Consider the following 72,089-nt stretch of genomic DNA (forward strand, 5'->3'; position numbering starts at 1 on the left):
GCAGAGCCTGCTTCTCCCTCTGCCTGTCTCTGCATCTTTCTCGGTATCTCTCATGAGCAAATAAATAAAATCTTTAGAAAAAAATTAAGAATGGAAGTCATGAAAACCTAAAGGAATTCTAAAATTTTTTTAAAAACTGTTAATAAAAGCTTTGGCCCCAAATCAAAAGATTGGTACAATATTCATTTTTATATTTTATACCAAAATAAAATATTTTAGCTACATATTACCTTTTTGAATGATTTTCTATTTTAACTAATTTATTTATTTATTTATTTATTTATTCACAAGAAACACGAGAGAGAGGCAGAGACACAGGCAGAGGGAGAAGCAGGCTCCCTCTGGGGTGCCTGATGTGGAACTTGATGTCAGGGCACCAGGATGATGCCCTGAGCCAAAGGCAGATGCTCAACCGCTGAGCCACACAGGTGTCCCTATTTTAACTAATTTTTTTAAAGATTCTATTTATTTATTCATGAGAGACAGAGAACGACACAGAGAGAGAGAGAGAGAGAGAGAGAGAGGCAGAGACACAGGCAGAGGGAGAAGCAGGCTCCATGCAGAGAGCCCGACATGGGACTCGATCCGCGTCTCCGAGGTCACACTCTGGGCTGAAGGCGGCGCTAAACCGCTGACCCACCCGGGCTGCCCATTTTAACTAAATTTTTTGATCACTAAGTCTGAAGGATTTTTTCCCCAAATGCTTGTATTTTACATATATTTAGATAAAAAGTTGTATAGGATATGGATTTGGCCAGATTTTAAAATGAATTGGGTCTGTGTGACCTGAAATACAGGAAATGTGCCTGCCATTAAATATTGCAAAATGAATTCCTTAAAAGGATCATTCATCATGATCAAATGAGATTTATCCATGGGCTCCAAGGATGGTTCAACATATGCATAGCAATCAATATGATACATCACATTAATAGAATGAAAGAAAATCATGATCATGTCAATAGATGCAGAAAAAGCATTTGGCAAAATTTAACACCAATCATAATAAAAACTTTAAAAAATTAGGCATAGAAGGAATACATCTCAACATAAGAAAGGCCATATATGACAAGCCCATAGCTAACATCGTACTCAATGGTAAAAGAATGAAAACTCTAAGATCAGGAACAAGACAAAGATGCCCACTTTCACCGTACTATTCAACATAGTACTAGAAGCTCTAGCTAGAGCAGTCAGACAAGAAATGAATACCAGAATTAGAAAGGAAGAAGTAAAATTGCCTTGATTTGCAGATGACATACAATATAGAAAATCTTAAAGACTCGACCAAAACTCAAAAACTGGGCAGCCCTGGTGGCGCAGCGGTTTAGCGCCGCCTGTAGCCGGGTGTGATCCTGGAGACCCGGGATCGAGACCCACGTCAGGCTTCCTGTATGGAGCCTGCTTCTCCCTCTGCCTGTGTCTCTGCCCCTCTCTCCCTCTGTCTCTATGAATAAATAAAATCTTAAAAAAAAAGAAACTCAAAAACTGTTAAACTTAATGAATTCAATAAAGTTGCAAGATATAAAATTAACATACAATAAATATTGGTGATTCTATACACTAAAATTCCATTTCTGAAAAAGAAATAAATCAATCCCATTTACAATAGTACCAAAACCAGCAAAATTCTTAGGAATAAATTTAAGTAAGGAGATAAAAGATCTCTATGCTGAAAACTACATGTCACTGATGAAGTAAATTGAAGAAAATACAAGTAAATGGACAGATATCCTGTGTCCTTGGATTGGAAGAATTAAGATTATTAAACTGTCAATACAACTGAAAGTTATCTGTAAATTCAGTGCAATCCCTATCAAGAATCCAATGGTATCTTTTACAGAAGTAAACAAAATGCTCCTAAAATTTATATGGAATCATAAAAGACCTGAAAAGCCAAAGAAATCCTAAGAAGGAACAAAGCCAGAAGTATCACTCTTCCTGATTTCAAGCTATCCTATAAAGCTATAGTCACCAAAACTGTACACTACTGGCATAAAACAGACCCAAAAGCCAATGTAACAGAATCGGGAGCCCAGAAATAAACCCAAACATATGGCCAACTAATATTTGAAAAGGGAATCAAGAATGGAGAAAAGACAATTTCTTCAATAATGGTACTGGGATAATTAGATATTCACATGTAAAAGAATGGAACTAGACCTATATCTTGTACCACTTACAAAAATTAACTTGAAATGGATTAAACACTTAAATATAAGACCTGATATAATGAAATTCCTAGAGGAAAATATAGGGAAAAAAAGCTCCTTTACATGGGCTTGGTAGTGATTTTTTGGATATAACACCTAGAGCATATGCAATAAAGTCAAAAATAAACAAATGAGACTAAACAAACTAGAAAGCTTCTGCACAGCAAAAGAAACCACCAACAAAGTGAAAATGCAACCTATGGAATGAGAAAAAATATTTTCAAACCATATATCTGGTAAGAGGTTAATAACCAAAATATATAAAGAACTCATACAACTTACTAGCAAAAAATAAATAAATAATCCAATTGAAAAGTGGGCAAAGGACCCAAAAAGGCATTTTTCCAAAACAATATATGAAAGGCCAACAGGTATGAAAAAGTGCTCAACATTACTAGTCATTAGGGAAATTAAAATTAAAACAACAATGAGATTTCACCTTATGCCTGTTAGAATAACCATCATTAAAAAGACAAGAAAAGAAAGGCTGGCAAGAAAAAAAAGAAAGAAAGAAAGAAATGTCAAAGATGTGGAGAAAAGAGAAATCTTGTATGCTGATGTTGGGAATGTAAATTGATACAGCCACTATGGAAAACAGCAGGGAGGATTTTCAAAAAATTAAAAATAGAACTACTGTATGATCCAGCAATTCCACTTCTGGTAATATATCCAAAGGAAATGAAAACATTAATTTGAAAAGATATCTGCACTTCCATATTCATGGCAGCATTATTTACAACAGCCAAGATAAACAACCTAAGTATCCATTGATGAGTGAATGGATAAAGTTGTGGTATTTATATACAATAGAATATTATTCAGTCATTAAAAAAAAGAGGAATCTTACCACTCATGACAACATGGATGGAATTTGAAGGCATTATGATAAGTGAAATAAATCAGAAAGATAAAGTCAAATACTGTATGATCTCATTTATATGTGAAACCTAAAGGGATCCTTGGGTGGCTCAGCAGTTTAGTGCCTGCCTTCCACCCAGGGCATGATCCTGGGGTCCCAGGATCGAGTCCCACATCGGGCTCCCTGCATGGAGCCTGCTTCTCCCTCTGCCTGTGTCTCTGCCTCTCTCTCTGTGTGTGTCTCTCATGAATAAATAAATAAAATCCTTAAAAAAAAAAAAAACTAAAACAAGTAAACTTATAGGAAAAGAGATCAGTCTTGTAGCTAAACAGAGGTGGGGGTGGGGAGTCCATGATTTTCCTTTATTTTTCTTTTTTTCTTTTTTTTTTGTGTGTCTATTTGAGAAGGCGGATGTTAGCTGAACCTATTATGATAATCATTTCACAATGTATGTAAACTAAACCATTATCCTGTGTACCTTAAACCTATACAGTGATGTATGCCAATTATTTCACAATAATACTGGGGGAAAAAATCAAACCATAACATTTGGCACTGACATCTGGGAATATTTGTATAAAGTTTTGACCCCTAAAACTACACTTTTATATTACTGGTATCAATATTTGGTATAAAATATTGATAAATATTGATAAAATATCTGCTTACACAGATAACAAATGTCTGGAATCCTCACCAAATCCTCAGCATTTACAAGTCTGAGCAGTTTTTTGTGGTGATGTAACCAATTACAGCATCAGATAAAAGGACTACCTCATTTTTAAAATTATTTTTTAATTACTCAGGAAATTGTGAATATAACTAGCCCAAACTAATGTAAATGGCCAATATTTCTCTGTATTAACATTAATGTTAAAATTTCTAAGCACCTACTATGAGCTCCTTCGATTTTTTTTCCCCTGAACTTATACAGTAAGTTTACACACAGTAATCGTCACATCGATTAGCAGATTTTGATAAATAGTTGTCCCACTTTGGAATCCATGAGAGAAAACAATAGCTAAAGTGCCATAAGACATGTATTCACATATCAGTTAATCAATAATTATTTAGTATTTGCTATGTGTGAGGCTCTGTTCTTAGCCAAAACAAGAATAAAACAGATAAAAATTCCTGACCTTGTAGTGCTCACATTTTTTAGATGGAATATAAGAAAACCAAAAAACATAAAAGTTAGATAATGTGCTAGAAAGTAATTTATGCTATTAAAAAAAAGAAGAAAAAAAAGGCAGATGGGGAGTGTTGGACCAGGGCTGCAATTCTAAATAGGCTGGCCTGGAAACCATACTGACAAGGTAACATTTAGGTTAGGACCTATAAGAGGTGAGAGAATAGTCAGAAAGAAATGTGGAAGAAAACCAATCCATGCTAAGAGGGGCATAGCTTTGACAAAGCCTAATCATAAGGCAGTTCTACCCATAAGTAGAATGACAGTATAATTTATGTTTAAAGCAAGATATACGTATATGTGCTGGTATGAATTCCAGGTGCTGGTATGAGTGACATAGCCAGTCAGTGGCCTGAGCTCTCTCTTCTGTGTTTCTTTCTATTAAAACAAAAACAACAACAACAACTTATCTGCTACCCTAAAGTCAAAAAAAATGTGTGTCTTTTTTTCATAAATTTATAACAGCATGATAGTGATTAAAGGGCTTTGGGCTCCATACTTGAAAGTCCAGCTACAACTCTGCTCCACCCTACACACCATATTAGGTGGTAACAACAAGCTAACGAACATGAAAATAGAGAAATAAAGGAATCTAAATTAAAATATTTGTCTATTTTCATCCAAGTCAGGTTTAAAAAGAAAAAAAGAGTACCCACAGTTTTGCCAAGTTGAGATTCACCTAGTGAAAAAAATGAATAATCTTTGAACCTCACTTCCTGGATATTTTTCTGTCCCTGGGAATTTTTCTGTCCTGGGTACTGCTTTGCATAGGTACATGTTTACTAAGTCATAGCTATTAAAGTCATGATTTTTTTTTTTTTAAAACACAATGAATCGCTTTTATTTCGGTATGCATCCACATCTCAGCATTTAGTGGTCCTGAACAGAAAAGTGGAAAAACGCAGCAATTTGCCAGGAAGTCAAGCCCGCCAATTTCGGGGATCTGCTGTGCACACTGAGTTCTTTCTCGATCCCTGCTGAGAACCATGAGACACAGCAGCACCAAAACCAAAGTATGCACCGAATCCAAGGTTCTTTTCGTTCCAGTTGTCAGATTCCAAAATAGACCCAAATGGATTGTAAGATGACCACATGAGAACCCTGTTTAAAACTTCAATTGTTAAAAGCAAAAGCAATTACAAGAAAAGAAAACAATTCATTTAAAGGGATCATGTGTGCTTACAAGTGTCTTCTGTGGCCTTTCTCCAAGTTTTACCACCAAGCACTTTGAGAGCTGGCAGGTCTGAGTACCCCTGGTGACTGTTCTTTTCACTTTATCAAAACCTGAGCTAAAAAAACGGCATCAGCTGATGATGACAGCAGAGGGTGGCAGGGCTGAGGACCCAATATTCATTCCCAGGCTGGTGGAGAGTGAGTAAATGTGGTTCCAAACTAAACGAGGGAAGTCAGAGACTCTTTCCAACCTTACCTGATGGCTTCTGGCCAAAGCAAGGAAGTATTGGGTGGTGATGGTGCAAAAGGGACTTGAGGAGGAAGGAAAAAGCAGCACCCCTCAATTAAGGTGGGGGAGAAGATATGGGAAAAGCCCTGAATTCCTCACCAAAGGCCAATTTCAGAGGGGAGCAGAGGGGGTTACAATCTATGCTTCGGCCGAGGTCATGGGAAGTGGAGAAAGGATGATGGCTTGGAGGGGGGAGGGCATCATTTAAGACTTTAAAAAAGAAACCAGGGGTGCAGCTGGAGCACCCCTGCACACCCAGCAGTAGTCCCACAGGCTGCGACCTGAAACCTTCACGCCTATTTTAGCAAGCCACCCCAAGCTGGAGGGCTGTTGCAGGGACAGAGGGGTGGGTGGAGGGAGGGAGGGAGGGAGCCAGCAGGAGGAGAAGGGGAGAAGGCAGAGACCCCAGGCCATGTAATCAGTAGCAAGGTGATTACGTGATGTGTCTTTTCACAGTTGAGTTAGATGTGCCCCACCGGTTATGATGAGAATCAATTTAAATATACTTTCTTGATCCCAGAAGTTCAACTATGTGGACAGTGGTTACACTTGACAGGATGATTTGTTATAGCACAACTTATATATTTCAAATGGACAAAAAATTCGTATCGTTTACAGTATCTTAAGATAAATTGCCTTTGAATGGGAGCTTCCTTTTCAGTACTTTTGAGGTCTACAAGATGTATCTAGAAAATGTACTACTGTGGAAAATGACTGCTTAAATCGAATGGGGGGGAGGGAAGGGTCTGTGGTTTCTCTTTTTGATTAATTGCTGTAACACTGTCCTTCGGACGGCTGAGGGAGTTTCAAGTTTTCTTTAGACATCATTAGGCACCGGAGGTCTTGCAGGACAACTTTGATGCTATATGAATCCTGCCATTTTGCTAGCACGGATATGGCTCTTGGGTCCACCACTCCATTAGAACTATTAACTCCATTCAAATTAATTTTTGTTACAAATCTTACAAAGGGGGGTGCTTCTGGGTATTTAGGTCCACATTCTATTTTAAGGCTGTATATTCAGTTTTCAAAAATTGTTCTTGGAGGCCCAATTATCATCCCTGTCCATCTTGTAAGTGTCATGTCTTCGTCATCTTCTAGACCCCAGCTAACTGTGCAATCTCCTACTCCTTTCTGGCCTTCTCCCAGTTCTTCCAACAGTAGAAAATTGCGAGGGACTTTTACTCCCGAGCCCATGGTGGCTGCCATCTTGTGTCGCTGTCGCTAAAGTCATGATCTTAAATGAAAAAATGAAACACATGATAAATTATTTTAAAAAGCAGTAAGCAGGGGACACCTGGGTGGCTCAATTGGTTAAGAGTCTGACTTCAGCTAAGGCCGTGATCTTGGGGTCTTGAGACCAAGCCCTGCTGTGGGCTCCCCAATGGGCAGGGAGTCCTACTTGATCTTCTCCCTCTGTTCATCCTCCTATTCACATGCTCCCTCTCTCTTTCTTTCTTTCTGTCTCTCTCTCTCTGTCTCAAATGAAAAAAATAAAATACAGTAACCTATAAATTCTTGTCAAGATACCAGGAAGCTTTCTGTCTCTTTCTGGCATTCAAGATTTCAAAGTAAGGACGTGGCAGGTCTTCTGGTGCGAAATTCTAGATTTCCCTAGGTCTTCTGGTAGGAGCTGTGACCAGCTGTGCTGACAGCACAGGAGCCAAAAAATCTGTTTATCATTTTTGTGAAGGGGATCAAGGAACACTGAACAGACTTCGAGGTGCTAGTATGAGTGACATGCTGACGGCCACAGTGAAGAAATGCAAACCAGAGCTCAGAAAGAAGATGCATTCAGCAGTGGTAATTCCACAACAAAATTCATACTGAAGAAAAGATGGTGTGTTTCTCTATTTTGAAGATAAAACAGGGGTTATAGTAAACAATAAAGGTGAGATGAAAGGTTCTGCTATCACAGGACCAGTTGCAAAGAAGTGTGCAGACTTGTGGCCCAAGACTGCATCCAATGCTGGCTGCATTGCACGATTCTTTGGTGTTTAAAAATTTATTTATTTTGAGAGTGAGAACGAGAGAGTAAGGGAGAAAAAGAGCGTGCATGTGGGGTGGGGAGAGCAGAGGGAAAGAGAGAATCCAAGCAGACTCCTCCCTAAACGAGGAACCCCACTGCAGGGCTCAATCTCACAACCCTGAAATCATGACCCGAACCAAAATCAAGAGTCAGACACTTAATGGACTGAGCCACCCAGGCATCCCTTTTTGGTGTATCCTAAAAAAAGTAAAAATTATTAGCTCTCCTCTGCCCCAAAAAAGCAATGACCAGCCAGCCCTTTGAGGAAATATTTCTGTAAGTATGAGAAGATAGCTTAACCATTAATTTATTGGATAACTTTACATAAATCACATGCCTTTTTGCATCTACTTTCCCTTTATTTTTAAGGAAATGATAATATATGCCTTATCAACTGTACAATGTTAATGTTAGGTAACATGTTAAAAGGCTTTGATTAATATAAATTATTATGTGTCATCATCACGATCATTAATCATTTACTGCTTATCTACTATAATTAAAGCAATACAATATATGTTTATTGGAGACTGAGAGCCAGGATACAATAAAAAAACAAGATAAAATTTAATAATACCTGTCCTACCCATGGAATAAGATTAGAATTGGGTGAATAATGTATGTGCTTCGTAGAAATGTATGCAAATACTAATACTGTCTGAAATAAAGTCAAGCACTTAGCAAAGATTACAATTGGAATAAATTATTGGGTAGTGCTGAGTTTTTGGAGATTACCTAATAATGATGAAAAAAATGCCAAGAACATCCACTGAAAGGAAATGAGTCTTGACAGAAAGACGACACAGCGGTTTTCCCACATGGAGTCTTGTAGCCCAGGTCTTACCTGAATCAGGATGAGGGAGTGGTGGGTGCAGGTGGGGCTGTTAGCTGTGCCCCTGCTGGTGGCCTATCTGCACATCCCACCACCCCAACTTTCTCCTGCTCTTCACTCATGGAAGTCATCGGGCAAATTTTTCACCTACAAGGGACTGCGCATCTTCTACCAAGACTCTGTGGGTGTGGTTGGAAGTCCTGAGATAGTTGTGCTTTTACGTGGCTTTCCAACATCCAGCTATGACTGGTACAAGATTTGGGAAGGTCTGACCCTGAGGTTTCATCGAGTGATTGCCCTTGATTTCTTGGGCTTTGGCTTCAGTGACAAACCAAGACCACACCACTACTCCATATTCAAGCAGGCCAGCATTGTGGAAGCACTTCTGCCACACCTGGGGCTCCAGAACCGGAGGGTCAACCTTTTGTCTCATGACTATGGGGACATCGTGGCTCAGGAGCTGCTCTACAGGTTCAAGCAGAATGGATCCGGCCGGCTTCCCATAAAGAGTCTCTGTCTGTCAAATGGAGGTATATTTCCTGAGACTCACCGTCCTCTCCTTCTCCAAAAGCTTCTCAAAGATGGAGGCATGTTGTCACCCATCCTCACTCGATTGATGAACTTCTTTGTATTCCCCCGAGGTCTCACCCCAGTCTTTGGGCGGTACACCCGCCCCTCTGAGAGTGAGCTGTGGGACATGTGGGCAGGGATTCGCAACAACGATGGGAACTTAGTTATCGACAGTCTCTTACAGTACATCAACCAGAGGAAGAAGTTTAGAAGACGCTGGGTGGGACCTCTTGCTTCTGTAACTATTCCCATTCATTTTATCTATGGGCCACTGGATCCTGTAAATCCCTATCCAGAGTTTTTGGAGCTGTACAGGAAAACGCTGCCACGGTCCACAGTGTCGATTCTGGATGACCACATTAGCCACTATCCACAGCTAGAGGATCCCATGGGCTTCTTGAATGCATATATGGGCTTCATCAACTCCTTCTGAGCTGGAAAGAGTAGCTTCCCTGTATTACCTCCCCTACTCCCTTATCTGTTGTGTATTCTACTTAGGAAGAGATGCCCAAAAGAGGTCCTGGCCACAAACACTATTCTCTCACAAAAATCCGCCTAGACTTACATTGGTGATCAGCATATAGTAAAAAACCCACTGAAGCTCCAGCTAAGGATGGTCCTAACGGTCCGCCCAGTCCACCTCCCATTCTTCTCACAGCTGAGCGAGTATATGGACTTGCCTTTGTGCTGTTAGGAAATCCTGATAAGCACTACTCACAGACAGATACAGAGATATTCTTAAAAGTCTTTATAACCCATCTATGGACTTTTCTGAAATATCTAGAAAGGTTCATTTCTGGCCCATCCTTAACTGGAGTCCTATAGTAAAGAATGAGGAGAGGGTGTCTCCTGACCTGTCCTTGAATTACTTTAAGGGCATATGTTTTTTTTTTTTTTTAAAGTTCTCTAAGGAACACAGCTTCAAGTGAGAGTGAGTCTCCCTTGTCATAACTTGAAATTTCATTTCATTGGCTGCTTTTAATTATAAACATGTTGTTAAAATAGGTTTTGGTTTGAATAATGCAGTATTCTAATAAGTATACTTTAAGACTATGAGTTACCTACACGTATGATATGTATTTTTTAAGGATACTAAACCAGCAGATACTCTGGCAGAGTAGTGAACTTTATTAAACAGGTTTAATTTCTGAATAAAGTGAATTAAATCGAAACTATTTACAGAAGTTCCTAAAATCACAGGATACTATAGACCAGTAGCATCCGTGCCAGAGATTTACTGTTATTAGCTAATTCTAACAGCAAATAACAGTCTGACTCTTCATACCTTAGTGCTTAGAGGCATGTCCCTCCTGAGCTGGAGGGGAGGGGATCTTTGTATAGTCCAGGTTACCATACAGGGATTCCTTTTATGACAACTGCTTAACTTAACTTCTCATTGGTCGTCTCAGAGAGACTTCCTCATGTAGCTCAGTAACTCCTGTATTTAACAGACAGGAAAGTTCCAGAAACTTTAAGAACAAATTCTGAAAGACCCATATGAGCAAATGGTGCTGAATTTTTTTTAAGCCACAGCTTCATTGTCTTAGTCGAAACAGGATGATTAAGTGATTATTTTAAATTCTTTTTTTTTTTATTAGCAACTTCAAGTATAACAACTGAAACTGGAATAAGTGTTTATTTTCTATTAATAAAAATGAATATTTTGACAAAAAAAAGAAAGATGACACAGCATGTAAATAACATGCTACTAAACAATAAATAGGACAGGAAATCAAAGACAAAATCAAATATATATATATATATATACAAATGAAAATAAAAACACAATGGCTCAAAAGCTTTTGGATATAGAAAAAGTATTTCTAAAAGGGAAATTCATAGCAATATATATATATTATATATATGTTTTCTCTAAACCTACTTTGTTGACAGTTTTTATCATGAATGTATGTTGTACTTTGTCAAATGCTTTTTCTGCATCTGTTGAAATGGTCATATAATTTTTATCCTTCCTCTTGTTGATGTGATGTATCATACTGATTGATTTTCAAATATTGAACCACTCTTGCAACCTAGGAATAAATCCCATTTGATTGTGGTGAATGACTTTTTAATATATTATTGGATTTGGTTTGCTAGTATTTTGTTGAGGATTTTTGCATCTATATTCATCATGGACATTGGCCTGTAGTTTTCTTTTTTCATAATGTCTTTATATCCAGTTTTGTTATTAGGGTAATATTTGCCTTGTAGGATGAATTTGGAAGCTTTCCTTCCTCTTCTATATTTTTTTTGAACAGTTTAAGAAGAATAGGCATTAACTCATCTTTTTTTTTTAAGATTTATTTATCTATTTTATTAGAGAGAGAGAGTGTGAACAGTGTGAAGGGCAGAGGGAGAGAGACTGAGAGAGAAACAGATTCCCCACTGAGCATGGAGCCCAACATGTGACTTGATTTCATGACCCTGAGATCATGACCTGAGCCAAAATCAAGTCAGATGCTTAACCGACTGAGCCACTCATATGTCGCATAAATGTTTGGTAGAATTCATGTGTGAAGCCATCTGGTCCTGGGCTTTTGTTTATTGGGAATTTTTTGATTAGTGATTCAATTTCTTTTTATTTTTTATTTATTTTTTTATTTTTTTAGTGATTCAATTTCATTGCTGATAATAGGTCTGTTCAAATTTTGTATTTCTTCCTGATTCAATTTTGGGAGGTTTATGTTGCTAGGAATTTATTCATTTCTTCTAGAGTGTCCAATTTATTGATATATAATTTTTCATATATTCTCTTAAAATCCTTTGTATTTCTATGCTATTCGTTGTTATTTCTCCTCTTTTATTTTTGATTTTGAGTCTTCTCTTTTCTTTTTTCTTTTTTTTTCCATGAATCTGGTTAAAGGTTTATCAATGTTTTTGGTCAGTACAAATAACAGCTCCTGGTTTCATTGACCTGTTTTATTGTTATTTTACTTTCTATATCATTTATTTCTGCTCTAATTTTTATCATTTCCTTCCTTCTACTGGCTTGGGATTTTTGGTTGTCAGGTTGTTTATTTGAGCTTTTCTTGCTTCTCGAGGTAGACGTGTATTGCTATGAATTTCCCTTTTAGAAATACTTTTGCTATATCCAAAAGATTTTGAGCCATTGTGTTTTTATTTTCATTTGTATATATATATATATATATATATATGTATATATATACATATATATACGATTTTGTCTTTGATTTCCTGTCCTATTTATTGTTTAGTAGCATGTTATTTACATGCTGTGTCATCTTTCTGTCAAGACTCATTTCCTTTCAGTGGATGTTCTTGGCATTTTTTTCATCATTATTAGGTAATCTCCAAAACTCAGCACTACCCAATAATTTATTCCAATTGTAATCTTTGCTAAGTGCTTGACTTTATTTCAGACAGTATTAGCATTTGCATATCTGCCTTTGGCTCAGGGCATGATCCTGGAGTCCTGGGATCAAGTCCCACGTCAGGCTCCCTGCATGGAGCCTGCTTCTCTGCCTGTGTCTCTACCTCTCTCTCTCTCTGTGTCTCTCATGAATAAGTAAATAAAATCTAAAATATATATATAACACTGTATATTAACCACATTGCAATTAAAATAAGAAAAGAAGGGAGGGACGGGCAGCCCCGGTGGCGCAGCGGTTTAGCGCCGCCTGCAGCCCAGGGCCTGATCCTGGAGACCTGGGATCGAGTCCCACATCGGGTTCCTTGCATGGAGCCTGCTTCTCCCTCTGCCTGTGTCTCTGCCTCTCTCTCTCTCTCTCTCTGCATCTCTATGAATAAATAAATAAAATCTTTAAAAAAAAAAAAGAAAAGAAAAGAAGGGAGGGAGGAAGTGAGAGAAAGAGAGAGAGGAAAGAAGGGAAAAGAAAAGAGAAGAAAAAGTTAACCTACTACAAATTTCTCCTGGTGTACCTGGGTAAAATGAAATGAGATTAAATTTTTTTTTTTGCTGTACTTTTAATAACATATAATAAGGTCAATAGGTAAATCATTACAGAGACTTATCTTCCTTTCATCCATTTTATAAATACCAAGCCTCTGCCCAACTCCTGGAGCTGGAAGAGCTTGGTCAGACATAGTTTCCATTGTCCCTCTTGCCCATTATCCATTCTTCCTTCTGGACTCCATCCCAACTGGGCATGTTCTTTCCTTCCAGATGTCTATTTCGGCTTTTGGCTCATTATTTCTTTTGGACTATGTACTATCCCTTGTTCTTCAAAATTAGCTGCCAAATATAAAAAAAAAAAAAAAAATTGTTCCATACCTGGTCTGGGATGGTACTTTTTAGTTGATATAATCAACAACCTCTTTTTTTTAATTTTTTATTATAAATTTATTTTTTATTGGTGTTCAATTTGCCAACATATAGCATGACACCCAGTGTTCATGCCATCAAGTGCCCCCTCAGTGCCCATCACCCAGTCACCCCAACCCCCCGCCCACCTCCCTTTCCACCACCCCTTGTTCGTTTCCCAGAGTTAGGAGTCTCTCATGTTCTGTCACCCTCTCTGATATTTCCCACTCATTTTCTCTCCTTTCCCCTTTATTCCCTTTCACTATTTTTTATATTCCCCAAATGAATGAGACCATATAATGAACAACGTCTTTCTTGGAAAAAATGAGCATTCCTGATAAAATGGGTTAAGCAATTTTCAGATAAACATTATAGAATTAAGACTTGTTCTAGGAAAGTCAGGTTAGGTAAGAGCTGATATGAATCCAACCAGGAAGTTATTGGTGATGAGCACAGCCTCTATAGAGATATAACACAAAAGCCAAACCAAGCCAAACCATAGTGAGGTGAGGAATAAAGGAAAAGTAAGGAATTAGAGACCATTAATATGGATGACTGTTCAAATAAGTTTGTCTGGGAAAGGCAAGAGATGACAAGGTGGCAGCTTGTTTTCAAAGATGATGAATACTTGATCGTGTTTACATGTTAAGGAAGGGAGCATTATAACTAGATGTGGTTTTTTGTTTCTGAATAAAAACTTTTAACTCTCATTACAAATAAGATAGTGTGCTTGGTTTGGTTTCATTTCTTTGAATATGTAAGCATTAGGTATTTAGAGATGAAGAAAAGCTTATTTTTATTACTTAGCATTAGAGAGTGCAGAATAGGACAAAGTCTAATAAATTCTTCTGCCCACTAGACTCACACAAGGATCTTGATAAAAATAGAGATTCCAAAGTTCTGTGCCAGAGCCAGGGAAGCAGAATGTCTAAGAGAGAGGCCTAGAAAACTGCAGTTTTAACAAGTTCTTCTGAGCAAGCAAGGCTGGAGGGGAAATGGTATAGCATTGGAAAGCACAAGCTCAGAAATACCTGGGTTCAAACTCTTCTCCACCACTATACAGCTTTGTATGAATTATTCTACCTCCCTCAATAGTTGTATAGATGAAAGGAGATAATACTTGTAAAGTGCCTGGTATATACAAATGCTTGGCCTATATTTAGTATCTTTATTTTTAAAAATAAAACTTGTATGAAATTCCACTCTTCTAACCCAGTTAACTGCCAGAGAAAAGTCTAGTGATCTCTAGTGAGCTAGATTTTTTTTAATATAGCTAGTTTAAGGATTATATAATCAATCATTCTCTTTTCCTTAAAATGGTCTTAATAGTGAATCTTTGGATTAGCCTACAAGGGACCTTTACTCTTGCAGAAAATTTGAAATAAAACTTTGACTACCTAAAATTTTTAAGAAGACTTCTCTATTACAACACTTTGAGTCTGATGGACTTTTCCAAACTCTAGACCATCCTTACTTCCTCACAGTAATGTTTTACTTCAGCACTACCTATACTGATCTCACTAAAAAATAGCCTCTCAACAGATAACCCAGCTGGCAAAACAGAATTGCCTAGACTTTAATTAGAGGAGATCAGTGAATATGAGGAATGCCACATTGCCCTCTCAGGAATAGGAACTTGAGACCAGGGACTGTGATTCACAGGGATGTTATAGCAAAGCAATTGACAGGAAAAAAAAAATCCAGTAATCCAGATACTAGAAACCACTGTAAACCAGATACAGAAGAAATGTAAATAGGATCTTTCTAAAAATCACTGTAAACCAGAGACAGAAAAAAATGTAAATAGGATCTTTCTTTAAAAAAATGTAGAGTATCATTTCATACACCAGGGATTGAGAAAGGTGCTATAAACAGAAAAAAGTGTGGTACACAAAGGTTGAAATAAAAGATAAGAGCTGAGCAAGTAGTAATTGGATCGATGGGATATCTTTGGCCTGAGGCCACCTTGTTGAATTTAAAAGGGACTCACTCTAGGGAGTAATGCAGAATCTGACATAGAAACTTAAAGCTTGAGGTTGTTTCAGAATATCAGTAATTGACCTGGCTTTTGGCTTTGATTTTCTTGATTTCCCTCTTGTTTATTTATATAATTGAAATGTCTGCAGTCCTCTATTTTCACTCAATAAAGAGGGATTAATTTGATCACTTTACGAGACTCAGCTTCATTTTGAACAGGCTTTGATCTAATGGGCTCAGTCTCGGATTAATATCATTACAGAAGCTGGGTAAGGAATACCTCAGCAGCAGTCAGGGACCAAGATGGCAGAACCACAGAGAGGCCGGGCCAAACCAAACAAATGGATAGTAGCCTGGGAAAAGAGATGGAAATAAAGGCTTAAATGTGTAGATTACCGCCAGAATCCAGAGAGGGAAGCTAGTGAGCTAGGTGAGGAAGATGGAGGATCAGTGAGTAGTGATAGAAGACAGATCTAAACAAATAGGTACCCAGAGATCTCCAAGAACTCAAACACTAGAATCATTGAAATAAATACTTTGGACAGTGATACCTTCCCCCTGCCCAAAATGCTCTTCTTTGAGATATCCACAGGACTTACTTTCTCACTTACTTTTAGACCTGCATCATCTGACATGTCCTTCAAAGCCTTCTCTGGTCATTCTGTCTAAAATGCCAACACAGACACACACACACACACACACACACACGCACACACACTCATCTTCAACCTTAGCTCTCTTATTTTTCTTCTTAGTTCTTATCAGTATCTATTATATATTTTATTATCTTGTTTAACCTTGCCCATGTAAGCTCATGACAGAGATCTTTATTCATTGCTGCATCCCCTATACCTAGAAGAGTGATGGGCACATATTATTAGTTGATACTCAACAAATATATTATAATAAATGTTGAAGAGTTTGTTAGCTAATTGTAAAGATTACTTGTTAAAAATAATTAGAAGTACCAGATCACAATTTATACATCCTTTTTGGAGGAAGTGGAGGAAAGAGATAGTACTGAGAATAATCATTTCATAAAGAGTATCATGAAATCTTAGAACTGGAAATAGATCTTGGAAATAATCTAGTTGAAAACTATCCTTGTTATGAATTGAATGTGTCCCCTCAAAACTCATATATTGGAAGTCAAAACTCTCAATGTGATGGCAGTAGGAGGTATAGACTTTGGGAGGTACTTAGATTTAAATGAGGTCGTGAGAGTGGAACCCCCATGGTGGGACTAGTGCCCTTATCAGAAAGAGACAATAGGGACACCTAGGTGGCTCAGTGATTGAGCATCTGCCTTCAGCTCAGGGCATGATCCCGGGGTCCTGGGACTGAGTCCCACATCAGGCTCCCTGCAAAGAGCCTGTTTCTCCCTCTATGTCTCTGCCTCTCTCTGTGTCTCTCATGAGTAAATAAATAAAATCTCCAAAAAAGAAAAAAAGAAAGAGACAATAGAGCTTCCTTCTCCACAATGTAAGAATTTACAGAAGGTAGCCATCTGCTAGCCAGGAAAAGAGTCTTCATCAAGGACTGAATCTACCAACCAGCACCTTGATCTTAAAATTCCCAGCCACCAGAGAACTGTGAGAATTAAATGTCTGTTGTTTAAGTCACTCATGTCGTGGTATTTTGTTGTAGCAGTCCAAGCTAAGACAACCCTAACATCTGGGGTTTTTTTTTTTTTTTTCAGGTTTTATTTATTTATTTGAGAGAGAGAGAACACATGAGCATGAGAGAGGGAGGGGGCAGAGGGAGAAACAGATCACTGAGCAGGGACCATGGAGCTCAGTCCCAGGATCCTGAGATCATGACCTGAGCCAAAAGGCAGACACTTAACCAACTGAGCCATCTAGGTGCCCCAATCCTAATGTCCTTTAATAGAAGACTGGTTAAATAAATAAATTAGGGTCAAATAAATAACTATATGATCAAACACTATGCAACTGTTAAATAAAGAATGAAGAACTACATGGTGCTATAGAATGATCTCAAGATTTAAAAAAAAGCGAAGTGCAGAACAATAAATATAAGTACTGCTTTTGGGCTCTCTGCCTATAATTCTCAGCCCTCATATCAGTGTCATCATTAGGTCTTAGCTGAAATGAATGGTGATATGGTGAAGACTGAGTGATTTATCCCCCTAGTTTTTTATTTCTTTTTTCCTTTAGGAATTATAGAACCAAATGTATGGCTCCCCTCTTGCAACTGGACAGAATCTTCTGCTATAGAGTACTGTGTGTTACGGGCTGAATGTGTCTCTCCAAAATTCACATATTGAAATCCTAACCCCAGTGCCTTAGAATGTTAATGTATTTGAGATAGGATCCCTCAAAAGATAATTAAGCTAAAATGAGGTCATCAGGGTGGGTCCTAATCTAATCTGATTGGTGTCCTTACAAGAAGAGGCAATTAAGTCACAGGTATACAGAGAAAACATGTGAAGACACAAAGAGAAGATGACTATATACAAGCCAAGGATAAAGGCCTCAGAAGAAACCAACCCTGATGGCACCTTGATCTCAGATTTCTAGCTTCCAGAACTACTAAAAAAAAATAGGTTTCTGTTGTTTAAGCCACCCAGTCTGCAATATGTTGGTATGGCAGTCCTAGCAACTAGTACATCATTATTAACTAACATCTCCCCTTATTTCGAGTATATTCCATCCTAATTTTTCTTTCCCTCTGATATTTTATTCATTTTTCTTTTCTGTGTGTTTTTAAGTAACTACCTCAAATCCTTTCTGGAATCCATCTATCTCCTGAGGTGTGAGTCTAAAAATCCTCTCTAAAAAAAGTTGGATTAAGATTAATTTACCATCACTAGTTCTTAGTGAATCTTCCTCAATCCTGATTAACACTACTTCCTTTTCTAAGTGATTGCATGCCAAATGAGTAATGATCCACTCAAGAATGTTGATAGGGATCAGCATCAGGTTGATGGGGAGAGGCAGTTAAGAAGCATCTAAAGAGTCCAGGACTAGGACTCTGGAGTTGGTATTAATACTAAGGACTTGAGGAATGACTTTGGAATGTGGGCACTGTTTTTAATAAAACTGATCAAAGAAATTATTTGATAGAGCCACTTGTACAGTTAAATGAGTATATACTATGTACTAAACACATATGTTTACTTCATTTCTCACTGCGATCCTATGAGGTAAATACTAATATCTCTAGTTTAGACATGAAGAAATTGAGGCACTGAAGAGGTTCAGCAGCTTCTCCAAGTTCACACGACTAGTAAGTGATAGAGCCTGTTTTGATAACTAGCAGTCTGATTGCAGAGCCTGTGCCTTTGGCTGCTGGATTATACTGCAGAAGACAAATAGTAGGGGATCCCTGGGTGGCTCAGCAGTTTGGCACCTGCCTTTGGCCCAGGGCGCAATCCTGGAGTCCCGGGATCGAGTCCCACATCAGACTTCTGGCATGGAGGCTGCTTCTCCCTCTACCTGTGTCTCTGCCTCTCTCTCTCTCTCTCTCTCTCTCTCTATCATAAATAAATAAATAAATCTTTAAAAAAAAGACAAATAGTACAAAGTCAATTGAGCTGAACAAACATTTATTGATTGAGCAATTACTATGTCTGAAGCAGTGCCCTGCAGATACTTAATAGGACATAATTCGCTCTCAGAGTTCTTGGTCTTGCTAGGCAAAACCAATAGGTATGTAAATAAATGAATTACAACATTGTATGATTGAAGAGTGGGAAAAAAAGAAGTTCACATTTCAGAAGTATTAGAGTAGAAGAAATGATTTGGTTCTAGGGACAATCTTCCAGAGAAGTTAACCTGTGACCTTGGTTTTGAGGAAAGAGCTGGCATTCACCACGCAGCTAAAATAAATAAGGACATTCTAAGCAAAAAGCATGACATGTAAAAACAGTATGGTTAGTCTAAGGAACAATTATATACTGTAGTCTGATACTGCTGGAGATAAAGTGAGAGGGAAGAGACGGGAAAGGCAGCTGGACATATTAGTGCTATGTTTCCCTGGGTGTCTTTCACATTTCACCTGTACCCAATTTTCATCATAACTTCTTTAGACTTTTTTTTTTTTTCTAATCATCTCATTTGGGCAGATGATATGCTTTACCCTATCTGGAGCTGATCTCCTTCTTTAATTGACTGGATTCAATGAATCTCCTTATTGCCTGACTGGATTTTGTATCCTTTTTATATTTTCTTTGCATGGCATCAATTCTATAGCTACTTAACTGACAGGCTAGGAGAGACACATATGAACAAGTAATTACTATTCAGTGAAATAGAGCAGTCTTCAAGATATGTACCTGGCACTGTGATAGCAAGAATCAAGATGTGTTCTATTCCACTTGAGTAGGAGGCAACAAAACTGAGTTTTGAAGGATAAGCAGATATTCCAAGCAGAGAAAATAGCATGTACTGTACAGACGCATAAAGTACAGCCTGTATGAGAAACATGAACTACCTTAACCAGAGGGAAATGATGAAAAGTGAGCCTGACCAGATAAGCAAATACCCAAAAATGAGAGTTACAGTTTCTATACCAAGGAGTTTGGGTTTTTCTGGTAAGTAATTGGGAGTCACTGATGAAGAAGCACAGTAATACAATTAGAGTTTCATTTTAGCAATTGCCTCTGGCAGCATCACAGAGCATGAATTCAAAGCAGAGAGATCAGTCAAAGGACTACTGCAAAAGATAAATTGAAGGGCAATTTGACAACATCTGTCAGCATTAAAAATCTGCCTATAATTTGACTCAGAAATTCCACTTGGAGGAATTTATCCTATAGGTACAGTTGCACATATATACACAAGGTTATTCATTGCACCTAAATGTTCAATAGTCATCCAGAAAGTGAAATAATTTCTTTTTTTAAGATTTATTCATGAGAGACACAGAGAGAGAGGCAGAGACACAGGCAGAGGGAGAAGCAGGCTCCCTGTGGGGAGCCCAATGTGGGACTAGATCCCAGAACCCCAGGATCACAACCTGAGCCAAAGGCAGATGCTCAACCATTAAGCCACACAGGCATCCCCAGAAAATGAGATAATTTAAAGCTATAAAAAATATTATGCACTGATATAAAATGATCTCCAAAAGTTATTATTAAACTACAAAGACAAAAATCGCAGAACAACACAGTGTGTGTGCCATCATTTAAGTAAAAAAGACAAACAAAAGTAGTTTATGATTTTAATATACATTCACTACATAAAAAAAATGCATATGCATAAAATATCTCTGGGAAGAAACCCTAGAAACTGATAACATTAATTGATTCTGGAGAGGTGAACTAGGTGGATGAGAAGTAAGAGTAGAGGGCCATTTGGTTGGCTCAGTTGGTTAAGCGTCTGCCTTCAGTTCAGGTCATAATCACAGAGTCTTGGGATGAGCCCTGCATTGGGCTCCCTGATCAGCAGGCAGTCTGCTTCTCCCTCTCCCTCTGTCCCTCCCCGCTGTTTGTGCTCTCTCTCAATCTCAAATAAATAAATAATCTTTTTTCAAAAAAGAAAGAAATAGTAGTGGGAACAGACATTTCTCTGAACTTTTGAATCTCGAACCATTTGAGTGTATTGCCAATTCCTAAATAAATAAATTCAAAGTTAATTTAAAGGGGTGGTGATCTTAGGATCCTAGGATCAAGCCCCACATCAGGTTCCACAGAGAGTTTATTTCAGGATTCTCTCTCTCCCTCTACCCCTCCTCCTGCTTTCTCTCTCTCTAAAATAAATAAATAAATCTTTTAAAAAATTTTCATGACTCTTTAAAAATGACATGTAAGGGGTGCCTCAGTGGCTCTGTTGGTTTAAGCGTCTGCCTACAGCTCAGGTTATGATCCCAGGGTCCTGGGATTGAGCTCCAAGCCAAGTTCCCTGCTCAGTGGAAAGCCTGCTTCTCCATCTCCTCTGCCTGTTTTCCCTCTCCCTCTGCCTGCTGCTCACCCTGCTTTGCTTTTTTCTTTTTAAATGGCATGTAAGAGAGAAGAGTTTATAATAACCCCAGATTTCTGAACTGGGAAATTGAGTAACTATACTGGTGCCACTTATCCAGATAATGAAGGCAGAGGGAATAACAACTTTAAGAAAATGAGTACAACTGTGGATAGGTTATGCCTGAAGTGTTGCAGAACCACATATCTAATTGCATACTAGGTGACTTATATAATCAACTGTGCTAACCACTGAGAGCATACACATGGTGTGAAAGTAGACCTATCCAAGAGGTATTGGCTATATTGCCTAAAGCTCAAACAAGGAGTCTAGATGAGAGATACGGTTACACATCTTTGAGTCATTAAAACATAGATAATTGATATGGATGAATTGTGTCCCCCTAAAACTTATATGTTGAAGTCCTAAACCCTAATACTTCAGAAGGTGGGGGCAGCCCGGGTGGCTCAGCAGTTTGGCACCTGCCTTCGGCCGGGCGTGTGATCCTGGAGACTTAGGATCAAGTCCCACGTCGGTCTCCCTGCATGGAGCCTGCTTCTCCCTCTGCCTATGTCTCTGCCTCTCTCTCTGTGTCTCTCAGGAATAAATAAATAAAATCTTTAAAAAAAATACTTCAGAAGGTGACTGCTTTTGGACATAAGGTTTTCAAAGAGTTATTAAGGTCATAAGAGTGAGTCATAATCCAATATGACTACACTACCAGTAATAGAGGGAAATAAAGAGAAGCAAAATGCTGCTGATTGACCTGAGAAGCCCAAGAAAGCCAACAGATGTTCACTGAATAGTTCAAGGGTCAATTTAAAAATAGCAGCCAAGCGCAGCACAGGTGGCTCAGCAGTTTAGTGCCACCTTCAGCCCAGGGCATGATCCTGGAGATCCGGGATCGAGTCCCACGTCGGGCTCCCTGCAGGGAGCCTGCTTCTCCCTCTGCCTGTGTCTCTGCTTCTCTCTCTCTCTCTCTCTCTCTCTCTCTCTGTGAGTAAATAAATAAAATCTTGGAAAAAAAATAGCAGCTGAAACTAGGAAGGGTTTTACACACTCTTACATCAGGGGTCCGTATTAAGTTCTGAAGGAAAAGGAGCAGTCTTCACCATTATCTCTCAAAACTAACCAGCTAAAGAATCTCTCAAGTATAGCCCTACACTGACGAAATCATCTGAGATAAGAACCAAATTGAACAGCATAGTGATAGTAGAGACAAAGGAAAGAAAAGATTCAGGTAAAAATTGGGGAGGGAAATAGAATACAGAGAGCTCAAAAAATAAGCCATTATGTTTTCTAACACTTCATAAGCATAACAGAGAAGGGAACACTAGAACAAAGAAGTTAGAAAACCCATCCTGGGGCAGCCCCAGTGGCACAGTGGTTTAGTGCCACCTGCAGCCTAGGGTGTGATCCTGGAGACCTGGGATAGAGTCCCAAGTCGGGCTCCTGGCATGGAGCCTGCTTCTCCCTCTGCCTGTTTGTGTGTCTCTACCTCTCCCTCTGTGTGTGTGCGTCTCTATGAATAAATAAATAAAAATCTTAAAAAGAAAAATCTTTAAAAAAAAGAATACTTAGTGTTAAAAAAAAAAAAAAAGAAAACCCATCCTGCAACAGCCTACTTTGAAAAGCCAGGCAGATTAATTTTTCATAAAAATAAAAAACAGAAAATAATCATAGTCAAGTTTCATACATACAAAGATACTATAAGCAAAAAGGAGGATAAGATGTAGAATACTATGCCCATAGAAAGCACACAAAACAGATGAAACTATTTTCTACTCTTTCAAAATGAGTTAAAATATACTAAAGTATGAAAGACCAGCACAGAGTTAGAAAAACTCATAAATGAGGTAATAAAACTCAGAAAAGAATTAAAATAAAAGAAGATTTCAGAAATGAATATTAAACTGGAATATAAAAGTGAATTAAAAAACACAGTGACTTAAGAGGGACACCTAGGTGGCTGAATCAGTTAAGCATGAGATTCTTGATTTGGCTGAAGTCATGATCCCAAGGTTGTGAGATCAAGCCTCCTGTAGGGCTCTACACTGGGCAAAGAGCCTGATTAAGACTTTTTCTCCTTCTTCCCCTTCCCCTCTAAAAAAAGTAATGACTGAAAAAATGAGTAGAAAAAAAATGAGTAGAAAGGATAGCATTTTTTAAAAAAGAAACTGGGACACTGGGTGGTACAACCAATTAAGTGTCAGACTCTTGGTTTTGGCTGAGGTTTTGATCTCAGGGTCATGAGATTAAGCCCACTGTGGGGATCCATGCTCAGTGTGGAGTCTGCTTGGGACTCTATCTCCCTCTCTTTCTGCCCCTACCCCATGCTCTCATGATCTCTCTCTCTAAAATTAATTAATTAATTAATTAATTAAAAGAAATACGATTCAGTAGCAAGTAACAAATACAGAAGCAAAGACTCCCGTAACATATCTATTAATCACCAAAGAACAAAACCAAAGCAACAGAACAAAACAAATACTAAAATATATAATTCAAAAAAATTTTCCTGAAATAATAAAAAGGAAAAAAAATTGAAATACATAATGTGAAGGCATAATAACTGAGAAAAATTGATCCAGAATGCCCAATATCAAGAAATACTGAATGGGTGGTCTTTAAAATAATGACATAGAAGGCTCCTGAACTCTCGTCCTGCCATGGACACACCAAATGTACAGCTATCCATGAGAAATTCCCCCTGAAAGAAACTAACTGAGGGCCTCTTACACATTGGGTGAAAGAAAATATCCATATCAAAATGGGTAGAAAAGGCTGAGACACACTCTCACCATAAAACCCATTCAAGCAAGGCACTATACCATCAACTCCCCATTTCCCCCTGAGGAGAAAAGAGTTTGGACCTTACATCTAGCACCACAGTATTTAACACTCCCTCCAAAAGGACAGGCCCAAAAACACCTACCCCTTAAAGGCAATAGGGCTTGCATACAGGAGACCCGTAAGACTGTGGCAAACAAAAAAAAAGCAATTCTTAATGGGCACACAATACTCACCATAACTCAGTAAGAGGGAAAAGGCAAAATCACCCATCTCCTAGTCTTTCGCTGAATGGGGTTAATTTACACACTTTAAAAGATGATGTCTAAGAATCAGACTTCTAATTTAGCATACATCTAGCGGCTGACTGAAATCCTCCCTGGGCCCCAAGGAAGCTGGTAGACACTTCCCCTGCTCTCTCCCACTAGTCTACTCCAAGTGGCCAGTATTTCCTTGGATAATGCTTGATACACATCTGGCACCCCAGCTTTTGCAGCTGCCATCTGAGAGACAAGCCACTAGACTGCCTGGCTCTTTAGGCAACAGGGCTTCTATTCAGCTTTCCCATAAAACTTTAGCGAACAAGAAAGTTCTTAACAGGCTCAGGAACACCTTGCATAGCTATACATCCAGGTTGTTTTTTGTTTTTTTTTTTCATATGACAGTTTATTCAAGACTAGTAGGTTTTTGTTTTTTGTATCTTTTTTTTTTTACTTTTTTTTTAATGGCTAGTGGAAAAGATTTCTGCTTGTGATCAGCTCTTAACTTCAATTTTTACATCGAAGCGTCCCTGAAAACAGTCTTTCTCACTGTAACCCATGTTCTCCCCATAAGCTTTACACTCAATGAAAATTTCAGTGTCCATGGTGAGGTTGGTGAACTGCACAGCGAGCAGGGGCTGCAGGTACTTGGGCTAGAACAACTTGCCATAGTAGGGGTGATATTGCAGGGGAAAGCCCGGGTAGCCACCCAGGCCAAAATACTCCACGTTTCCAACTCTAGTGCAAAGGGAGCAGGAAAAATGCCCAATCCTAAGTTTCACCCTGGAAGGGGCCCATCTACATATATTCCCAGCTCTTGCCTGAGATTCCAGCTTCTCACTAACCTGCATCTAGATGCTGATGTATTCCTCTCCTTTGGGACACTGACAGTTCTTGACACACCCTCAACTACTGGGAGCCACCAAAATCAAAGAAGGCAGCTTGGACAATCAAAGCTTTGAAAGACAACCAGGAGCATGGGCTGCGCTGAATAACGTTCATCTCCTACATGAGACCACTTTGTAAGACTGTGAGTGGTGGCTATTCTATATTATAAACAGAAACCATACAGAGAATTAGGGAAAGTGAAGAAACAGAGGAATATGTTCCAAACAAAAGAATAAGATATAACTCCAGTAATAGATCTTACTGAAACAGAGATAACTGCTTTACTTGATAGAGAGTTCAAAATAATGTTCATAAACATACTCACCAAGGTCAAGAGAACAATGCTTGTAAAAAAGTGAAAATTTCAACAAAAAAATAGGAAATATTAAAAAGTACCAAACACCCACAGCTAATATCATCCTCAATGGGGAAAAGCTGAGAGCTTTTCCACTATGATCAGGAATAAGACAGAGATGTCCACTATCACCTTTGTTTTGTTATTTAACATGGTACTGGAAGTCCTACCCTCAGCAATCAGACAACAAAAAGAAATAAAAGGCATCCAAATCATCAAGGAAGAAGTCAAACTTCCACTATTTGCAAATGACATGATACTTTGTGTAGAAAACCCAAAAGACTCCACCAAAAAGTTGCTAGAACTGATACACTAATTCAGTAAAGTCACAGCATACAAAATCAACATACAGAAATCTGCTTCATTCCCATACACCAATATACACTGAAAACTATAATATATTAATGAAAGAAACTGACAAAAACATAAATAGATACTCTAAGCTCATGAATTGGAAGAATTAATATTGTTAAAATGTCCACGCTATGCAAATTCAATGCAATGCCTATCAAAATTCTAATGGCATTATTCATAGAAATAGAAAAAACAATCCTGATCCAAGTCCCTGCTCCGCTGTGTCGGGTATACTTGGACCCAAGCTCGAGCTTGCAAATAAACCCTCGTGTGCTTGAAAAAAAAGAAAAGAAAAGAAAAGAAAAGAGAAAGAAAAGAAAAGAAAAGAAAAGAAAAGAAAAGAAAAGAAAAGAAAAGAAAAGAAAAGAAAAGAAAAGAAAAAACAATCCTAAAATTTGTATGGAACCAAAAGACCCAGAATAGCCAAAGAAATCTTGAAAAATAGGAACAAAGATGGAGCCATCATACTTCCTGATTTCAAACTATATTACAAAACTAAAACAATCAAAACAGTATAGTATTGGCATAAAAACAGACACAGACAAACAGAATAGAGAACCCAAAAATAAACCACACATATACGGTCCATTAATTTAAAACAAAGGATACATGAATATACAATGGTAAAGATAGTCCCTTTGTTAATGATGCTGAGAAAACTGGATAGACACATGCAAAAGAATGAAACTGAACCATTATGTCAAACCATGCACAGATCAGCTCAAATTGGATTAAAAACAGTAAAACTCATAGAAGAAAAACATACTGGGTAAGCTTCTTGACATTGACTTTTTGGATTTGACACCAAAAGCAAAGGCAACAAAAGCAAAAATAGAGTGAAACTACATCAAACTAAAAAGCTTCTGTACAACAGGACCCCACCAACAAACTGAAAAGACAGCTTTTCTCTCAAATAAATAAATAAAATCCTTAAAAAATAAAATAAAAAATAAAAATTACTGGTTTTAAAGAAAAAGAGAGGGGAGTCTGGGTGGCTCAGTCACTAGGCATCTGCCTTCAGCTCATATCATGCCCTCAGGGTCCTGGGATGTAGCCCCGACTAGAAGCTTGCTCAGTGAAAAGTCTGCTTTTCCCTCTCCTTCTGGCCCACCCCCTTCTCATCCCTGCCCAAGCTCTCCCTCTCTCAAATAAATAAATAATATCTTTAAAAAAAAAGAAAGAAAAAATTCTTTTGGGCATAGACATAAGGCAAAGTCACTTAAATGGGAAAGAAAAAAATGGGAAACTCAAATTCTTTCAACAGAATAAAATGGCATAATTTACATAAGGTACTCAAGAAAAGAATGTCTCAATGATTTTATATTTGAAAGTCAACCAAACTGACTTTCAAAATTAATCGCCACAGAAAACTGTTATCAATATACAAGAGTTCATACTGTTCACATGGACCCTTCCTATCAAATCTACTAGGGAATGAGCTCCAGATAGCATAATGACTAAAGAAACATTGACATAAGAACTACTGGTGAATATTAAATATTTATTTAGTTGTAGAACTAAGATTAGATAAGGATTATGAGAGAATATAGTATACAATGGTTATATGAGTTTACATTGTAGATACAGTACAGCTGTACTATGTATCTTTTTCTTAAGGTGAGGAAATGAGGAAAGCATACACAAAAATAATTTGTTTTCAGAAATCATATGAGTGATGGTAGTATTGGTATTGTTTTCCTGAGACTATCATGTATATAAAGAGTAACAAAATAAATAATTATGTGATATAATAACATGCCAATATCTTGAAAACTGGGATTATTCTTGATGTGGAAAAGAGATTTAGAAATCATAATGTTATAATTTCTAAAGCATTGATGGATTTAGGCATTGAGTTTCAATGTCATCTAGCATCAAGAAAGAAAGACAATCAGACATTACCTACTTATTAAATCTATGTAAGACTGAGTAATGTCTTAAAATATACTATGATAGGGATCCCTGGGTGGCTCAGCGGTTTAGCACCTGCCTTTGGCCCAGAGCACGATCCTGAAGTCCTGGGATCGAGTCCCACGTCAGGCTCCTAGCATGGAGCCTGCTTCTCCCTCTGCCTGTGTCTCTGCCTCTCTATATATATGTCTATCATGAATAAATAAATAAAATCTTAAAATAAAACAAAATAAAATAAAATATACTATGAGAATATAATCCACAAAATCAAGACTGTAAGAAACAGTATAGGTCAAATGACTCAATTTCCTCAACAAATAAAATATGAGGGGAAAAACAAAAAGAAATGGAGGAGGAACTCACAGATTAAGAGAGACTTAAAAGAAAGAACTAAACAATGATGTTTAGGGATGCATACACAGCTGATAAAATTATAATGAGGGCAAGGAATTGATAACTATAAAATTCATGATAGTTATTACTTTTAGGCGGGTAGAAAGGTTTGTTATTAAAATAAGACATATTTAGGGCTTGTTGGTTAGCTGGCAAAATTCTGTATTTTAACCTAGGTGGGACTTAGAAGGATGTTCAACTTTTAACAATTCATTAATGTATGCCTTGGTACTATACAGTTTCCAGCCTCTATTATAGTAGGTGTAAAAGGATTAAAAATAAAACAAAAGTAAATTTTTAAATGTAAATCATATGTTGCTGCTGAACCCTCCAATAGCTTTCCATCACATTCACAACAAAATAAAAATTCTTTCCTTACAATCTCAACTCCTTCCATTCTCCACCTTTAAAAAGCATCCTAGTCAGTGGACCTGGCTGGCTCAGTTGGTTAAGTATGGCCGTTGGCTCAAGTCAAGATCCCAAGGTCCTGAGAGTGAGCCCTGCAAGCCCTGCAAGCCTGTGAAGAGCTGCATGCCCAGCAGGGAGCCTGCTTCTTCCTCTCCTATTGCCCCTCCCCATCCTTCATCCCCCCATGCCCTGCTCATGCTCTCTCTTGCTTTCTCTCAAATAAATAAATAAAATCCTTTAAAAAAAAAAAAAAAAAGGCATCCTAGTCACTTTGGCTTTCTGTTTCTTGGTTATGTCCATTGCATTTTACATGAATTCTTCTCTGTCTTGGGACTTCACACTAACCGTTTCCTCTATTGAGATCAATTTTCCCCTTCTGCTCTGTAGAATCCATTCTCTATTAAATTGAATCATACTGTTTATATTCTTTCTAGTACTTATCATCTGAAATTACCCTGCTAACTATTTACTTTTTCTGACTGTATCTTCCATTAGAACAAAAGCTCTTTGAGAGGAAGGACTTGTCTGACCTGGTCACTGCTGCAACCCTTGTTCCTAGAACAGTGGCTGGCACATAGAAGATACTCAATGAATTAAATCACTCAGAAAGAATGAATAGTATGAGAAGAGAACCAAGGACAAAACTATGGGGAATGCCTACATTTAAGAGACAGATAAAGGAAGAGAAAATAATGAAGAAATCTTTTGAACCAAGGAAAACAGGTATTCCAGGAACCAGACAGTAAAGAGTCCTGGTCAATTTGGTTCTTGAATCCTTACATCATTTACTGCTTGTAGCTTAGAACTTGCTCCTTGGACCTGATGCTTGATATTCTCCAGCTGGTAAAGATTTCTGTTCTCCCACCTATTCCAATTACCTCTTGAAGTGAGAAGCTTCCAACTATTCCAGGAAAAGCTCATCGAACCCATTCCTCTGAGACTTCACCCTTGGGACAGCCCTTTGCAGCTGGAATTCCTGCTAGATTCACCTCAGGAATGTGGACTGAATAGAATCAAATTGATTGTATGGTAAAGGACACAGAAGCAATTTCTCAAATGTCTCCATAATCATAATCATTATCAAGGAAACAAATCACCAAGGGTAAAGCTCAAAGATAAGAGTTGGAGAAAGAATTGCAAACACAGATGAGTTCAAAGAAATTGGAAGTGACAATTTAACAAAAAAAAATTTGCTGAAGAATTAGAAATACTAAGTATCAAACACAAACTGAAATGAGGAATAGATAAGATCTGAAACATCATGTCCAAAAACTGCCATAGTTGTCAAATTTCATACTTAACAAACACCTGTATTTCAATAGGGAAGAATCAGGATTCTAAGGAAGAAATCATGGAAAATAATGACAAAGGGACTTGTGCAAAACCAATAACAGAAATGATGAGGAAACATAATATTCTGTAGACACATGACAGGATAATCCATTGATATATTAATTTGCTCTCTCAACTGAGAGTATTTTTCCCTCCTCTATTCTAGTCAAGTAGCCACAAAAACTTTGGAATTTGCTTCTAGGATACAATCTTAAGTCTAACGTCTCTAAAAATCTAAGTCTTCCCTGACAGGGAGATGTGGAGGCTAATGCTTTAAGTGAATGAGGCAATATTAGGCAAACCAGAAGACTGGAGGAGATTCTCTAAGACAAGGGAAGGGACACAGTACGGAAGTGAGATTAAATATGGAAGAGAGTCGGCCCATATGGCGGAAGGATTGCATGGGAATTCCAACAAGATTCCTACAGAAGAAAATAAACACCAAGCACCACAAACTTGAGGGCAATAATAAAGTTCTTTTCAAGAAAATCTATGGACATTGTGAGAAGCACCTGACTCATCTCAAAGAAATAGTTGAAACTACAGACCACTTTCAGAAAAACCACATCAAGTAGCAAAGAAATTCCAGTGACACTGCCAACCACCTTGAATTAACTAGTCCCTCCCCAGTGTGATGATCAGACTAGTTTATTTTTGTATAAACTAACAGAATGGAGAAGGGGATCCCAGAGGTGAATGCGATGCTGTAGCTGGCAGTTTAAAGCAAATTTTAGTCTTAGAGAAATTAAGGAATGTGACATTCCTTGCATGTCAGTATTTTGGACTAAAATTCATAACTATCACAGACATTTAAATAAAAGAAGATAGAGGAGTTCCTTATGAATACAACACAAGAGATTGCAGAGTTTTGGGGTGCCTGGGTGGTTCAGTTGGTTAGGCACCAACTCTTGATTTTGGCTCGGGTCTAAGAATAGATAACTATATAAATTTCTATATGTATACAGAAAGAGAAAGAAAGTGAGAAAGAGACCTACAGAGTAGGCCAGTAGACTGGAGACCCAGAGGAGTTGCAGTTCTAGCCCAAAGGTAGAACATTTTTTGTTCTGGAGATAATAGTTTTTATTTTTTTTATTTATTTTTAATTTTAATTTATTTATGATAGTCACAGAGAGAGAGAGAGAGGCAAAGACACAGGCAGAGGGAGAAGCAGGCTCCATGCACTGGGAGCCCGACATGGGACTCGATCCCGGGTCTCCAGGATCGCGCCCTGGGCCAAAAGCAAGCGCCAAACCACTGCACCACCCCGGGATCCCCTGGAGGCAATAGGTTTTGTTCTATTAAGACCTTCAACTAATTAGATGAGACTTACACACATTTTTGAGGGTAATCTACTCAAAGTCCACTGATTTAAATGTTAATCTCATGCAAAAAAAAAAAAAAAACATATTCATAGAAACATTCAGAAGAATGTTTCATGAAATATCTGGGTACCATGGCCCAGCCAAGTTAACACATAAAACTAACCATATAGCATATATCCCCTGAATGCCAGGGCAATTCCATTTATGTATGTAAGATACCCTCAGCTGTAAATACCTGAGAATGCACTTTAGAGATCACTTGATATGTAAAACAGAGGAAAAGATGTTAGGTTATTGCATATATTTCAAAACAATAGGTACATCTATACTGAAGGTTCTACAGCAAAAATTTAAAGGATGAAAAGTGAAAAATTGTCAAATAGTGAGAAAGTCTGAAAGCTGATTTTATATTTTTTTTTTTAAATTTTTATTTATTTATGATAGTCACACACAGAGAGAGAGAGAGAGGCAGAGACACAGGCAGAGGGAGAAGCAGGCTCCATGCACCGGGAACCCGATGTGGGATTCGATCCCTGGTCTCCGGGATCACGCCCTGGGCCAAAGGCAGGCGCCAAACCGCTGCGCCACCCAGGGATCCCTGAAAGCTGATTTTAAAAGGATGTATCTTATAAAGAGTTTGTGTGGGGATGCCTGGGTGGCTCAGCGGTTAAGCATCTGCCTTCGGCTCAGGGTGTGATCCTGGAGTCCTGGGATTGAGTCCCACATCAGGCTCCCTGCATGGAGCCTGCTTCTCCCTCTGCCTGTGTCTCTGCCTCTCTCTCTCTCTCTCTCTCTCTCTCTCTCTCTTTGTGTGTGTGTGTGTGTGTGTCTCATGAATAAATAAAAAATTTATTTAAAAAAAACAGTTTGTGTGAAGTTATTCTATTTTTCCTAAAACTAGGGACAAGGGGCTAGAAAGTAGTCAAGAGATCATAGACTGACACAAAAGAGATCATTCACTCCCACCTCACTGTGGGGTTTTTTTGTATGTGTTTTTGTTTTCGTTTTCGTTTTTGTTTTTGTTACGTAAGCTCCATGTGCAGCATGGAGCTCAAACTCACAAACTCAAGACTCCAAATTCATGACCCGAGCTGAGATCAAGAGCTGGATACTCAACTGACTGAGCCACCCAGGCACTCTTCCCACCTCACCCTTTTACCATAAACTAACTTGACCATCTCTTCTACTTCCCAGAATCTAGAATCTCAGTGACCATCTCTTCTACTTCTCAGCATCCAGAATCTTTTTATTTTTTTAAGATTTTATTTATTTATTCATGAGAGACACAGAGAGAGAGAGAGAGAGGCAGAGACACTGGCAGAGGGAGAAGCAGGCTCCATGCAGGGAGCCCTACGTGAGACCGGATCCCAGGTCTCTAGGATCATGCCTGGGCTCAAGGCAGCGCTAAACCGCTGAGCCACCCAGGCTGCCCATCAGCATCTAGAATCTAAGAGTCAGAGGGAATGAAACTAACCCACTGTACTTCACTAAGGTGGCACCTGAGTGATATTTAACGAGGGTCTAGAAACAATCTTTGCTGGATATAATGAGCCAAGTAGCCTCAACTAAGTCCCCAATAACCTTAGGCCTTGAAACATGGCAAAAGTTTGACATATTAAAAAATACAGTGTGACCTTCATTACATTATCCCACATCTTTGTTCTAATGAATAAAAATTGGTAGAATGGCTCTTAATGTGTGAAATACTCTAAGAAACATCTCCATCAGATTTGTCTCCACATGGCTTCCTTGAACTGCCAAAAAGTTATAGTTTATATTATTGTTCTTTAGTTTTTTGATACAGATTTTAGATTTGCTCAAGCAGGTCCCCTAATACTCAGAATGATATGAATGCATTTGGCTTTATCTTCAAAGCATGAGTTATATATATATATATATGTGTGTGTGTATATATATATAGTCTATTCATAATGTATATCATGGTTAGTGAATCCCTGAATTCAAATTCTTTCCAAATAAGTTGATTTCCAATGTGTCTTTCTTAAAAGGTTATCTTTCATTTTCTATTCTTATATATAAATATCTCTCAGAAATAAAATCTGAGTTTCTTTCCATTTCAATACCCTCATTGTAAAATCATTTTACAAAGCTGACAAGCTCTAATTACCTACACAATATGAGTTAGGAAAATTCTTTCTATGACAGACCATTAAATAATACTTCTGAGATAAAGGTTCCTGATCCATGGCCTTGCCCTGCAACAATACATGCATTTCAGGCTCCTCCATATACCTGAGGCAGACCGTTGAGAACATCACAGGAAAGTAGTGTGAGGAGAGCAAAGTAAACATATACATCTAGATAGCCATACACTAGCCAATTCCCAACTCCACTTGAATTCCCACCCCCTCAAAACTGCTCAACCATTCATGATATTTGATACTTAATAGCTGAAGTACTTAGAAAATATAGTGAACCATTATATTGGTTGTATGATAAAAGATAAGTGGCAAAATTTTGTAGTGTGCTGGGGAAATTGTCTTAACAACAACAACAACAACAACATACAACATACAATAGCCAAGATTTCATCCTTTCGAAATATCTTTAAGAAATCTGTACTAACTGGGACACCTGAGTTGCTCAGCGGTTGAGCATCTGCCTTCGGTCCAGGGTGTGATCCTGGAGTCTCAGGATTCAGTCCCACATCGGGCTCCCTGCATGGAACCTGCTTCTCTCTCTGCCTGTGTCTCTGTCTCTCTCTTTGTGTCTCTCATGAATAAAAAAATCTTTTTAAAAGGGCGGCAGGGGGCTTTGTAATACAAAGAACAAGGCCCTAAAAATATCCTTAAAATAAAAAAAGAAATTTGTACTAGCTGTTTGCCATTTAGCTGTTTGTCATTTAGAGAATTATTAAATTTTCTAAAACCAGAGTTTAAAATACATAACACATTATTGTGTATTATAAAGCTAAAGCATGAATGAAAGGGTTAATATAAACATCTGCTTACAAACCTTACTTTGAAAATTTAGGATACTAGGACTTATGTCCCTGAAGTTATAATACAATGATAGCTAACAGCATTTGTACACAATTTACTGACAAGGTATATAATTCAGTTATTATAAGATTTCCCAATCAGTTTCTAGGCAATCATTTGCTTGCAGCTATTCTTAACTATGCTTAGGAATTACCTGAACATCTCATTTAATATTGACTACAATTTATTTGTAAGGAGCTACAGTACAATGAGCAGTTGTACTATGCTTCTCAGAGACGCACTGAAAGCTTTAATTTAGACAATGTTACATAATCTTGAAGAATTGGGTAAAAAGGGCAGCTCAGGTGGCTCAGCGGTTTAGCACCACCTTCAGCCAGGGGTATGATTTTGGAGACCCGGGATTGAGTCCCACATCAGGCTCCCTGCATGGAACCTGCTTCTCTCTCTGCCTGTGTCTCTGTCTCTCTCTTTGTGTCTCTCATGAATAAAAAAATCTTTTTAAAAGGGGGGCAGGGGGCTTTGTAATACAAAGAACAAGGCCCTAAAAATATCCTTAAAATAAAAAAAGAAATTTGTACTAGCTGTTTGCCATTTAGCTGTTTGTCATTTAGAGAATTATTAAATTTTCTAAAACCAGAGTTTAAAATACATAACACATTATTGTGTATTATAAAGCTAAAGCATGAATGAAAGGGTTAATATAAACATCTGCTTACAAACCTTACTTTGAAAATTTAGGATACTAGGACTTATGTCCCTGAAGTTATAATACAATGATAGCTAACAGCATTTGTACACAATTTACTGACAAGGTATATAATTCAGTTATTATAAGATTTCCCAATCAGTTTCTAGGCAATCATTTGCTTGCAGCTATTCTTAACTATGCTTAGGAATTACCTGAACATCTCATTTAATATTGACTACAATTTATTTGTAAGGAGCTACACAGTACAATGAGCAGTTGTACTATGCTTCTCATAGACGCACTGAAAGCTTTAATTTAGACAATGTTACATAATCTTGAAGAATTGGGTAAAAAGGGCAGCTCAGGTGGCTCAGCGGTTTAGCACCACCTTCAGCCAGGGGTATGATTTTGGAGACCCGGGATTGAGTCCCACATCAGGCTCCCTGCATGGAGCCTGCTTCTCCCTCTGCCTGTGTCTCTGCCTCTCTCTCTCTCTCTCTCTCTCTCTCTCTCTCTCTGCCTCTCATGAATAAATAAATAAAATCTTAAAAAAAAATAATTGGGTAAAAAGAGAGAGAGAACTAATCACTGGGTAAAGCTGATATACAGAAACCAAAATATTAATTCACTTTTGCAAAATTGACAAGACTAGAATATCCTTTATTATATACATTAGTGCATGGGTACTTTTAAGTGTACTTAATCCTTGTTTGTTAAAATAGTATTTTGGGACTCCTGGGTGGCTTGGCGGTTGAGCATTTGCCTTTGGCTCAGGAAGTGATCCCGGGTCTGGGGATCGAGTCCTGCGTCAGGCTCCTGCATGGAGCCTGCTTCCCCTCTGCCTGTGTCTCTGCCTCTCTCTGTGTGTCTCTCATGAATAAATAAATAAAATATTTTTTAAAAATTAAAATAAAATAGTATTTTATGTGCAAATTTTATTCAGGGTCCCAACAGAAAACATATGGGTAATTTGAGAGAAGTTCAATAAATAAGCTTTATAAGATGGGCACGATGAAGGAAAACCAAGAAGATAGAAAGTATACTAGGCTAATTGAGCTTTACTACCCTTGCTTCTAAAGGGGCAAGAGAAGAAAGAGAAGATGAAGTGGGCCACTTTAAAAGAAGCTAGCCCTTTAGTGGAGGCCAACAGCAACTCCCTCTTCCCTCTGATCTCCTGCTGGAGTTGCCTATTGGCCCAAACCAATGGAAAACCAGAGGACAAGGAATTCATTAGTGCATTTAATTCCACTACTAGGTATTTACCTTAAGAAAACATAAACACTAATTCAAACATTTATACACACACACACACACACACACACACACACACCTCCATTTACTGTAGCATTATTTAAAATAGCCAAGATATGGAAGCAACCCAAGTGTCCATCAATAGATGAATGGATAGGGATCCCTGGGTGGCGCAGCGGTTTGGCGCCTGCCTTTGGCCCGGGGCACGATCCTGGAGACCCGGGATCGAATCCCACGTCGGCCTCCCGGTGCATGGAGCCTGCTTCTCCCTCTGCTTGTGTCTCTGCCTCTCTGTCTCTCTCTGTGTGACTATCATGAATAAATAAATAAAATCTTTAAAAAAAAATAGATGAATGGATAAAGAAGATATGGCATATATACACACAATGGAATATAAAGAATGAGATCTTGCCATTTGTAACATGGATGGACCTAGAGGATATTAGGCTAAGTGAAATAAGTCAGAGAAAGACAATTACCACACAATTTCACTTATATGTGGCATCTAAAAAAATAAACCAACAAAAACGCAAAAACAGAGCCATAAATACAGAGAATAGACTGATGGTTGCCAGAGGGAAGGCGGGGGGTGGGGGGGGATTGGGAGATAGGCAAAATGGGTAGAGTAAGGAATACAGGTTTCCAATTATGGAATAAGTAAGTCATCAGGATGAAAAGTACAGCACAGGGAATACAGTCTATGGTGTTGTATGGTGACAGATTGTAGTTACACTTGTCATGAGCATAGTATTACACATAGACTTGTTGATATCCTATGTTGTGTACCTGCAACTAGTGGAACATTACATTTCAATTTGTTTAAAAAGAGAGATGGTTGTAGCACTCCCAGATTTCACATCCTCTATGCTCAATATGCAGTAGGACTTTTTCTCAACAGTTGGATAAAAAAGTCAAATCTGACTTTCACTAGCTCAAACTGGGTTGTTTCTACCTGCAGACCAATCAGTGTAGCCAGGTGGATTGGAGTGGTTAAGCCAATCAGGCCCTTCCCTAAAGCTTAGAATGACCAACTGCATCCAAATAGTATGAGCTGAGAGTAAATGAAAGATGGATCCACAAATAATTAAGAGAACTTGGAAAAGGATCACTGGAGATGTCAGGTGGCCAGAAATGATAAATTTGTAGTACAAATCCCAAATGCGTATCTCTACCCTTCAGCTTTCTCCCAAATTCTAAGTTTGTTTATTCAATTACATACTTGGTATTTTGTATAAGATGTCTCCAAACATCTCAAACTTTATTTTTTTAAGATTTATTTATTCATGAGACACACACACACACACACACACACACACACAGAAGCAGAGACACAGGCAGAAGCAGAAGCAGAAGCAGGCTCCATTCAGGGAGCCCAACATGGGACTCGATCCCGGGACTCCAGGATCACACCTTGGGCCAAAGGCAGGTGCTAAACCGCTGAGCCACCCAGGGATCCCCACATCTCAAACTTGAAATGTCCCAAACTGAACCAGCTACAGAAAAGAGGCCTGGAACTGGAGTGCTCCCTTTGTTCTTTGTTGTAGCTCCCAAATTCTATCCCCACTCTCCTCTTGCCAAAGTCCCATAATCTTTAAAGTAGGCCAATAGATTTTAACACTAGCTTCTTGTCCTTGTTACTGTCTCTTTCAAACCCCTGCATCACATCCCTTCTTCGCTGATGACTCTAGCACCTATTTCACAGTCTTTATTACCACCACTACTCATCACTTACAGTGTCCACAGTGATGATTCACCTAATACCTTACATTCTGTTTCTCAACCTCCTTGCATCCAATGATCATTTCATTCTTCCAGCTCAACTACCCACTCCTTTGGTAACACTGTTAAATTTGGTAACACAGTGAATTGTCTGTACCAATAATTATACTACTTCTAAAATCTCAAAATCTAGAACCCTATTCTCTAATGCTCCCATTTCCTGTCATTTCTAGTCTTCTCACTGCAGCTCTTCCTTGGACTTCATGAAATCTCCAGTCCACTGACACCATCACTTCCTCACTACAAATCATCCCCTTACCCAGTTTATATTTCCTTGTTTATTGTTCAAACCATTTCCTTCAAAACACTCTTAACTCTTCTAGTCCTTTCTTACTTACCTCGTTATCTTGCCTGGCAAAACTTGAACCCTAATTAATTCCATATATTCCATACCTGCACCCAAGTGTCTGAATATTTCTAGAAAAGGAAAGCTTTAAGCTTTTCTTAAGACTTTATTCATAATAAATTTATGGCCATAAATGTCATGGGCACAGGACTCTGGCAACCAATCCTACTTCACTTCCTTGGTCTGCCTTTTTTTTTTTTACTGTGCATACTGACAATTCCACATATCCTTTCTCCTAAACCTCTTGTACCTCATTATTTCCCATTCTCAGTTGATGACTTTGCCTCATGAGTATTTGAGAAAATTCAAACAAGGAGTCAGGACCTGCATTATCTATACCTATACTTCCTGCCATGGAGCAAGTGACATCTCTTGCTTACTACCAGAAGTAGCAGCCCCAGGATATCAACCACTGCATGATTTGCAAATAGCAGGATCACCAAGAAATATGACTCACACAGGCACTGGATCTAACACTTTACTCACACAAGCAGAGCAAAATCAGCCTCAATAATGAGCATCTGTTCCCCACGGCCAGTGCATCTTGACCCACAGTTAATGCACAGATGATCTGCACAAACCCTTCCTGTGATGCAGGTGAAGGATCCCCATCTATCCCTGCCAGGAACATGTATAGCAGTGGGGTTGGCCAGGTGCCATAAGATGCACACACTTTAAGCATAACAAAGAAGTACATATCAAATCAGGAATAGGGAAAGATATTCCTAAACAAATCTATATGCCCAGCACAGGGTATGAGGGCCCATCTCCATGTCAGGAAATGTTCCAGACCCAAGGCACACTGCTGTGCAGCCAAACAAGGGTCAAAAGACTGCATGACTGCCTTTCCCAATGGTCCATCCCCCAACCATTGTTCAGCTGCTTAAATAGCAGATACAGTGCAAAAATCTCGTAGGACCACTGTCATCCCCAAATTTGGAGATAGAGTGGAGTCTAATGGGGCCCCTGAAAAATCCATAGATGCAGTTTGTCTGCACAGCCTACCTGTCATTTTGAGGCAGCACTTCATTTTGAGACAAAACCAAACGCAGGGTGATGATCAGGCCTATCCTTGAGGATGGTCCCTAATTAGGAACCCCAAGTGCTTGGATTAAGCCAACTAAGGAATTAAAAAAATAAGTCTGGGAGGGACTGCAGGTATATAGTTCAATAATCATCCCACCGGAGCATAGATGTTCTTTAGTTTTTACCTTACCTGAATTATTGATATATACACAAGAGTTATTGGCAATCATACCAATGCCTCACTGTTCTGCCAACAGATAGTCAAGGCTATTGTTATTCATCCCTACCTTAGCTAGTGAATTCAGTGAATCCTGTTGGTTTTGGATAGCTTGGGGTCTGAGTCATTCTGTACCAGTCAGGACATCACAATGGAAACATGAGATTAGGACCTTAACCTCTAATTTGGAGGGGCTTCTCTCTACCACATAGCATGGGTGTAATTCTTCTATAGGAATCTCATTTATTTCTGTTTTATCTATCCAGTTTTACCAACCAAAGCTATATTGCTCTGTGGATCAACCCTGTTCTCTTTTTTTCCCACCTTTATAATCTCTTGAATTCCCCTTTTGGCCCTATGGACATGGATTCCCCTTGTTTTCTATCTGAAGCCATTGAAATCAGTTTATTGTTTTTATCCTAAGCAAGACTTTTCAGTGGAGCTTTTCCATTGCTTCCCCCACAGTCATTTCAGAGACAACGGTAGTGATAGCCCAGTCTTCCACTGGGAAGGGCCCTGTTGCATGAAGGCCTCTAATTCATCATCCATGTCCCAGAGGCAGGGTCATATAATCAATTACCTAAGGCTTTTACTGAAATGAGGGCTTTAAGAATGACTTTCCAGGAGTCTTAGTCTTAGGGGACTCCTCATAGTTGGGAATACTATGCTCATACTCCTTGCAATCTACGTCAAGAGTGACACGAGGGGCACCTGGGTGGCTCAGTGGTTGAGAGTCTGCCAATGGCTCAGGTGTGATCCCAGAGTCCTGGGATGGAATCCTGCATCAGGTTGCCTGAAGGGAGCCTTCCTTCTCCCTGTCTCTGCCTTTCTCTGTGTGTCTCATAAATGAATAAATAAAATCTTAAAAAAAAAAAAAAAAAAGAGTGACATGGACTTACCTGTCCTGTCGGTTGCCCTATTCGATATAGGCAAAAAATGCACTGCAGCAAGGGGTCCGTGGTTAGCTTAGACGGCACCACTCAGCCTAAGACATTGGGTCTGCAAGGCCTTCTCATCAAACAGGGGCACCAACCAAGCTGCACAACTCCCCTGGCCTCTGTCCATATCTTTCAGTTTTTGCTTTTCACTCTCCAAAAAGGACCTCATCAACTTCATTTTCAGCAAAACCACTGGTGGCTTGCATTTAGTGAAAACAAGTCCAACCTGGATCAAGCAGAGCTTCCTACATAGGGGCCTTTGATTTCTCTTGGATGTCATCTGCAGCTTCTGGCATGTGGGAGTTAGAGGACAGTGTGGGAGTGTGAAGGTGACCAGAAACCAGGTTAATTTTCCATGTAATTTCTTGCATTTCTGCCCTTATCCATAATACCAGTTGATCCTGTTGACAAGGAAATTGTGTACATTTCATTTATTCACATTCAGCCAGAGAAAGCCCTGTACTCAGTCAGCCCATCATCCCCCCCCAGGGGGCTGACACTACCCTGGAATGGCTGGACTGATGAACACCATGCATCTGCACCATGCACTAACATTGTTGTTGACCTTGCTCACTGCACTAAACTGTTGAGTAACTAACACCTGTTGCCAACCACTAGGAAAAGCAATAGCAAGATGTCAGCCTACTGCAGAGTTTGCAGGTGTTGGCGTTGCCAAGAAAGACATGACTCACACAGACACTGGATGGAATAAGACTTTATTCACAGAGAAGAGATCAAGCAAGATGAGCTTCAATAGTGACTGCCAGTCCTTCATGGCTAGTGTATATTGCCCTGAAGATGACACAGGGAAGTGATCTGTCCTCAATCCTTTTATGCGGCAAGTGAAGAATGTTTTCCCCTTCCCACCAAGGAATAGATATAACAATGGCGTTAGCCAGGTGCCATATGATGCACATGCTTTAAGTAAAACAAAGAGGTACATATCAAATCCTGAATAAGGAAAGATAGTCCCAGACAAGTCCATATGCCCAGCGCAGGCTGTTAGGACTTCTTATCTCCATGAAAGAAAATGTTCCAGGCCCAAGGCACACTCCTATACAATTATGCAAGGGTCAAGGGGCTATAAGTAACTGCCTTCCCCAACAACTGCTTTTTCTTTTCACAGATGAAACAGATGAAGTGTTCCTCTTCCAATCAAAGACCTCCATCTGTAGTCTGGACTGGATCTCCCCTTGTCTTCTCAAAGATTTTGCTCCTACAACTTTTGCCTTAAAAAGCAGTCCTTTGGGACGGCAGAGTGGCTCAGTAGGTTAAGCATCCGCCTTCAGCTCAGGTCATGATCCCGGACTCCTGGGATTGAGCACTACAGCTGGCTTCCTGCTCAGGGGAAGGCTTGCTTCTCCATCTCCCCTTGCCTTTCCCCTCACCACCACCCCCATGCTCTCTCTCTCACTCTCTCTTAAATAAATAAAATCTAAACAAACAAACAAACAAAACCAGTCCCTTGACCTTATGACACTCTCCAGCTACTGACCCATTTCTGCCTTCTCATCTCGTTTTCTCTTCAATCCTCTTCAATCCGGTTTCCATCATCACTATTTCGCTGAGACTGCTCACAAGATCACCAGTGATCTTCATGTTGCCAAACCCAATGGTCATTTCTGTTATCGTACCTGACCTTTCAGGAGCATTCCAAATGTTTTATCTCTCTCTCTCTCTCCACTTCATTTCTGAGATATCACACTCTCTAGTTTTACCCCGAATGGGGTCTCCTTTGCTGGCACGTCCTTTTCTACTAGAACTCTAAACTAAGCAGTGCACCAAGGTTCTGCTCTGTCCTAGGCTATCTCCTATTTATACTCTTTCCCTGATGATCTCAGTGTCATGCTTTAAATATCTTACTCATGCCAATGACACTCAAGCCCTGACCTCTCCTCTGAACTTTAGACTCATGTATTAAACTATCCTTGACATTTCCACATATACAAGATTTTCCCCTAATTTAAGCTCTTTAACTTTATTTCATGAACTTAACACTTTATTATTTCACAGAGTACTGACAAGATTTTCAATTCACAATTGTCTGTTCTGCAATCAAACCTAGAGTTTACTGGCTAGTTCAGTCTAGAAATTGGAAAAAAAAGAACATTATACTAAGATTCTTTAATTCTAATTTTTGAAGTCTGATTTTTTTTTCTGCTTTAGAATAATCATGCTGGGATCCCTGGGTGGCTCGGTGGTTTAATGCCTGCCTTTGGCCTGGGGCGTGATCTTGGAGTCCCGGGATCGAGTCCCATGTCAGGCTCCCTGCATGGAGCCTGCTTCTCCCTCTGCCTATGTCTCTGCCTCTCTCTCTGTGGGTCTCTCATGAATAAATAAATAAAATCTTTAAAAAAAAAAAAAAGAATCATGCTTATACTACTTAACATGGCATACATACATCTACCATGATTTAAGCAAAAGTTGTAATACCAAACTTTATTCTCATGCATTATCTACCCAGAGCTTTGTGTATATTGAAATGTTTTCAAAAGTGGTCTACTGTAGGATATCTGCACACACTATGGCACTGGTTCTAGGCTACTGCAGTTGGCCCTTCTCTTCCTACACTTGTTCTTGCACAAAACTTCAATCATCCTCTCTACATTTATTTGCCCAATGGTCCTTCTCTAGCCCTGACTTTTCTCTTGGGCTTCATCTCTACAGTTCTGATGATCCACTGGATATGTAACTCAATGCAAAATGCATCTTCTTTTGTATTCTCCGTAATCAATAACTTCTGACTTCCCTCCTCCTCTCAACGGAGTCGCAGTTCTCTTGGCTGCCCAGGCCAGGCTCCACTCCACTCCCACATCTCATCATCACATCCTATTATTTCTTCCTTCAATACGGTAATATCATGCCTTTGTGACATTATGAATTTGAGGAAAGGAAGACTTGGGAATATTAGTTAACTGAGATCTCTATGTCTCACTTTGTTGATCTCTAATGCAAGATTAAAAATATATATCAGGATTATTCTGAAGATTACATGACTAGGGAAGCTTGGGTAGCTCAGCAGTTGAGCACTTGCCTTCGGCCCAGGGCATGATCTGGAGTTCCAGGATTGAGTCCCACGTCAGGCTCCCCGCATAGAGCCTGCTTTTCCCTCTGCCTATGTCTCTGCCCCTCTCTCTCTCTCTCTCTCTCTCTCTCTGTCTTTCATGAATAAATAAATAAAATCTTTAAAAAAAGAAAAAGAATAGGGCAGCCCCTGTGGTGCAGCGGTTTAGCACCGCCTGCAGCCTGGGGTGTGATCCTGGAGGCCCAGGATTGAGTCCCACGTCGGGCTCCCTGCATGAAGCCTGCTTCTCCCTCTGCCTGTGTCTCTGCCTCTCTCTCTGTGTGTGTGTCTCTATGAATAAATAAATAAAAATCTTAAAAAAAAAATTAGACATTTTTTAGCTCTCCAAGTAATTCATTTTTCTTTTAAGATTTTATTTTCTTTACTCATGAGAGATACAGAGCGAGAGAGAGAGAGGCAGAGGGAGAAGCAGGCTCCATGCAGGGAGCCCAACACGGGACTCAATCCTGGGTCTCCAGGATCAGGCCCTGGGCTGCACGCAGTGCTAAACCGCTGAGCCACCGGGGATGCCCTCTCCAAGTAATTCAATTGATAAGGCAAGGTAGGGGATCATTGTTGTTTGTTTGTTTGTTTGAATAAATTTTTTTAAAGATTGTATTTATTTATTTGACAGAGAGAGAGTGAAAGAGCACAAGCACAGGGAGCCGCAGAGGGAGCAGGAGCCCCAACGCAGGGCTTAATCCCAGGACTCTGGGAAGATCATGACCCTAGCTGAAGGCAGACATTGAGGAAATCGTTTTATACGGCTTTTGCCGAGGTGATTTTGATAGTCTTCAACACAGCAGTGATTCAAAGATAACAGAATAATAGTTTTCAATTTCGATGTGTAATAACTGCCATCCCATAAAGTCGTATGTATGGTTTTCAATTAGCAAAACACTCTTCAAAATATAAACACAACAGGACCATTGGGGGGAATGGAAGGATAGAGGGGACAATTAAGTAGTATCTATCACAAACTTAAGTGACTCACTTCTAGAAATTGATCTTGCAGATCTCACAAGCTCATTACACCTGAAATTCACATCAGCAGAATCTGAAAGTGAAAATTTGAAAACTGAGGAAATAAATTATGATACATCAACTGAATACTATGCAGACTATAGACAAGAGTAAGTTCGTCTATATATACTGATACAGAAAGGTATCTAATTTATGAGGGGGCAAGGCAAGTTGCAGAAAAGTATACAGATCTTATCTGTACACATGAAATATGAAAAAATACATACACATATTTGTATATGCATAGAGAGTAAAAATCTATAGTGGTTACTGTTAACAGTGGGGAGATTCTCACTGATATGGAAAGGGACTTTTTGCTTTTTATATCCTTCTGTACCATTTTGGTTTTTTCACTATGAGCAACGTGCAAATTTACATTTACATTGCAAAATACTGTATATAAGGGAACGGGGAAGAAATGTGTGGGAAATATCAGAAAGGGAGACAGAACGTAAAGACTGCTAACTCTGGGAAACGAACTAGGGGTGGTAGAAGGGGAGGAGGGCGGGGGGTGGGAGTGAATGGGTGACGGGCACTGGGGGTTATTCTGTATGTTAGTAAACTGAACACCAATAAAAAATAAATTTAAAAAATATAAAAAATAAAAAATAAAAATAAAAATCTGCATAAGACCTAGCCAACTAAGTACCTCATCATTTAGGTTCCTGGTACAGAAATTTGCTCTTCACTATTATCTCTTAATCTGCAGTTTGGTCTTTGTTTTAATTTTCTAAAAGGCCTCACTCATCACATATATTCTTTTGTTCCTTCAACCAATCGTTACCGACAACCTACTTCATACCAGACAGAGCACACTGTTCTAAGGCACAAAATCGTGTGCTCCTTACACATGGGTAGGACGATACACCCACACATAAATAATAATTAGAATTGAGTGCCACGAAGATCTGAATTTTCAAATGCTACAATGTTCAAATGTCATGTGTGCTTGTGTGTGCCTATACACGTACTCGCTCACACGTACCAATTAATACAATCATTGCTACTGAATTAAGAGTCGTTTGTATATAGTATTCGGGGATATTGAACTTTCTCTTGCATTCATTATAACGAACTTAGCACAAAGAAATTAAAAACAGTAAAGAGTCTGTGTTGTCCGAATTTAGGCAAATTAGGTGCTTCAGGGCCTCAGCCTAAAGGGCTATTTACCTCTCAGGCTGGCTGTCTCGGGGACAATTCTAGGTGCTGACCGGGTAACCCACCGCGGGGCCTGGCGCAAGCACGCGCGGGGCGGGGCGGCGGGGGCGGCGGGGGCGGGGACGGGGGCGGCCGGGGACGCCCGCGCCGACGCGCACCTGGACCGCGTGCTCCGCTGCAGGCCCGCTCTCCCGGGGCGCGCGGTACTCCCGCCGGGGACCGCAAGAGGAATGCGGCGCTTCCACCAATGTTTTCACCCGAGCGCTTCTGCGCCCCAATTTCTCTCTCCGGGCGTGCGGGGCCACAGCGCCCGCCAGCTCCTGCGGCGCCGGCTGGGCAGCGACTCCCGCCCAGGGCCGGCCAACAAACCAGCCCGACTTCTCCAGAGGGCCGTGTGCCGAGGCCGCCCTGCGCGGCGAGACTCCAGTCCACTGCCGGGCCCGAGCCGGCCAAGCTGTTCCGGGCAAGCCTGGGCCGGAGCAGGCGGTGGCTTCGCCTCCGGACTGCAGCAGTTGGTTTGAATTCTGGCGCCACTCCCGCGCCACGTAGAGCCGGACTCGGAAGCGACAGATCGCCGCGCGCCGCGGGCGCGCACGGGGCGGGGGCGAGCGTGCAGTGGGCGGGCGGACTAGGCGCGCACCACGCCCCGGAACCAGCCTCCCCCGCCCCCCGAGAGAAGAAAGCCGCCGCGCGCGCTCCCGCGCTCTCCTCTCGGGAAGCGGCCACGCCCCGCCCCTCCCTCGTCCAATAGACGCGAGAGGGCGGGGCGGCCTCGGTCCGGCTCTGGAGAGGCTATAAAAGGAACTGCTGGAGGCGCAGCTCGGTCTTTTGCGTCTGGACTTGGGAGGCGCTGCTCCGGTGGAAGGTGAGTGGGCAGCGTGGGCGAGGCCTTCGGCGGGTGGGCTCGGGGCGGGCTGCGGCTCGCTGCGGCGCTGCGAGGCTCTGGTCAGCTGTGCCTAGAGCGCTGTGGTTTGGGAAGCCGCACGTGGGAAGCACGCAGCCGGGCCGCCACGTGTCGTCCGCGGTGGCGGTGGCGGTGGCGGTGGCGGCGGCGCCAGGCTTCGAGCTTAGGCGTGCGGAGGCTGGTGCTGAGGGCCACGAGCTCTGCGCGCGGCCTTGTTGAGCGCCGACACCCGACTGGCCGAGCCTGGGCAGCGGAGGGATGACGACCGTATTCCCCGCGATTTGGGCCAGGGAGTTAGGTCTACGTTGAAAATAAGAGACCTTTACTACTAAGACGAGTGTCCCTTTATCGTCGCAAATCAAAAGGTTACTTGAAAAAATGGGCGGTCCCCGACCTTGTCTGAGATGGACTTGTACTGTGCCCAGGTGGCGCTGTGTGCAAGGCAGCCTAGTCAAAGAGGCAGGGTTCTAGTGCTGAAAACCTCCAACTGCCAGTCTGTGAGAATGCTTAGTTTTCAAAATATTGGTCCTCTGCAGGAACAATGGCTCTCGGTGGTGTAATGAAGCTGCTCTCTGAAGATGATGAGGTAAGTACGGTGGAGAGCTTCGTTTTTAAATTGAAGTAAACCTGTTGATACGCAGGAAAAGATGATGCATCATCTGGAATTTTGCTTCTTGATAGATGCAAAGGAAAACTCCAACAAAACACGTGAGAGAGTATTTGCTGGGAAATTACTTGGTCGAAACCTGACAGTCTTAACACAGGTATGTGTTGGGCTAATACTTGAATTCAGTAGGTTTACTCCGTAATGTAGATTAAATGAAAATTTTATTCTTGTTCTTGAACAGCTTCCTGGGGATTGATAATAATGGACCTATAGATGTCACTGACTAGCAACCTCATTTTTAAAGTAAGTTGTGTGGTGTACAAGATAACACTACAGTGTTTCCAGCACCGTATTTACCTTTTAACATGCCTTTGGCTAATGGTTAATTTCACTGTTCTATAATGAATTCTGGTCTAATCAATGATGAAACCTATCCCGAAGCTGACCACCTGAAGAAAAGCATATACGGATTCGGCTTCTGAGATGAGACCAGAATAAAATCTGTTCTGTTGTCCGGATTTTATAACAGTTCTGTTAAGTTACAAATCTTGTAGGGGGAAAACTGCTACCTCACAATGATGTATTGGTGGGTTTTTGTTTTTCTTTGCCAACAGTGTGGTGGGGTCGCTGTCTGCCCATGGAAAGAGGCCAGTTTGTTGGAACCTTCCGAAGGTGTAACCCATCCCCGTGAGTGGAGTTTTTTTTTTTTTTTTGACATTTGGTCATTGTTTTGTCCTTGGTCTTAATCTATGATGATCTTATCCCGAACCTGAATACATGTTGAGAAAACCAATACGGATCTGGCTTCTGAGATAGACCATTATAAGGACAAAGATATTTTTTTTAATTCTTTCGCTCTTCTGTCTTCTGATGTGGATCGTCTTGTAAATCTCAAATGTTTTTCCTTTTCTAGGGCTAATGCCACGAGATTTACTTGTATGAAGAACAGCTCCTTTTACTGATATTGAAAGAAAACCTACAAATCAAGACAACATAATTGATTTTTTTTTTAATTTTTGTAAACAGATTATAAAGCAGCATCTAATCTAATGTATCCATAAGAAGCAATTCCTGGGTGGCTCAGTCGGTTAATTGTCTGCCTTCAGCTCAGGTCATGATCCCAAGGCCCTGGGATCAAGTCCATCAGGCTCCATGCTCCAAGTGGAGTCTGCTTCTCCCGCTCGCTCCTCCCCCTGCTTGTTCTTTGTCAAATAAAATCTTTTCAAAGTAAATGATTGTAATTAAAGCGGAGTCAAAATTTATGCTGAATATTGTGGGGAAAATCCATAGGTTTTTATGGAGAGCTGTGGTTTGACAGTATCACAAAATAAATAGAAATGTTAACTTTATGTGGGATATTAAATATTACTGGGTTAATGGTGAAGAAAATGGAGAGACCGCCTATTGGAGAGAAACATGCCAGTTATCAAAATGATCCGTCTGATTACTGAATCCTGAAATATTAGGTCTTGATGCAGTTGTAATTTGAAAGGATCCACAAAATGGAAAATGTGGAATAAAAATGAGCACAGCCTAACAATTATGGGTCATGGGGGAAGATTGCTGATAAAATCGGAGTTTAAGCTAGTCAAACATTGCACAGAATGGATTTAGCGTAGATTATAATAGCATCTGATCTAACCAAGATGGTCAGGCCATGCAGGATCATTTTCCCTAAATAGCTGCATGAATAAGTTGTTCCCAAACCCATATGTGTCAGTCAAAATAATAGGGTTTTTTTTCTTCTCCGCTTATAATGGGCTGTATCTTTTTCCTAAAATTGTCTACCTTAGTAAAATTTAAATTTTGGCCCCATGCAGTTAAAGAAGAGACTCCTGAGCCTGGCAAGCATGCTGGTTTAGTGGGCAGGTACATAGTGAATTTGCTCAAGTATTAAAATGGTGCACAAAATACTCATTGGAACTACAGTAAAATCTTACTAAGGTTACTAATTCCACCACCAAGTATTCTGGGTCCCTGCACACTATTAGAGGTGGTGAGGAATTGGAGGGACCAATGTGGTCACTTTAAAATGGAAAAGCCAGGGGATTCTTGGGTGGCGCAGCGGTTTAGTGCCTGCCTTTGGCCCAGGGTGCGATCCTGGAGACCGGGGATCCAGTCCCATGTCAGGCTCCCAGTGCATGTAGCCTGCTTCTCCCTCTGCCTGTGTCTCTGTCTCTCTCTGTGTGACTATCATAAAAAATAAATGGAAAAACCTGCTTTTTGCAAATTGCAGGAAATACAGACCAGACTTGATAAGTTTGAGAAACCTAATTGAGACCCCAGGGTGTGGTACCTTTAATGAGGCATTAAGGCTTGATGAAATCCAGCAATTGGAAAAGCTACTTGGCATAAGTAATTAATATCTTGATATTACAAAAAGAAATTGGAAAGCTGTGTTGCCCTGCCACCACCAATCATTTAGAAAGACCGGATCAATGGTACAATGTATATAAAATGGAGTAGTTGGGCAAAATATTAGGTGCTGAAATTAAAATTCCTCAATTTTATAAAATGTTTTCTAGATCAAAGTTCTGGGTTAGGGATCCCTGGGTGGCGCAGCAGTTTAGCGCCTACCTTTGGCCCAGGGTGCGATCCTGGAGACCCGGGATCGAATCCCACGTCAGGCTCCCGGTGCATGGAGCCTGCTTCTCCCTCTGCCTGTGTCTCTGCCTCTCTCTCTCTCACTGTGTGCCTATCATAAATAAAAATTTAAAAAAAAAAACAAAAAAAAGTTCTGGGTTAGTAACCTTGTTAGTTGCATTTATCATTCAAAAAAATGCCTGCATCTGTATATGTAAACCAGTGTGTAAGATCAGTTTCAGTCATCAAAGTATCTTAAGTACTTAGATACCACAGTTACCTACTTGGACTTGTTTGCATAGTAAATTTTAGGTGGACAATGAATGATAAAAAAGATTGGGGGTCTGCGGGAAATTTTCAGGGAAAAGTGTACCCTTTTGTCAAAGCTGGCAAACATCACTTCAAAACAAGTTATGAAATAGACAATCTGCTTTGGAGCACTCTGACCTCTTTTCCTGCAGTTCCTTCTGTTTTTGTTCCTTTCCCTTGCAATCAGTCTGGTAATACGTCATATTTCTTCAGTTGATATAATCCAAATTAAATTAATTTGTGTATTGCACTGTTCAGGGCTCTGCTAAGGAGGCCAGAGGTGAAACCCTTCCTATGCCCTTTATATCTTAATAGTGGTCCAAAATGCCATGAAAATCAAAGGCAAGCTATGACATTAAAAAGTACTGTGAGAGAGAAATACTTAATATCAGGAGATTGAGCAAGTGAATTGGAGTCAAAATGAACTCAAATGTGAGGACTATGAATTTTTAGGCATAAACATTTGAAGCAAAGATGGTATGCTCCAGAACCTGAGAGTGATGAATTGGGAATTTGGGTACCAATTGGGTGGTTAGATACAGGACAAATTAGATGGAGGATAAGGCTGAAGTGTATGGAGGCAACAACTGTAAAAAGCTATGGTCATTTGAATTACCTAAAGTGACATTTTCTTCAGTGGGAAGGCATATAGCAGAGAACTACATATTTAGTCCGTTTGATTCTGCAGTCAACACTTGAACAAATGAGTCAGGACCACAAAGGTACCATTTAGTGAAATTAAGCTTGAAAGCTTAAGATGTTACAATTAATCATCAGCTTCCATTTTAAAATTACTAATTGATTAAAACTTCTAGTAGATTGGATGACATTTTTCATTCATACAACAAAGGTCTTGGCTGTTAGATTCTATTAGCCTTCAGCTTTATGAATGCTACCATACCATGTAATACCTTTCTATTACCAAAGTAGGTAACTACTAGTTATGACCAGGGACCTTAAGTTATCTGGATAAGGGACTTAACCCTTCTGAGCATATGTGCGACTTAATAGAGAACTTATGGAGACTCCAAGCCTTAAAGACCTAAGGAATAAAAGAATATGGCTGTAATAGATGGATCTGCATGGTTAGGACTGATTTCAGAAGTTGAAAGCAAAATCTACATGTCTGGCTTTAGCCAAAAGGAATTCTTTTCTCCGCCTTCCACCATGCTTCCAGGTTATCTTCAAATATAGTAGGCTCAAACCTACCATTTGGTGCTTTCTATAATTAGTTCTGTTGCCAGAAATCTAATATCCACTGCACTTGGCTTCCCAACGAAGTGCCCTCTGAATCAGTTATGCCCTCATAAATCCTTATTGTTTGCCTAACCTGTGTGAAATCTTTTGCTTGTGCTCTGGTTTTTAACTTCGCTTTCCCAGTTAGAATCTTTATTTGAATTCCAGCCTGCTAAGATAGTCTGCCTGCCTTTTGCTAGTCCTTCCTCCCTGGAGGTGACACTCTCCCATTTCTTCACAAAAGCTCAGTTCTAGATCCAAGTAGTACTCATAGCATAGTATAGTATTCATAATTGCCTGACGGAATATTGCCACTGCCTCTGGCCTTTCTCCACCTCACTGATACTGCATATTTGGGTATGTACAGAGATCAGATCAAAGCACCAGATTAAGTTTTGGAAGCTTTATAGACTATCTTGGGGTGGAAGGAGAGGGTGTCTTTCCAAAATGAGAACCAGAATCCTCAGTCTCATTCTCACAAGTCTTGGCTTCTTCCCTTTACCACTAGCACAGTACTGAAGTCCTGGCATGCCATGTGGCTGAGTTATAACAGGAAATAAGAATTTAATCTTACAGAATCCCAAATTGAGTACAGTATAAACCAACCTATTTGGGAACTCTGTCTTAGTTATGCTTACTCAGTTGATTCCAGTTCTCTTCAAAAGAGTATTCATAATGGAAAAAGCATTTCAGAATACTCAAAATTTATCATTTGAAGAAAATAACATTTGCAAATATAGTGCATTGCTTTACTGAGGTCACTAAACTTTTGACATACGCTTGTGTCCTAACTAATTGGTGTACAACAAATTGTACAGTTTTAAATGTACAGTTTGGTGAGTTTTTCCATTGATACACACCCATGAAATCATTACCACAATCAATAATGACCATCCATTTCTCCCAAAAGTACTCTTATAGAGGCTTAATTTTGAACACCTTACATTTGAGATGGCATCTAATATCCAGATGAAATTTTGAGTTAAGTAGAGAAGTATGAAGTTCAGGGAAGAGATCTGAGCTGGAGAAATAAATTTGGGAGTCATCAGCATGTGGTGGCGTATTTAAAGCTATAAGATTAGATGAGATCACCAAGGAGTGACTATAAATAGAGAAAAGAAGTGGTCCAAGAGTTGAGTCCTGGAACATTCCAAGATTAGGGGATTCCAGGTTTAGTTGAAATCCTGAAGATTGTTTTGTGCCAAGGGACAAAAATTGGGAAGCAGAAATCTGTTGTCAAGTCCAACTGCCATATCAAGAACAGAAACTAGATGGAAAAGGAGTTCTGGAATGAAAAGGGTGAAAACTAGCAAATAATTGCTTGGGGTCTAGGTAGGGCTGGAGATAGCCTTGATTTAATGCAGAGCCTTTGCATGGAAATTGAAGGAGTTAACATATGAGAACAACTTTGTAAAGTATCAGACAAAATAGTCCCCAGAAAAGAATGAGATAAGGAATTTAGGAAGTGTGATAGGATTTTCATCAGACACTGTCTACTTTGAGAAGTGGAGTTGACTACAAATAAATTAGAGGTTTGTCTTAATAGTACTAAAGTGCCTACTGAGACTGAAAACTACCAAAAGTTGAGCTTCTGGTTTTGGCTCAGGGTCCCTGCAGGGAACCTGCTTCTCCCTCTGCCTATGTCTCTGCTTCTCTCTGTGTGTCTCTCATGAATAAATAAATAAAATCTTTTAAAAAAATTATTAACCTTGATCCAGGTCGATTAGGGGGAACAAAACAAGGGTCCCAAGTAAGACAAAGTCAGATATACCATGGAAAGACACTGATGAAAACTGGGTAAAATAAGTTCCTCTCCAGTTACACTACAAAATGACCCACAGCATGTTGTAGTCTGATTGTTGGTTTATCTCTCTCTGGCCCTAGAATGTGAAGTCTTTACAAGAAGAAACTGTGCACTTTAATCTCTTAAATTCTGCTTAAAACAATGTAATGACTCCTATAAAAATTGCCTAAGTGGAATTCAATTTGTATATTTAAGGTAGTAATGATGATGTGATTTAACCTCTCAAAAAGGGGTAAAATAAATGAGAAGAGTTGGAAGGTGTTAAGGACAAATATTTGTGTCACCCAAAACTCATCTGTTGAAGCCCTAATCCTAGGGCTAGCTATATTTGGAGATATATTTGGAGATAGAGTCTCAAAAGAGGTAACTGAGTTTAAATAAGCTCATAAGGGTAAGGTTCTGATTCAGGAGGAGGTCTGTCCTCCTTTTTATAAAAAATTTAAAAAAGCAAAACACCATAGAGCTCACTCACTCTCTCTCTCTAGCACACCCATAAAGAGGTCATGTGAGCACACAATATGATGGTGGCCACCCACAAGCCAACGCAAGAAGCCTAAAAATGTTGAACTTTCAACCTCCAGAACCGTGAGGAAAAATCATCTCTATTGTTTAAGCTACCCAGTCTGTGATATTTTGTTATGGCAGCTCTAATAGAGTAAGAAGCAAAGGATAAATGGCCACTGCTATAATTTGGGGAGTTTATATTTAGCTAAAGAATTATGAGTAATAACTATGAAAAAAAGCCCATGGAATGTAATCTCTCTGGTCTTACACATTTTCCTTTTAGGTATCTTTTTATTACATTGGAAGTAAATCTACAATGTGCTTTCTTATTGAATATTAATAAACACAGCTGCCAGTCACAAAGCTTCCTCTCCACTTGTTTTAACATCATGTTCAGAATTTTTGAGAAATAGATAATTTTTCAATAAAAAGTATCAGTAGAGAGGGACATCTGGCTGGCTCAGTAAAGCTAGCAACTAGATCTTGGGGTCATGAGTTCAAGCTCTACATTGGGCGTAGAGCTTACTTTAAAAATTAAAATTAAAAAAATATATATCAGTAGAGAAACCAGAGATTAAAATGAAACTATCTCAGATAAGTGAATGTTGTCTGAAGTCTTAGACTTCACAGGAAAGACTTTTTGACATAAATGGAATTACTTCTTTCATATTCACTTCATATAACAAAAAATGGCTTACTAAATTTTTCAGTCTAAAATTTCATTTTTCAGGACACTTGGGTGGCTCAGGGGTTGAGTGTCTGCCTTCGGCTCAGGGTGTGATCCCGGGTCCCCAGATCAGGTCCTGCATCAGGCTCCCCACAGGAAACCTCCTTCTCCCTCTATGTCTCTGCCTCACTCTCTGTGTCTCTCATGAATTAAATAAATAAAATCTTTTAAAAAATAAAATTTCATTTTTCTATATGAACATTAAGATTGTAGTAAGATTTAAAAATTAACATTTTTTGTAACTGGTAAGTCTTACCTATCATAATTTTGTTCCCTATTTAATGAAAAACAGTATAAAATAATGACTGACATTTTCAGTTATTTTATTTTTCACAGTATTTTGACATATATCATCTTCATTTCTCCTAGAGAAACCCTGGAAGGTAGGTAAAGTAGGCATTATTTAGTATTCATATATTTTATATGTGATAAACTAAGATTGAGGTATTAAAATATAGGCTGGTCAAGGTCTAGATTACTGGATTTTATCATCTCTATATTTTGTGCATAAAAATACTGTTTTTTAGTTGGGTGCTACATTTAAGAAAAACACTGACAGACTAGGAGGCATCCAAAGAAAGAAGACAAAGGCTCTAGAAACCATTCATTCTGGACAATATGTTAAGGACTTGGAAATATTTAACCTGAAGAAATGAAAGTCAAGGGAAAACATGATGACTATTTTTAGATATCTGAAAGTGTATCAGGTAGGATAATAGTATAATAGTATATTAATAATAATCCCATGTAGTAGTTAAGATTATTATGCCCATTTTACAGATGAGGAAGTTGAAGCTTAGAAAAGTAACCTAATGAAGGTCACATGGGGAGTGGAGGAATTAAAATTTAAAATCTGGCAGTCTAATTCCAAAGATGGTGTTCTTACCACTAAATACCTTCCCCAAAGGAGTAGTTAAGTGTTTCTCTAGAAGGCACAAAGGAGATCAATGAAATAAAAAGAGGCAAACCACAACTGAACCTAAAAATGAAGTTCCTGGGGGCAGCCCCGGTGGCGCAGCGGTTTAGCGCCGCCTGCAGCCCAGGGCGTGATCCTGGAGACCGGGGATGGAGTCCCATGTCAGGCTCTCTGCATGGAGCCTGCTTCTCCCTCTGCCTGTGTCTCTGCCTCTCTCTCTCTCTCTGCATCTCTATGAATAAATAAAATCTTAAAAAAAATGAAGTTCCTAATATGAGAATGCACAGCCTCCAAACCATGGTCTCCTGTCAGTTTAATTTGGAGGAAGAAGGCTTGGCCTAATCAATTTCAAAGACCCATTGAAGTCTAAGTTCAGATTCTTGACTTGCCCAAGGTAAACCAGCTAGTGACCAAAACGACAACCAACATTTTCTATCCCTTTCTCAGTCTAGTGTTCAGTTTCACTAAGTATAGTGCCCCAGTTTTTTTTCCAGTGGCAATGTCAATTTCCTCAAAATTCACTAATCTATGGGAAGGGGTAAAATCACATTCAGTTACCCTAGTCACTGCCCACTGTTAATACAGAACCTGTAGCCCCTCCAAAATTCCTTCAGAGAGGTCTGGAGTGCCCATTAGAGTATCTCACATGTATTCACGGATAGGCCTCCCAATGCCCTTCCTGATAATTCTGTTACTGTGGCCCCTCGGTTGGATGCCCCCCACATCCAGTGCCTCCCACAAAGCATCAAAGTCTCCTTTCTTGCTAACACTGTCATAGTCCAGAGCAGTGTTATCTTCTCATATCCTCCTTTCAGTGCTATGCCTCAGAAATTAGAACTCTGTGGAGTTCTGCTTGTGCCTTCTGTCTCACAAAGCCCCTCAGAAAATAGCCCCATCAGCCTTTTTTCATAAATGTTTTTACATGAGGGGCACCTGACTGGCTCAGTCTGTAGAGCATGCAACTCTTGATTCCAGGGTCATGAGTTTAAGCCTCACGTTGGGAGTAGAGTCTACTTAATAAAATAAAAAATAAAAACGTATCATAGACATTTTTTCATGGCACTGAGACTTGGTCCCTGTAGTTAAGCTTGGGTTTAGTACTTCCCTATCCTACTCCTCTGCCCCATCTCTGATCTCTTCCTAGCAGACTCCCACCCTGCAGTTCCTCCTAAGAATCTGGAAGGCTCAGCCTCATCAGTCCAGATAAATCCAAATCTCAGATTAGGCTTAACCATGCTATGTCAATAGTAGCCTGAAATCCACTTTTTTTTTTTTGAAGGTTTTATTTATTTACTTTTTTAAAAAAAAGATTTTATTTATTTATTCATGAGAGACAGAGAGAGAGGCAGAGAAACAGGCAGAGGGAGAAGCAGGCTCCATGCAGGGAGCCTGACATGGGACTCGATCCAGGGTCCCCAGGATCACGCCTCGGGCCAAAGGCGGCGCTAAATCGCTGAGCCACCTGGGCTGCCCTATTTATTTACTTTTTAAGTAAACTCTACAGTCATGTGGGGCTCGAACTTACAATCCTGAGATCAAGTCACTTGTTCCACTGACTGAGCCAGCCAGATGCCCCCAAGTAACTTTAATCAACCACTTTTATACAAAAATGTTGCTAATAGTTGATAATTTCATTACATTAGAAGTAACGTGGGCATTAAGCATACTAAACTTCTCTGGGGCAATAGTAAATGTATTCTTTGGGGTACATCTCAATTCTCATCTCCTAGTTTCATCACTGATGGAGACTCTCATTTCTTTTTCAAAAATGAATGCACAGGGAAACTTGGATGGCTCAGTCAGTTACACATCTGACTCTTGACCTTGGCTCAGGTCATGATCTCAGGGTTGTGAGATCAAGCCTCATGCCAGGTTTCAATAGGAGTCTCTCTCTTCCTCTCCCTCTGCCACTCCCCCATCTCCCTCTCTTTCTTAAAAAAAAAAAAAAAAGTGAATGCACAAACATTGCTCAAAGTCTAACCACATACCCAGAAATGTCAGTCTAGTTTTGAAATTCATGGATTTGTCTCTATATACTTTGATATAGCTCAATTTCTTGATGGATGTTGTTCATTTTTGTTTTGTTTTGTTTTTTTAAGATTTTTAAAATTTATTCATGAGAGGCAGAGAGAGAGAGAGAGAGAGAGAGGCAGACACAAGCAGAGGGAGAAGCAGGCTCCATGCAGGGAGCCCGATGTGGGACTCGATCCTGGGACTCCAGGATCACGCCATGGGCAGAAGGCAGGTGCTAAACCACTGAGCCACCCAGGGATCCCAGTGTTGTTCGTTTTAAATTGAATCTGTTCCTTTGAGATTGAACCTGATCAGTTAGGTGTGTGATGATTCACAAATATGCTAAAGTTTATTCACTTGTTGATTTAGTAAATAGGTAGTGAATAGCTAGCATGTGCAAGTACTGTCTGTCCTAAGCACTAAAGATATAGCAGTGAACCAAACAACCAAAATCCCTGACTTTGTGGAGCTTAAATTTTAGGAGGAGGGGTGGAATACTATATAATAAATACATACATTATAAAGTATATGAGAAAATGAGAAGTGATATGAAAAAAAAATAGGACACAGGACATTGAGAGTGGATTTGAGGAGGTAAGTAGTGTTGTGGTTTTAAATATCAGGGACACATGGGTGACTCAGCGGTTGAGCACCTCCCTTCGGCCCAGGGAGTGATCCTGGAGTCCCTGGATTGAGTCCCACATCAAGCTCCCTGCATGGAGCCTGCTTCTCTCTCTGCCTGTGTCTTGCCTCTCTCTCTCTCTCTCTCTCTCTATCTCTATCTCATGAATAAATAAATAAAATCTAAATAAATAAATGAAGTAAATAAGTTGAAAGGTTAGACTTCCATGGGATTAAGCAAAGACTTAGAGGGAATGAGGGATCAAGCTATGCACATATCTAGGAAAAGGGCATTCCAGTTGTAGCAGGCCAAGGACCGAAACGTGTGGTAAAGAAAGAGAAGAAATAAGCCATGCAAATCACCCAGAGCTTTATGGGTTATTAAAAAGATTTTATTCTGAGTAAAATGGGAACCACTACAAAAGAAAACTCAGAAACTCGAAGTGTGATTCATATGCATCAAAACCTATGAACCCTAACCCCTAGGGCCCAGATTGTGGTCTCTACCATTTACCATTGAAAGGAAGCAGGGCTTGTTGGAGAAATGACTGATTACAGATCTGAGGCAAGAAATGTTTGAGATGAAGCTGGTGCACCTAGCTATAGCAGAGAGCAAGAAAGCTATTAGAGACTGCGAGGATTTTGTTAAAGGAACTCAAGAGCCAACCTGGAGCCTCTCCTACCATCCAAAGATGTAAATTCAGGCTAATAATAAAGATAATAACTACAATAGATTGACATACATAAAATATGTTCAAATCTGTGAAATCATAATGATAGCTAAACAAACCAAAACTTATTTTGATGCTGTTAGAGGATGCTGCTGAACCAAGTCATCAGTTTCAGAACTGGCAAATAAAGGGACTTTCCAACACCCAACTGTAGTAGCGGAGAATCAAATAGAAGTTAAGAAAGTTTCTTTTTATTGATGTATCCTAGTTAATAACTGAAAAAGATTAACATAATTAGAATGCCACCATTTTGTAAACATCTAACTAATGTATCTAAGCAATCATCATCAATGGCTGCTAACATCAAGAAAAAGAAGCAAGGTTAGTGTAAGTAGTTGATTGGATGTTTTGGGACATGTTAACAATAAACATACTTAAAGATCCATTTTTTTTTTAAGATTTTATTTATTTATTCATGAGAGACACAGAGAGAGGCAGAGACATACGCAGAGGCAGAAGCAGGCTCCATGCAGCAAGCCTGATATGAGACTCGATCCCGGGACTCCGGGATCACACCCTAAGCCAAAGGTAGACCTCAACCACTGAGCCACCCGGCATCCCCAAAGATTCACTTTCCATAGGATATATGCTATAATATTTTTTTTCCATTAAAGATGATATCCTCAGATACTGGCACTTTCCATTCTTTGCAATAATGTCACACATCTGCAAAATTTCTGATCAGCCTCTCCAAAAAGAGTTCTTTGAATGAGCCTAAGAAGACTCTAGAAAACTAATTATTAACATGAATGGTAACAGGGATCCCTGGGTGGCGCAGCGGTTTGGCGCCTGCCTTTGGCCCAGGGCGCGATCCTGGAGACCCGGGATCGAATCCCACATCAGGCTCCCGGTGCATGGAGCCTGCTTCTCCCTCTGCCTGTGTCTCTGCCTCTCTCTCTCTCTCTCTGTGACTATCATAAATAAAAAAAAATTTAAAAAAAAAAAAAAAAACATGAATGGTAACAGCATGAGATTTATCACTTCAGCTTCAACTGCATCTTGGAGAGGTGAGTTTGTTACATACATTATAAACTCTTCTATCAACTAGTGATATCAGTTCTGTCCATATTATTGTTTTCTACCTTAATAAAGAGCCATATCTCACACATATCTCAGAAAGTAAAATATGTTCAATACCATATTAACATTTATTCTAGATATTATAGCTATGAGATGATTCATATTATAGTACCCCAAATGTCTTTGAACATTCTTTGTTTTTTAGATTTTATTTTATTTTATTTTTTTCAGAAAGAGAGAGAGTGGGGGGGGGGGGTAAGTAGGCTCCACCCTAAGCAGGGAGCCTGACATAGGGTTTAATCCCAGGACCCTGGGATCATGACCTCAGCCAAAGGCAGGCGCTTAACTGGCTGAGCCACCCAGGTGCCCCTTTATTCTTTTTTTTTTTGTTTAAGATTTTAGGGGATCCCTGGGTGGCGCAGCAGTTTAGTGCCTGCCTTTGGCCCAGGGCGTGATCCTGGAGACCCGGGATCGAATCCCACGGTGGGCTCCCGGTGCATGGAGCCTGCTTCTCCCTCTGCCTGTGTCTCTGCCTCTCTCTCACTCACTGTGTGCCTATCATAAATATAAAATTAAATTTAAAAAAAAGATTTTATTTGTTTATTTGTCAAAGAGAGAGCAAAAGTAGGGGAAGTGGCAGGCAGAAAAGCAGGCTCCCCACTGAGCAAGGAGCCCTATGAGGGATGCCATCCCAGGACCCTGGAATCATGATCTAAGAGGAAGGCGGACAACCCACTGAGGACCCAGGCATCCCATTTTTACTTAATATTCTATCAGGACAATCTTCTATGCCTCTAAAAATTCTTCTATATTTCTCATTGGCAACATCCAGAATATTTCATTTTTATGGATAGTCAATAACTAACCAATTCTCTAAGACTGGAAGTTTCGATTGTTTTGAATTTTGTCATGATGACAAATTTAACACCAATAAATATTCCAAACAATGATGCTACACTGATTATCCTTGGATGGTGGGTTTATATTAACATCCATGACTTAAACTCTTCTGATAATCTATCTTCTCATATCCATTTGCAACCATTCCAGTCCATATTACACCCCAACTGGTACCCTCTCTCCCAATCTTTTCCACTGCCCAGTCTACAGGGGTAAAAAAAAACTACCTAACGGGGATCCCTGGGTGGCTCAGCGGTTCAGCGCCTGCCTTTGGCCCAGGCCGTGATCCTGGGGTCCTGGGATCGAGTTCCAGGCTCTCAGCATGGGGCCTGCTCCTCCCTCTGCCTGTGTCTCTGCCTCTCTCTCTCTCTCTCTATGTCTATCATGAATAAATAAATAAAATCTTAAAAAAAACACTACCTAGATCCTTAACTGTGTACATTCCTTTCAGCTCCTTGCCTTAAGTAAAATCTACTCCTTTCTTGAAGGCACCACTTCCCTTTGCATCTTTTTTTTTTTTTTTTTAATAATCTCCACACCTAACATGGGGCTAGAATTCACAACCCCAAGATCAAAGGCTAAATGCTCTACTACCTGAGCCTAGTTGCCTCCCTTTGCAGGCTTCATAAGCTATTTCATAGGTTTGCTGTGTTATTCTGTATCATCTGTTTCTAATGTCCATTCATCAATGTACAATTTGGCTTCTCAGTTCTTTTACTTCTTCCATTTTCTCTCCTCCACACCCAGCATTCACACCGGAGACCCACTGGCCTTCAAGGAGCTGTGGTGTAATTCAAGGGATCTATGAACTTGGGCAGGAAAACATCTATATATTTATTTTCACTAAGTTTTCACTGAAATGTAGCATTTCCTTCAATAATAAAAGGAGGCAATATACCACAGAATTACTAGTAGTATCTATGGCTTTATCACCATAGAAAACACAGCTATTTTTATATACATTGCATTACAGTTACTATCACATACAAATACTTAAAATTTTTATTTATGCTCATTTCTACCTAGAAATTATGGTTCTTTTTAAGCCTGCCACTAAATCTTGTTGTTTAATGCAAAGAAGCATATTATCTTAGTCCATTCAGGCTGCTATAAAAAAATACCACATACTAGTTAGCTTATTAACAACAGAAATTTATTTCTCACAGTTATAGAGGCTGGAAGTTCAAGATCAGAGTGCCAGCATGGTCAAGTAAGTGCTCTCTTCTGGGTCACAGCTTCTCATTGTATCCTTACATAATGGATGGGAGGGAAGGAGCTCTTCGGGGTCTCTTTTATAAGAGCACTCATCCCATTCATGGGAGCTCCACCCTCATGACCTAATATCTCCTAAGGTCAACCTCCTAACACTATCATGTTGGTGTTAGGTTTGTGACACATGGGTTCTAGGGGGAACACAAACATTCAGGTCATGGCAAACACACATTGCTGTAGCATATGTGTAGTTATTTAAATATTTTTATATTTTAATTTTTTAAAAAGATTTATTTATTTGAGAAAGAGGGCACATGAGGGGTGGGGCAGGGGCAAAGGGCAAGAGAGAAGCAAACTCCCCATTGAGCACTGAAGCCCAATATGGGGCTCAGTCCCAGGACCTTGAGATCATGACCTGAGCTGAAGTCAGACACTTAACTAACTGACCAACCCAGGTACCCTATAACTATATTTTAATACAAAGGGTTTTATATATAATTCTACATATATACTTAAAAATATTTTTTGAAAAGTGGTCTATAGGCTTCACCAGAGTGGCAAGTAGTCCATGGCACAAATAGTTATGAACCTCTGTGTTATACAAGAGTTCCCCTGTATCTGCAAGGATACTTTCCAAGACCCACCATGGATGCCCCAAACCATGGGTAGTACCAAATCCTATATATGCTGTGTTTTTTCCTATACATACATGCCTATGATAAAGTTTAATTTATGAACTAGGCATAGCAAGAGATTAACAACAATAACTAAGGGGCGCCTGGCTGGTTTGGTCAGTAGAGCATGCAACTCTTGATTTGGGGATTGTGAGTTTGAGCCCCACACTGAGTGTAGAGATTACTTAGATATAAAATCTTTTTTAAAAGTTTAAAATAAAATAAAAACAACAACTGGGGCGGGTGGGTGGTTTAGTCGGTTAAGCATCTTTCTGCAGTTCAGGCCATGATCTCAGGTCCTGGGATGGAACCTCACATCGGGACTCCCTGCTCAACAGGGAATCTGCTTCTCCTTCTCCCTCTACTAGTCCCTCTGCTTGTGCTCTATTGCTCTCTGTCAAATAAATAAATAAAATCTTTTTTTTAAAGAAAAAAAAACAATAATAATAAAAGAGAACAATTGTAACAATACTGTAGTAAAAGTTATGTGAACAGATCCTCTCTTTCTTAAGATATCTTTTTTTTTTAAGATTTAATTTATTTATTCATGAGAGACACACAGAGAGAGAGAGAGAGGCAGAGACACAAGCAGAGGAAGAAGCAGGCTCCATGTAGGGAGCCCGATGTGGGACTCCAGGATCAGGCCCTGAGCAGAAGGCAAAGGCTCAACCGCTGAGCCACCCAGGCATCCCTGACTTTCTTAAGATATCTTATTGTACTGTACTCACCCTTTTCTGTATATACACCCTTCTGTATATCAAATATACAGTACTTGTATTTAACTTCTCTTCCTATCTAGCCTAATTCCATGACTTATCCCTGGTCCTCTTGTGCCAGTGTTCCCAATTCCCTTACCCCTATCTTCTTTCCTTAGCTACTACCTGGCAAAACCCCAATTGCTCTGGCCATTTGCCTTGGTACAGAAATCACACAGCAGGGCAGATTTATGCCACTATACATCCATGGTTTCTACCCTCAACCAGCTCCCCTCAATGCTTCTAGGCAGCCTTCCTTTCCCTTGTTAGTTTTCTTCCCTATTTCAGGTTCTTTTCTGCTCCACACCTCTAATTCCTCTGACCCCCTACCTCAACTTTCCCCTCACCTCAGCAGAGATTTCACCTTCCTCTTCATGGAGAATTTTAAACACTTCAGCTGACACAATTTCCTTATGCCAGCCATTACATGTAGCCACAGTTTTTCCTTCCCTCTCACTGCAATAGAATGGTGTCCCTCCTCTGGTCTAAAGCAAATTTCTCCTCCAGCTCTACAAATCATATTCATTCATTCAACAAATATTGAATCAAGATTTCCTATGTTTGTTGTAAGTTATAGCCCTCTCCCCTAAAAAAGAGACATGTTGAAGTCCTAAACCCCAATACCTCAGAATGTGACCTCATTTGTAAGTAAGTTCATTGCAGATGTAATTAGCTTAGATGGTGTCATACTGGAGTAAGTGGACTCCCTGATCCAATATGACTGGTGTCCTCATAGGAAGATGCTTAGGTGAAAGCAGAGACACAGAGGGAATGTCCTGTTGCAATGAAGACAGAGATTAGAGTTCTGCATCTGCAAGCCAAGGAAAGCCAAAGTTTCTCCGCATGCTTCCAGAAGCTAGGAAGAGGCAAGGAAGTTTCCAGAGGGAACATAATGCTGACAACACCTTGATTTCACAGTTCTAGCTTCTAGAGCTGTGAGACAATAAATTTCTATTGTTTTGAGCACCCAGTTTGTGGTGTTTTGTTTCATCAGCCCTAGGAAACAAATATGCTGTTGTAGGCACAAAGCAGTAAACAAAGCTATGATCCCTGGCCTGTTTGTGGAGCTTACCTACCCTATTTATAAACTGGAAATAAAGATAATCCCTTCTTTTTCCTCTATCTTCAATTTCTACTTCACTCCTTGTTCCTCCCAACTTTAAGTATCCAATCTCTCTCTCTCTCTCTCTCTGTGTGTGTCTCTCTCTCTCAAGATTTTATTTATTTATTTGCCAGAGAGAAAGCACAAGCAGAGGGGAGTGGCAGGCAGAGGGAGAGAAGAACCAGGCTCCCCGCCAAGCAGAGAGCTCCAAGTGGGGCTTGATCCCAGGACCCTGGCATCATGATCTGAGCCGAAGGCAGATGCCCAACTGACTGAGCTACCCAGGTGCCCCATTTTCTGTCTCTCTCTCTCTTTTTGAAGATTTATTTATTTATTTATTTATTTATTTATTTATTTATCTTAAAGAGAGAGAGAGAGAGCAGGAGGAGGGACAGGGAGAGAGAGAATCTCTAGCAGACTTTGCGCTGAGCACAAAGCCCTACAAAGGGCTGGATCTCAAGTCCCTGAGATCATGGCCTGAGCCAAAATTAAGAGTCAGAAACAACCGACTGAGCTACCCCAGGTGCCCCAAAGTATCCAGTATCTCTTCACATAGAAATTAAAATATGTTTTAATATATATTGGTTTCCTACTCACACTTCAGCCCTTTGTATTCTCACCTTTGTCCTCATTATTCCACTGAATTTCCCTTTGCCAAGGTCCCCAGATGAACTTGTCACTAAAGCCAATGGAAACTTGAGTTCCTTGCTTGATCTCTCAGCAGCATCTGACTGTTGAAGACTTCTCCTTCCTGAAATGCCTTGTTCATTTGGGGTCTGTAAAGCTATTCTCTCCTATAGTTTCTCCACATTTTTAAAAAAGATTTTATTTATTTATTCATGAGAATACACAGAGAAGAGAGAGAGAGACAGGCAGAGACACAGGTAGAGGGAGAAGCAGGCTCCATGCAGGGAGCCCGACGTGGGACTCGATCCCAGGTCTCCAGGATCACGCCCTGGGCCAAAGGCGGCGCTAAACCGCTTTGCCAGGCTGCCCAGTTTCTCCACATTTTGTGACTACTTCTTCCCAGATTCTTTTGAAGATGTTTCTTTCACCTAAATGTTGGTGTTTTTTAAAAGATACTAGCCTGGGACCTTTTCTTTTATTACTTTGCACACTCTTCCTAAGCAATCTCTTTTACTTCTCTGGCTTTAGTCACAATCTGTATGTGGAAGGTTTCCAAATCAATAGCTCTAGTTCGTATCTCTTTCCAGAGATTCAGATCTGAATATTCTACTGTCTATAAACATCACTACCATGTGATACATGTACCTCAAACACAACACTTTTAACTTCCTTCCTATCCCTCCATTCCAGTTCTTCCTCTAACATTCCCAGAAAATGGCATTTCCATTCTTCTCACTGCCAAAGCATACTTTGGACTCATTCCTAACTCCTCTCTCCATTATCCCTCTACAACCAAGCAATCTACATATGCTACTGGTCTAGCAGTCCAAATATTTCTTGAAACTATCTGCTTTCCCCCAATTTCAGGGGTACTCCTCTAGTATCAACCACTATCCTCTTTCATCTCAATTATTACACCACCTTCTTTACTGGTATCCTTCCTCTTCATTGCTCTCAGGGCCAGTTTCAGGGGCAGATGACTTGTGCAACCAAGAAGTGCCCTCACTCAAAAAAGCCCCTCCCTTGTTTTTATGTTCTGAGATTGCCATCTTGAAATATTTAATATTTTTATCTTTGAACTTATATTTTGTAAGTGAAGTTCAATAGGACAATAGAGCATATGTGTGAGCAGAGAAGATAAAGGCAATATGCATGTTCTGTCATTTCTTGCTACTCTATTTCTTTCTTTTCTTTTCTTTTCTTTTTTTTTTTAGGATTGTATTTATTTATTCATGAGAGACACAGAGAGAGAGGCAGAGGAAGAAGCAGGCTCCCTGTGGGGAACCTGATGTGGAACTCCATCCTAGGACCCCAGATCACAACCTGAACCAAAGGCAGACGCTCAACCACTGAGGCACCCAGGCACCCCATCTTTCCACTCTATTTCTATATAGTGGCCTCAGTGCCTCATGAGCACAGAATTCCAGTGGACCCACCATGTATGGAAGTTTAGTGAGGCTCAAATGAGTATAAGGCAAGATTGTTAAGTCTGTGTCAGCAGAAGAAAGTCATGGTTTCCCCACTAAGGAATCAGAACTTGTTTGGAAGGGCAGAAAGAAAGCAATGGCATTCTAAGAAACATCAATGACCAAGTATCCCTATGATATCCTTTTTAAAAATTCATGTTACTTCCCTGTGTTAACCAAAGACTTATGCTGAAAATGGAATAGCAAGAAAGGGAAAGAGTGAACCATACTTACTTTTCCTTCCAGACCCCCCTTAGTCAACAGCATGTCAAAGATAGAGTATTGGTAGAATATGCACCTCTCAAAGTGTGAAGGAAAAAAATTGAGCTGATCTTCACTGTGCTGAAAGAACAAACTATATAAGCATGTGTCATTATGAAATATAAATTGTATAATTTCAGTGATTGTTCATAAGTTAACTGTTCTTTTTTCCTATAAAGATTTTATTCATTTCTTTGAGAGAGAGAGAGAGAGAGAGGGAACGTAGAGAGAGAGAATGAGCAGAGGTGGAGGAGCAGAGGGAAAAGGAGAAGCAGACTCACCGCTAAGCAGGGAGCCCAATGGGAGCTCCATCCCAGGACCCTGGAGTCACGACCTGAGCTGAAGACAGACGCTTAACCAACTGAGCCACCCAGGCACCCCAGGAGTTAACTGATCTTATTTTTGTATCTAGAGCTGGCTTTGCACACTATAAAGATGAATGGTAAAATGTATGCTAATAATTTAAATTTTTAATTTTTCTCTATTTAGAATGTTAGATAACAAATAGAAAACACTGTGACAAGTGAAGAGAAATACTGCAGAAGAATGAAAAAAGCTTCATATTTTAGTACCTTAAACACTACATTTTTCCTCCTTTTTTCAACAAGAAGCTCTACATATTCATTTTGTACTAAACCCAGCAAATTATTTTTTTATTAAAGATTTTTATTTATTTATTTGTGATAGAGAGAAAGAGTGAGAGAGAGAGGATGAGCAGGGGGCAGAGGGAGAGGAAGAAGCAGACTCCTGATCAGGGGCTTGATCCCAGGGTCCCAGCTGGGATCATGACCTGAGCAAAGACAGACCTTCAACCAACTGAGCCACTCAGGCACCCTAGACCCAGAAAATTATGTAGCCAGCTCAGGTTTCTGCTCACCAATCCATCCTATAGCAAAAATGAACTAAATCATAAGTATTATTAAGTCATTTTCTTGTTTAAATGAAACTTGCCAAAATCTTACCCTACAGCTGGACACTACACAGGATGTTCAAGGAGGAGAAAGGGATCTGAAATGCAGCTTGCACTTTGCCTGCCCTGACACCTTAGCACCCTGACATTGTGGTACAAGACTGGCCTTAGACCAAGGAATTACCCCAGCCCTGCCCTCCTCGCATTGTGGTAGTGTTAAATTTAAAGTCCATGCAAATCAACTAGAGGTCTTGTTAAACTAAAGATTCCAATTTGGTTGGTCTGGGATGAGGCCCAAGATTCTGCATTTTTTTTTAAGATTTTTTTTTTAAAGATTTTATTTATTTACTGAGAGAGAGAGAGAGCATGAGAGGATACAGGAGAGAGAATCTGAAGCAGATTCTATGCTGAGCAGAGCCCAATGTCAGGCTCCATCCTATGACCATGAGATCATGACCTGAGCCTAAACCAAGAACCAGGTTTAACTGACTGAGCAACCCAGGCACCCCTGAAGATTTTGCTTTTTTGAGTAATCTCTACACCCAACATGGGACTTGAACTCACTACCCCAAGATCAAGAGTTGCATGATGTACCCACTAAGCCAGCCAGATACCCCTTTGAGAGTCTTCATTTTTGCCAGCTTTCATGTGATGCCCTTTCTGCTCATTCATGTACCACATTTTGAGTAACAGAGCTTTAGAAAACCCTACTCTTGGGGTCCTCAGGCAATGCCACTTTCATACAAAAACCCCATTCTGGTTCAGATACGATCAAATTCCTGTCCAAATAATTCTGAATCCACTTCTAACTGTTTGCTGGAAGGGAAAGGCAAATAGAACTAAGACAAGTTGGTCAAGATGTCCACATGGTATATTAACAAAGCCCTTTTTGGTATAAGATGGATTTGGAAGTGGAAATAGAAGAGAACCAGGCTTGAAGTCATATGCCAATGCTGAACTCTGAGTCCAATAATTTTTTTTTTAGATTTTATTTATTTATTCATAAGAGACACAGAGAGAGAGAGGCAGAGACACAGGTAGAGGGAGAAGTAGGCTCCATGCAGGGAGCCCGACATGGGACTCAATCCCGGGTCTCCAGGATCACGCCCTGGGCTGAAGGCAGCGCTAAACCACTGAGCCACCCGGCCTGCCCAAGTCCAAGAATTTTGAATTTGAACTTGGTCTTTTAGGTCATTATGCAATTTTATGTGTCAAGTTAGAAGAATAGAACACACTCATTTAATAGTCGATTAGATTGATCTACAACTTTAAGACGTAGGCCTCGATTGTACTTCTGCCTTAAGCTCTGCAAATATTAGAGGCAAGTCTATGGAGCTTCACCCACCATGAAGGGGCATTTTATTTGGATAAAGACACCTTCCACTGCCCTTTTCACTCTCTGAGGCCAGGCCTGGAGTCTCTTAAGTTGCAACTGCCCAGAGAGAATACTTATTTCTAATTCACACAAGGCACAAAGTAAGCATGTAGGAGGCAGACAGCATTTTTTAAAAGTAAAATTGAACAGGAAATAGAAAATATAAGAATGCTTTGCATATAGTAAAAATATTGTCGTGAAATATGGTTCATACATGCATATCTATGAAATTTGTAAATTGGTGGCATTATAAACTATATATTTTTCTTTGAGTTATGGTCAAAGAAGTGTGAAAGCATCAGTTCCAGATGGTAAAGCCCTCCATAATCTGGTTGTAGATTATCTCTTCACAAGCACATCTTGCAATTAATTTTCCTTTCCCAGACCTGCCTTCTGTCTATCTAAGCAGTTTGCACTGTAAGTGCAATGAACTTTTCTCCATTTCTAGAAGGCACCATGTTTCTTACCCCAGCACTTGCATATGTTTTCCCTCAGCTTGAAACCTTCTTTCTCTATCTCTTCACTTAGATAACACTTCCTCAGCCATGAGGATTTAGTACAGACATCATCTCCTTGGGAAGCGTTCTCTGCCCCCTATGTTTAGGTAAGTGACTCTTCTTTAGGGCCTCAATAGCATCCTTTCCCCTAGCAATGAATTCATCACCATGTTGTATAATTGCTCAGCTGATTTTAGTCTTATGTAGGAAGGGACAATGACTGCTTTGTTTATCTATACCTCTATTGTTGAGCACAGAATCTGACATATAGAAAGTGCTCAGTAAATAATGTTGCATTGAATTAAAAACACATTTTCTATTTTTTTTTTTTTTTTAAGTAATCTCTACACCCAACATGGGCTCAAACTCATGACCTCAAGATCAAGAGTCAGAAGTTCTACCAATTGAGCCAGCCAGGTACCCCACACATTTTCTATTTTCTGTGTAAAATATATTACACTATCACATATGCATCACATTGTACTTCAATCTTTTCAAGGTCTCTGATTATTTTCTTAGGATAAAGGAAGCAAAAAAAAAAAAAAAAAGGATAAAGGAAGCAAAATTATTACTGGACCAAAGAATAAAATCATTTAAAAATCTTTGATATATTGCTGATTTCATTTCCAGAAGTTTATTTTTCCAAATCTATTTAGGAACTATTGACAATTTTTACAATGTTCAGTTGACCTCATTTAGGATATATATATTTTATATCTCTTTCTCTCTCCATTTATAAAAGTCTTATTTTTGTAATCAAAATATAAGTTTTAAAATTTTCCTGATACATGATCTTCATAGCTTTTTTTTTTTTTTTTTTCGAGAGAGAATGGGGGTAGTGGGGAGAGGAATTGAGGAAGAGGGAGAATCTTTTTTTTTTTTTTAAGATTTTATTTATTGATTCATGAGAGACGCAGAGAGAGGCAGAGACATAGAGGGAGAAGCAGACTCCCCACTGAGTAGAGCCTGATGCAGGGCTTGATCCCAGGACCCCAGGATCACAACCTGAGCCAAAGGCAGACACTCAACCACTGAGCCACCCAGGTGCCCCAAGAGAGAGAATCTTAAGCAAGCTCCACACCCAGCACCGAGCCTGATGTGGGGCTCCATCTCATGACCCTGAGATAGTGACCTGAGCCGAAATCAACAGCCAGACACTTAACCACCTGAGCCACCCAGGTGCCCTTGATATTCTTAATTCTTTTAAAGATGACTAAGCATTTTATATATGTTATGAATATATGCACACATATATGTGTAAAAGCATCATTATTGTGAATCTGAAGTCTTCTCCACCATATTTTTATTACCAGATATCACTGGCATATAGGAAATCTAATAGAGTTGGTAATTGCGGTCTTATCTGGCTGCCATATTGATCTTTCAGCTATAAATGTACACAATCTTATCTTATGCAAATAATAATATATGTATTTTCTCTTTTCTACAGTTATGCTTCTTATTTGTTTCACATCTCACTTTAATTGATAGAGTTTCCAGAACTTGTTAAATAATTGTAATAAGGGCAGGATCCCCTTTGTATTCCTTACTTTAATGGAGACACTAATATTTCAGTGTTAAGTGTGATATTGCTTATATTTCATGAAAGCATCCTTTATTATTTTAAGGAATTTTTATTCACTTTTTAGTTTATTGTCATTAAGACTCAAAAGTAGGGGTACCTGGCTGGCTCAGTCAGTAAAGCACACAACTCTGGATGTTAGGGTTGTGAGTTTAAGCCCTACGCTGGGTATAGAGATTACTCTAAAAAAAAAAAAAAAAAAAAACACCCTCAAGGGGAGTCTGGGTGGCTCAGTTGGTTGAGTATCCAACATTTAGTTTTGGCTCATGTCATGATCTCAGGGTTGTGGTATAAAGCCCCACCTTGGGCTCTGTGCTGAGCTAGGAGTCTGCTTGAGATTCTCTCCCTCTGCCCTTCCCACTCATACACTCTGTCTCTCTAAAATGAATAAATATTTTTTTAAATATAACTTTTATTTTTATCATACATATTTTAAGCACCTCAAAAGTAGGATTTGCTTTTTATCATATGTCTTTTAAGCACCTATCTAAATGAATATATACCTTCCCTCATTTGACCTATTGATGTGATGTATAGAGCAAATGTTTTGGGACAAACTTGACTCTTTCTTTCTTTCTTTAAAAATTTTATTTATTTATTTGAGAGAGAAAGAGAGCAGAGAGAGACACTGAGCAAGCATGGTGGGGAGAGGGGCAGAGAGAGAGGGAGAAGCAGACTCCCCGCTGAGCAAGGAGCCTGACATGGGGTTTGATCCTAGGACCCTGAGATTATGACCAGAGCTGAAGGCAGCTTAACTGACTGAGCCACCCAGGCACCCCAACGTGACCATTTTTTAACCAATAGTAGAATTTAACTTGCAAGTATTTGTTTTATTTAGGATTTTTACATTTCTTTTATAATGAAAATAGGTCTGAATTTGTGTGTGTGTGTGTGTGTGTGTGCTTTGTCAGATTTTTATATCAAAGTTAATGCTGATTTTATAAAATTAA

The 72,089-nt window shown here is 39.7% G+C and overlaps 1 protein-coding gene, 2 non-coding genes and 3 pseudogenes across 4 annotated transcripts; 5 read left to right on the forward strand and 1 right to left on the reverse strand.

Annotated features, from left to right (window-relative positions):
* Positions 1-5,056: 5,056 nt before the first annotated feature.
* LOC144317169 (ubiquitin-conjugating enzyme E2 variant 1 pseudogene) lies at positions 5,057-46,441 on the reverse strand (annotated as a pseudogene). Its single transcript, XR_013383064.1, has 3 exons — positions 45,962-46,441; positions 44,617-44,679; positions 5,057-6,960 (listed from the first exon to the last, which is right to left on the reverse strand). The product of XR_013383064.1 is annotated as a ubiquitin-conjugating enzyme E2 variant 1 pseudogene (transcript).
* On the forward strand, positions 7,108-7,724 carry LOC144316688 (large ribosomal subunit protein uL14 pseudogene; annotated as a pseudogene).
* LOC144317167 (mesoderm-specific transcript homolog protein pseudogene) lies at positions 8,575-10,361 on the forward strand (annotated as a pseudogene).
* Positions 45,951-48,560, forward strand: LOC144317168 (uncharacterized). The gene is made up of 6 exons (XM_077903159.1): positions 45,951-46,668; positions 47,244-47,293; positions 47,389-47,471; positions 47,556-47,617; positions 47,929-48,001; positions 48,228-48,560. Exon 1 carries the CDS (start codon positions 46,051-46,053, stop codon positions 46,552-46,554), a length of 504 nt encoding a protein of 167 aa, XP_077759285.1. The 5' UTR covers positions 45,951-46,050; the 3' UTR covers positions 46,555-46,668; positions 47,244-47,293; positions 47,389-47,471; positions 47,556-47,617; positions 47,929-48,001; positions 48,228-48,560.
* On the forward strand, positions 47,730-47,799 carry LOC144317931 (small nucleolar RNA SNORD50). Its single transcript, XR_013383810.1, has one exon. It is a non-coding gene; the product is annotated as a small nucleolar RNA SNORD50 (small nucleolar RNA).
* On the forward strand, positions 48,059-48,128 carry LOC144317930 (small nucleolar RNA SNORD50). Its single transcript, XR_013383809.1, has one exon. It is a non-coding gene; the product is annotated as a small nucleolar RNA SNORD50 (small nucleolar RNA).
* Positions 48,561-72,089: the final 23,529 nt, after the last annotated feature.

Source organism: Canis aureus, chromosome 7 (assembly GCF_053574225.1).
Source record: "Canis aureus isolate CA01 chromosome 7, VMU_Caureus_v.1.0, whole genome shotgun sequence".
NCBI classification, from domain to species: domain Eukaryota; kingdom Metazoa; phylum Chordata; class Mammalia; order Carnivora; family Canidae; genus Canis; species Canis aureus.

Excerpts from the sequence above, each read along its gene's own strand:
- LOC144317168 (XM_077903159.1), top strand. The coding sequence starts at position 46,051 with ATGTTTTCACCCGAGCGCTTCTGCGCCCCAATTTCTCTCTCCGGGCGT.